This window comes from Pyrus communis, chromosome 15 (assembly GCF_041283825.1).
Source record: "Pyrus communis isolate YQ-2024b chromosome 15, ASM4128382v1, whole genome shotgun sequence".
In the NCBI taxonomy this organism is placed as follows: Eukaryota; Viridiplantae; Streptophyta; class Magnoliopsida; order Rosales; family Rosaceae; genus Pyrus; species Pyrus communis.
In genome coordinates this window covers 9,057,991-9,130,079 of record NC_142579.1, presented here as the reverse complement: position 1 = coordinate 9,130,079, position 72,089 = coordinate 9,057,991, and the positions used below count along the sequence as shown (strand labels likewise).

At 38.4% G+C, this 72,089-nt stretch overlaps 1 protein-coding gene and 2 pseudogenes across 1 annotated transcript; 1 reads left to right on the top strand and 2 right to left on the bottom strand.

The window, feature by feature from the left end:
• Positions 1–41,128: 41,128 nt before the first annotated feature.
• Positions 41,129–41,701, bottom strand: LOC137726226 (uncharacterized; annotated as a pseudogene).
• A 16,863-nt stretch (positions 41,702–58,564) lies between these two features.
• LOC137717052 (uncharacterized) lies at positions 58,565–60,990 on the bottom strand (annotated as a pseudogene).
• A 307-nt stretch (positions 60,991–61,297) lies between these two features.
• On the top strand, positions 61,298–64,988 carry LOC137726282 (uncharacterized). The gene is made up of 2 exons (XM_088684929.1): positions 61,298–61,464; positions 64,223–64,988. The coding sequence occupies exons 1-2, from the start codon at positions 61,298–61,300 to the stop codon at positions 64,986–64,988; spliced, it is 933 nt and encodes a 310-aa protein (XP_088541055.1).
• The last annotated feature ends 7,101 nt before the right edge of the window (positions 64,989–72,089 follow it).

Here is a 72,089-nt window from a genome sequence, read left to right as displayed (position 1 = left end):
TCGACTGTTGTTGCAAAATCAGTTCAATCTGTTTTCAACCGTTTTTGCAGAATTAATTCAACCCGTCCTCGACTATTTTTGGAGAATCAGTTCAATCCGTCTTTTATCATTTTTGCAGAATCAGTTCAACCCATCCTCGACCATTTTTGCAGAATTAATTCAGCTCATCTTCAACCATTTTTGCATAATCATTTCAACTTGTCTTCAATTATTTTTGCATAATCAGTTCCATTAGTCCTCGACCATTTTACAGAATCAGTTCAATCCGTCATTGACCATTTTTATTGATTCGTAGAATCATTTTAACCCATCCTCAACCATTTCTTGCAGAATTAGTTCAATCAATTGACCATTTTTGTAGAATCAATTCAACCCGTCCTCGATCATTTCTGCAAAATCAGTTTAACCTATCTTCGACCATTTTTTGCACAATCAATTTTGTATACTTTTTAGTTGAATTAGTTTACATATTTTCAACAACACTACATATGTAACATCCCACATCGCTCATGGGAGTGATCCTTATATGTAAATTCTCATCCTTACCTAGCACGAGGCCTTTTGGGAGCTCATTGGCTTCGAGTTCCGTAGGAACTCCGAAGTTAAGCGAGAAGGGGGCTAGAGCACTCCCATGATGGGTGACCTACTGGGAAGTTGCTCGTGAGTTCCCAAAAACAAAACCGTGAGGGAATGGTAAGCCCAAAGCGGACAATATCGTGCTACGGTGGTGGAGCGGGCCTGGGAAGTGATCCGCCTTGGGCTGGGATATGACAATTTGGTATCAGAGCCTAACCCTGGCCGTGGTGTGCCGACGAGGACGTCGGGCCCCTAAGGGGGGTGGATTGTAACATCCTACGTCGCCCAAGGGAGTGATCCTTATATGTAAATTCTCATCCTTACCTAGCACGAGGCCTTTTGGGAGCTCACTGGCTTCGGGTTCCGTAAGAACTCCGAAGTTAAGCGAGAAGGGGGTTAGAGCACTCCCATGATGGGTGACCCACTGGGAAGTTGCTCGTGAGTTGTCAAAAACAAAACCGTGAGGGAATGGTAAGCCCAAAGCGGACAATATCGTGCTACGGTGGTGGAGCGGGGCCGGGAAGTGATCCGTCTCGGGCCGGGATGTGACAACATACATGCCATCAGTCCAACCCGCCCTCGATTATTTTTGCAGAATCGGTTTCAAATATATGTATAACCAATTTTGTATACTTTTTAGTATAACCAATTGGTATAGTTTTAGTAAAATCATTTTTGCATACTTTTCTAGTAGAGCCATTTTGTATAGTTTTTAGCAGAATTAGTTTCAACATGTACAATATCAACAAAATTACATACATGTCATTTGCTCGATTTGTCCTCGACCATTAATCATATTCTAATATATGTAAAATCAGTTTTGCATAGATTTTAGTAGAACTAATTTGTCTAGTTTTTAGCAAAATCAATTTCAATCCAAAAAAGATTTCATTCCCCACTTCTTCTACAAGAGACTCAATTTGTGGTACAAATTCTCAAGCTTGGAATAAATGGCAAAACACCGGACTCCATTACCACACATCTACAAAACAAAATTTAATATCCAATTTCAAAATTTTGAAATGCCATTACTACCATTGAATAAAATGCAACAAATTCATGGACATATTTAGACTATCTCTGTTTAACATAATGCAGCAATCAAGTGTCCACATAAAATTCAAAGCATAAGTGAAATGTGGGTCACCTCAGGCTCATTCTCGTCAGAATTGTAAATCCTTATTGTATAATCACCTCAGGCTCACTCTCGTCAGAATTGTAAATCCTCATTGTATAATCAATGTCGTTGATGCCCGGTAGGGCGAAGATACTCGTCGGTGCCAATCGCAAAGTTCCGGCCACATAGTTTTGCTGCCTGCTCCGAACTGATTTTATGCTCCAAACTGATTTTAGGCTCCGAAGAATCTCTTTCATCAGTCTATCACTCGCAACATAAAAAGTTCAAAATCCAAATAGAGTATCCATAACTTCTTCTCAGCTAATTAAATTTTCAAAAATGGCAAGAAATTCCAACAGTCAGAGAGATTGAATACCAGGATGAAGTTGTTGCCAATGTCGTGGTACTTTACGAAGTGGAGGAATCCAGCTTGTGTGGTCCCTTTGATGATTCGCATTGACTGAGTGTACCAATTTGTGGTACATAATTAGTTTCAAAGGTACATCAATATAATCAGAGAAACGAAATGAAAAGAATAGAAAAGATGGAAAACTCATGAAACACGAGAGTATAAGAAAGTACCAATTTATGGTACATAGATAATAAACGGCTCAAGTAAGATTGTTTCCACATGGATTATTTAAAACAATTTATGCAAAACCAAAATCTCAATTAAGGTTGATTTAATATTTAGAAATAATAAAAACGAATTTTAATAAAAGTAATTTAAGAAAAACAACTAATAACCAATTAAGAAGGAAACAAATCAAAGAGAAAAGGTTTTTAGAAACAAACTTGGAAAAGCACTAGGGTTCCGCCATCCTCATAACAATTCTATGTAAATTTACTAATTACTTATGAATTATCCATGCACCTTTGAAGGTTAGGTTTTCCTTATGTATATTCTACTTGTGGCATTCAAGCTAGAACACTGCAATCCGTCTGTGGCATTTAGATCAAATATAAACATATATGACTCATTACGCTTTATGAAAACCATTTGAAAAACCATGCAACACCTAAGACGTGGTATTCATTCTAGGTGATATTACAACTACTAATCACAAGAAGCAGTACTCAATTCTCCGGTGGCATTCCTACAGAACTGCATCCAATTACTTAGTTAAACATCCTAATGGTCGCGAATCATAAAGACACGAAGATGGTTTAAAGCACAGTAACTAATAGTTCAAAGCATGCATGAATAATATCATAAGCAATTAAATAAAAACTACATATTCATGCTACGGATCAAGGCATCACCCTAGCAAAAGAAAGTTAGCTACGCATATTTGTAATTAAAACCAACATAATGGTATTAAACTAGAAAAAGATAGAAAACAGCTTGTAGAATAAAGTCTAAAATAATCTTGCGTACGTTCCAACTCTAGGGCTGGCCAAAAAGGCTTATTTATACTACTCTAAACAAAATCCTCCTAGTCAAAGGTCTTAGAATAAGACTAGGAAACCTAATAAATTGAAATAAATTAGGAAACATAATCATAAATTAACTTGGTAAATTCGCCCAAAAATCTGCACAGTCACGTTTTGGACCCATATCAGCTCCAAAACTGGCCTAAAATATAGGGCCGTCTTTGAGATTTCGGGGGCCTTGTGTGAAATTCATAAAAGGGGCCTTCTTATAAGGCATCTTAAAAAAAATTGAACAACTTATTGATGCTAAAAAGCAATATCGAAATAAACTTTAAAACTAACCAACCATCTGTTTCTAAATATTATTAAATGTAAAGAAAGCTACAAAATAACCATAGTACTAATAACTAACCATAAGTTCAATCTAAAGAAACCAAATAAACAAAACTTAAAAAAGTCTAGAACTGAAGCTTCACTTAAAGATGGTTCTTCATGCATTCTTTGCTGCAAAATCATCAATTAAACCTTCATAATCAATTTTGTCTAAAAAATCACTTTCAATTGATATCAAAGCAAGTCCATTTAACCTTTCCTGCAACATGGTTGACCACAAGTATGATTTCAGTAACTTTAACTTTGAGAAACTCCTTTCTGCAGATGCAACGGTAACAAATACAGTCAACAAAATTCCGTATGCAATTCTTGCAGTCGAGAAACAATGCATCCTCTTCAAGTAGTTCAATATGTCAATGGATGTCTTTATTTCTATTGGCAAACACTCTCGTAAAAGCTTCAACTTTACTAATAATGTATCCCCATCAACATCAAATAGCTCATCTTTGTTGGGAAAGTTTTGAAGCCAATCACAACAATCTTTTAATTTATCATTGTCTATCGAATTCAATCATTCCGAAGTGAACAAAAACCTAAATATATCTTCATACACTTGATATTCTTTAAACCTTCTCTTCAATGAACCAAGAGTTTGATCTATTATATACAAGAAGTAATGAACCCTTAAAGATTCCACCGCTGATTGTTTAGTTGGTTGGAATGATTCACCTTCATTCTCATCAAAATGTTTTTTTCTACGAACTTGACGCTGTTTTGGAAACACGGGATCAATTTCTGTTTCAATAGCAATTTTTTTAGCATTAATCATAGCCTCTGCAAACCCAGTTTCTTTGTACTTTTCAAAATAAGCGATCAATCCTTGTACTTGTTCTATATCAACCTCAATAAGCATGTCTTTAGATTGCAAATCTTTGCTAACCTCATTAACAGCAGCCAATATTTCATACCAAATAGTCATGCCAAATAAAAACTCAAAATTCCCAATGTTGTATGTTGCCAAAGATTTAGCTACACTTCTTATTACTAAGTCATTGTCACTTTATGCTAATTGGAGTAAAGCTTTTTTTATTTGAAGAGGTTAGGATTGAATTGCTTTAACACTCGCAACACGGCTTTCCTATCGTGTGGCCGACAATGATTTGAGAGTCAGTCCTTTTATATTTTCTTTCAAAATCAGCCATCGTTTTGTAGAATTTGCGAACCAACTGTAAATATGTTGTACTGTTCCAAAGAATTCTTTCGATTTGCCATAAGAGTTTGCCATATCACAAAGCGTTAAGTTAAGACTATGGCAACAACACAGAGTACATTGCCCTAGGCTTTATATCCAAAAGCCTCTTTTGTACACCTTGGTGTCTCCCTCTCATATTTGATCCATTATCATAACATTGCCCTCTTGCATCATCAATATCAAGATCAAGAACTTTTAATACATTCTGCAACTCTTTAAACGGTCTTTCTCCTAATGTGTTATTCACAATCAGGTATTGCAAAAAATATTCTTCTACTTTTACAGGAGTACTGTTCATATTCACACATCTTATGATCAAGGCCATTTGTTCTTGGTGGCTAAAATTAGGAGTACAATCAAGTATCACGGTAAAATATTTAGCTTCTTTGACTTTTTGAATGATTGTAGCTTTGATTTCACAAGATATCAACAATATCAACTCATTTTGGATGGTATGACTAAGATAATGATAACGAATCTCATTATTTTGGAAGCGTTGAAGATGATTCTTTGTCAATGGATCAGATTCAGCCATCATTTGAACTAGGCCCATAAAATTTCCATTACGTTCTTGATAAAGTGTATCCTTATTTCCACGAAAAGGCAGTGTGTGTTTAGCTAAATATTTCACAATGGAAATCAACCTTCGTAGTAACTCCCTCCAATGTTTTTTTTTTCTTTCTTGATCTGGTCTTGCACAACTTTGTCAATTTTTTTGCAATCTAAGATGCAAATCAATCCAAGTGGTCATGTTCGAGATGTGATCAAAACTGTCTTCATGCTCTTTAAGCCGCACATTGAGATGTGTCCAATATTTGTAGGCCTCATTTGCTAATTGACATTTGAGAGGCCCTTTCTTGAACAATTTATAACAAAAGCAGAACACTTTATCAACATCCTTTGAATAGACTAGCCAATCTCTATCATGTTTCTCTCCATTGGACAAGTATCGAGTGTAAAAGGCTGCATTAAAATGCCTATTAAACTGATCTTTAGGACCTTTCTCAATTGATAGATCTCTTGTAGGACCTTTTTCTGCCAACAAATCAATCCATTTGGGATCAAGACTATCCCAAATTTGAGGATCATAAATGTTTGAGGGAATGGACTCACTCGGTTGATCAGTGACAATAGGAGCATCCTCATGATTATCATTCTCATCAAGGTCATCATCAATTTCATCATTGCCCAAATCATCAACTAATTTCTCATTGTCATCCTATTGATCCGTAATTAAATCATCCACTGAACTTTGTGATTCTTTTTCTTTTAGAAAGAACCTATCAATAGCTCCTTTTTAAGACTGAATCAATTTTTCAACTTTTCTTTTTCTTTGACGCTTCAAGTAGCCAGATGGATATTTTCTAGCAGGTGCCATCTTTTATATCTCTCACAATAAAATTATAGTAAGTATGAACAATGAAACCTGATAGTTCGTAATAATTGTGCGTCTAGCGATTTTTTGTGATTGCTTTTCTCTTGATTTTGCCCTAAAAAATACCCAGAAAAAAAATCATTATAAATGAGAAATACCGAAATCTTCAAATTTCGAGTCAATGTACTTAAATTAGTAAATATCTTATTTTGATTAAGGTCTACATCACTCTGATAATTTGGAAGTCTCTTTTTAAATTCATAAATTTATAAATTAGGGTTTAATAATTTGTGGGAAATTTAACAATGGGACAAAGAGAAGGGAATTACATTGGGACTAGGACACTGGCACATCGTTTAGGATTTTGACTTCCGGTGCTCTGATAGTCTGGTATGAAAAGAAGAAAAGTGGAACGTAGCGATGGGATTTTGGCGTGAGAGAATTAGTCTGTCTCTGAATTGTTTGCCTCAGTTAGTGGGGTTCTCCACTTTAATTGATTAACTTTGCCCTTTGTTAAATATTATATTATATATTTTCGTACAAGTTGTAGGTAGTAGTTTGACTTTGATGGCTTTTTGGTAGTAGTCTGATGGCTTTTGGGCCCATTAGATTTTTATATGTATATATTTTGATTTGATTAGTGTTTCTATCTATTATTTTTATATAATATTATTTTATTCAATAAAAAATATTTTTGGGGGCCCCCAAAATTTTGGGGCCCTGTGCCATGGAACCGATCACATTCCCCCAAAGTTGGCTCTGACTCCCTGGCCACTGCATCTTATTTCTTTCGAGAAGCATATAATTTTCTGTAAGCATCGGACTTTTCCATCTATACAATTAAAGTAGTGAATGACCAATAAAAAAAAAAAAAAAAGGTAGTGAAAGCATAAGCTTCTAGTAGAAAAAATAAGTTAGGGCTCATTTAGATGTGCTTTTACAATGACTGAAAGCATTTTTAGAGAAAATATTTTTAGGTTCCAAAAGCACTTTAAGTGCTTTCTACGAGAAGCACCAGCTATGTGCTTCATCCAAGAAGCACTTTAAGTGTTTTTCTAGGATTTACTAGCAATTTTACTAAGGATTGTTTCAAAAAAAAACAAAATTCACCAAAAACGCTTTCAGTCATTTTAAAAGTACATCTAAATGAGCTCTTATTGTTTTACAGAGCAGAGAATAGGATGACTCTTATTATATGGAGAACAATGTAGCGAAAAACATGCCTACCAAGTTGACAATGGCCTAGAAGAAGTCAGTTATTGTCTTGAGTCGCCAAATGGATCGCTTGGATTTCACAAGACCTAAACAAATAAGTATGCAAATTACCAACTAGTCAGCTTCAATCATGACAGAAAGCGTTGTCCTTACACCACAGCATGAGTTCGAATTCCATCAGCTTCATAATCTAACGTCTAATCTAATCTAACATCGAACCCCGTCGGTACTCTGCAAACACTATGACGTGACCTATTATGAAGCTAAGTTTTTAATTCTTTTACCTTCTATCATGAGTAATTGTTATTCATATATTAATGGCAGCATACACAAATATTGAAGCTCCTAGCACCAATGATTCAAAGCACATAGTGAGCACATGCATATGGAGAGATAGTGCGCCGACTCGACCTGCAAGGCATGTTCCGCAACAATATCTATTCGACGTGATGAGGGATGTTGACTGCTTCACGATATAAGACTGAACAAAACTACCAGGCCTGCTTCACTCCGAAGAACCTGATTCGCAACGTGACTCGCTATCATGACCCCATTCGACTGACGCCATAAGACGTTCAATCCGATTCGTAAACTGCTTGACATATGACACGAAATTGGAAGAAAGTTGTAATTTTAATATAAAATTAAGGGAGTTTTAATGAAAAACCCACGGTACTATTTACTTTAACGAAAAACCACATTTTACACTAAAAAGTCAATCCTGGTACTATTTACTTTACCCTTTATTTTGTCCTTATCATTAAAACTCAAAGTTTTCAAGCCTTTTTCATTAGTTTTCCTTAAAATTAATTGTCAATATAGGGAGTAACTCAATTTACATTTAATACGCGCCCCTCACGTGTGACGAATTTTCAAGCCTAAAACGTGAACAATTCAATAGGGTGACGTGAAGTACGTGTGGCCAGTTGACTTCAGACGTTGAATAACTTGTTCTGATACCAAGAAAGAGCTTGGGTTCCACCATAAAACCAAATGGCAATATGGAGAGTAGCCCAACTTACTTATAAGCTAATGCAATGTCTCTCCTTCTATTAATGTGGGACTCATTCTCAACAAAACCAACTCGACGTGATCATCTATAATTTGGTCAAAGTCTACATCACTCTGATAATTTGGAAGCTTCTCTTTAATTTCATAAATTTATAAATTAGGGTTTAATAATTTGTGGGAAATATAACAATGGGACGAAGAGAGAAGGGAATTACATTGGGAGTCTGGGACACTGGCACAATGTTTGAGATTCTGACTTTCAGTGCTCTGGTAGTCTGCTGTGAAAAGAAGAAAAGTAGAATGCAGTGATGGGATTTTGACGTGAGAGAAGCAATCTATCTCTGAATTGTTTGCCTCAGTCAGTGGGGTTCTCCACTTTAATTGATTAACTTTGCCCTTTGTTAATTATTATTTTATATATTTTCGTGCAAGTTGTAGGTAGTAGTATGATGGCTTTTAGGTAGCAGTTTGACTAACTCTGATGGCTTTTGGGCCCATCAGATTTTTATATGTGTATATTTTGATTTGATTAGTATTTCTATATATTATTTTTATATAATATTATTTTATATATATTATTATATTTAATAAAAAAATATTTTTGGGGCCTCCAAAATTTTGGGGCCTTGTGCCATGGAGCTGGTCAAAAGCCAGCTCTGTCAAAATAGCTGGTTTTAAAGCTTGGACTATTTTAAACACTTGTCCAGAAGGCCACGAACCCATCGGAGGTCATCTTGGGCTCTAAAAACGCAATTCAAGCCAAAAAGGTCACTTTTTAGCAACGCGCATTGCCTATTTATTTAATCACCAGAAAATAACCGCTTGGTAGAAAAATCCCAAATTTTGACACGAACAAGCTAAGGAACACATGAATGTCCTCCAATTCAAATCACTCCAAAATTCGTCCGTTTGATCATGTTTTGCTCAAGAGGAAGTCGAATGTCCTATATTGAAAATATAAAGCAAAATATTAAAATTCTACCAAAATAATTACCAAATTATACGAAGAATAGGATAAAATATATAATATAATATTGATTCATCAGATAACAACATCAGTCAATCATGTGAGACTAATGAAAAAGGAGGTTTCTTTCAAGCGGTTCTACACTCCTACTCTCACAAGTAATGTTGTAAATGGAATTTGTACGTTTCATATATAGCAGCCCCAGTCTAGCAAAATAGACAAACCTACACAGTGAGTACACACGCAATCCTCGTATGAAAAGACAAACCTACCCAGTCTAGCAGTTCGGAGTCGCTAAATAGACAAACCTACCCAGTCTAGCAAAATAGACAAACCTACCCAGTCTAGCAGCTCGGAGTCACTAAATCCTCATATGAAAAGACCATAAACCTACACAGTGAGTACACACGCAACTCACTTGCACACACTTGCTTTCGTTGGTGTTCGCAACCGCAACTAGCAATAACACCAACACAGAGAAAAAATTTGCATCCTAAAATCCCAGTAAAATTTGACGAGAAAGCCATCAACAAAACGGATTCAAATTGCTTAAAGCTTTCAATACCGAATCGAGTTGCGGGGTTCCGATCTGGTTTAATCCTAGAAACGGCCGGTCTAAGCTGCCATATAAAGTTGGAGCCACGGTTCACATCGACGGAAAGCGAAAACTACAATGTATACTTTACCACTATAAATGGTACAAAGTAGAAGTAGCTAGCAGATGAGTAGAGTGATAAGGAGAGAGAAGGAAAAATGAGCCAATCTTTTGAACATAGAAAGACAGAATGGAGCAACACATGGAGATAGAAGTGCGTAAAATTTTACTACTATAGAGGATATTTTGTAACTTACACTCTAGAAAAGAAAAAACAAAACCAATGATATCATTTTCCAACTTTTATCTCTCCTTAACATGTTTAAAAATGTTGTCTCACTATGACATTAAGTATTAAAAGTACATTTTTTATGTAATTTTTCCAAAAAAGAAACCAATGAATTACAAATTGTTTTGTCTTCAAACTCTAGTTTCTTCTTTGAATGTAGCCGGCGTGTTCCTATGGGATTAACAATTGTGTTAAAGATTATGCCAAAAGATATAAAAGATTAATACTCTTTACATTGAACGTTATGAACATTTTACATACAATAGATTTGATCGATATAGTCCCCATACAAAAGATCGTAGATTTTCTCTATCTACATGCAAAAAATATCTGATCAACACATTCCACTTAGATAGTTTATGTGGCTTTCGATTGGTGGTAGTACTTATATAATAAAAATTAAAAAAAACCTATGAAACGTTATGCTATTTACATGCAAAAAGTATTAGTGAATATTGTTTCATTTACATTGATAAAAGATGACAAAAGTTTTTCACTGGAATACCAAAAGTTTTCCTACAGTGCTCTTCATTGCCGAGAAAACAGATTAAGCAAGGGAAAAAAATGAAATATTGAAATACATGCAATGAATCTGCACATCAATAGATTTATATTTTATAGAAAATAAGGATAAAGTATGGTTACCTAGTTTTTTTCGTGAGTTGGAGAGGATTTTTTTTTAAAGATTTGATAAGGACGTCATCAAACTCTTGTGGATTTTCATTTGAGGTTTCTTCTGTCTCACTATTTTAAATATATAGCAAAGCTTAATTTTAATGTATATTGGATAAAAATTGATTTTAAATATAACGAAAGATAATTGTTAAGTACGGTGTAAACTTTTTTCGCCACTCGTACAAAGAGCACTTTTGATTGATTCTCTTTTTCTTTTGTGTGACTCTGCAATTGTCTCATGTGTTATAATGAAAGTTGATACTATCGTAAAAGATGTGGGACCATGATTTTTTAAGGCTGGAGTAAGGTTGATGTGAATATCATTACCTTAGAAGTCTGATCATGGACTCAACAGCTCTGTTGGAATAAAATTCCTTTGAGGGATTTTCTAGTTTGGATGCCTAATTTGGACCTACTTAACATATAGTGTTGCAGGTTGTACTTGCCTTAGTATGCTGGTCCAAGATATAAGTAGTCATGCTTAAGTTTGGAGTTCAGAAGCACCCTCAAATGATTTTTGGATCGCTCTTTCGATTATTCTCTTGAATGGTTAGAGCCCAGATTTGAATGTTATAAACCACAACCTTTTTTGGTTGCATAATTTATTCAGATGATGCACTGGACTTCCAAGTCAAGGCTCCATTTGCTCGTGCCCCGTAACCCGCCAATCATAATCACGCTTATTATAGCTCGAGCCCTCTAAAGCTTCTAACTGAACAATACGGAATGGCTAAAAAAGACGCATCTGACACTCCTCCGAGACTATAATTAGAAGTGTGACTACTTGTGGTGCACGTCAATCCTTAGATCGTAAGGATTCCAAGATCATAGGAAACTCACTGATTCTTTGTTAAATTAGGTCTCCATATCTTGTAGTACAAGCACGGTCAATCTCAGTAAGGCTCCGAAATAGGATGATGGTGGCATCACTGCTTTGTTTGTGCAGCTTCAAAGTGAAAGCTGTTTAGTCCATGAGTAGACTACAAGGGCGTTCTTGAAGGAAAAATTTTGTCTTTGCTAAGAACATGTGAGAACATTTGAACACATAAGCAAACTAATAACACTTTAAATTAGGTATGCATTAAAAAACAATTCTAAAACCCATGACTTTCAAAGCCTAGTGAATGGTGAACCAAAAGACTCTTTAACAAATTAAAGAGAAGAAAGAGTTTGAGTTTCATTATCCTTGAAGCTCATCCTTGTTTACACAAGGGATTAACCCAAGCGGAGGGCCTTCAAGTCACCTCCCTTGCTCATTTGAATGGTTGCTTCTTTGCTTCTCCTTTGCTCCTTGAGGATTTGAGGAGAGGAACTCCAACACCAAAAGTTTGGTGTCTCTAAGTCTCCACACCAAGGATGAGGTGTGACGATGAAATGGATGACTTAGAGGAAGGAAGACTGCTAGCTATTCTCCTCTATGTGTGGCCGGCCTCTTTGGAAGACAAAAAGGAGAAAGAGTTCTACTCTTTTGCCTCAAAAGAAAACCCTAGTGAGACAATGGCTATAAAGATGTCTTTTATACCACCTCACATGTGCGTGGCAAACTTTCAATTAACCCAAGTTTGCTACCACTCACCCTATGGGCCGGTTTCCTTTAGTTATTGGGCTAATTGCCCATTTTATTTTAGTTGTCATATAACTTAAACATAATGGGCTTTGTGGACCAAAACCCTTTTGGGCCCCGAGACCCGAAACTAACTTGAAAGCCTAATACGAACCTTTCATATAATTAATTAACTAATGAGTTAATCTTGACCATTCTCAATTAAACCATTTAATTGCTTATCCATCTCATTTATATTTCTTCACTTTCATCCTTACTCGGTGTATGATCCATTAGGTTCCAATTAGTGAGGCACATTAGGTTCCAATTAGTGAGGCAGTGGGCGATTGTTACTCTTAACAATCAATTGTGAATTGAAACTTCATTTCAATTGTGAATTGAAACTTCATTTCAATTCTCCCTTTGATGAAGATTAGTGTTTGCTAATCTTTAGGACTTTCACAAACCATGAGTGACACCTAGCAGTATGTCATGGCTACCCAAACTAAGTAGAAGTCGTTGGAGAACCTATCCAGTTATAATTACAATGCAATACGGTCATTCTCTAATACAATACTCTTAATCACATTGTTTGAGTGATAGTTTGTTTCATGTCTACTATCTAATGTGATACTTCTCTATATGATTCAATTGAATATGATTTGGAAGAAACTTCCTAAGTCATATTTGTATGCTTTGGCCAAAGACTCAAAATCATATCTCAGAGTATTCTTCCTCCACCATGGAAGGTTAGAGATCCCTTGTGCACTCATATGCCTACATGACTAGATAGCTTGATCCGAATAATGTCGTAGACACTCTCAATGGAATGCCTTTGACATGATCAAAGATCAAGGACCTAACCATTAGACATCTATAATGCCTTAGGTCAAAGAACTACTTTGCATATTGCAACTTACGAGTTCTTACATGACATGTATGTTCGAACTCTCTTTTGATCGTAGTTCAGTGTACTCCATTACCTTTTGAGCACTTATGTGTTTGTCTCAGTGTCCAACACTAAATGACTTGAGACTAGTCATACTCATGCTTGAGTTAACATAACACATACTAACGCTAGCAGATTGTCAATGCCTAATTGGCAATCCTATGGTTAGGAACGTTTTAGGAATGAACATAAGAGAATAGTCTCGCTAGTCTAACTTACTTAGATCACTTCTCTCTTAGGTTAAATACATTCCTTGGATTCCCTTATTGCTTAAACACATAATACAATAATTAGTGATTAACAATAAGTTTTGCCATTCATTAAACATATAATAGTTTAACACAATAAGTATTCCAAAAGCTACTACATCAAATGAGTGGCTTTGTGGGCATACTTCCAACAGTTCTTACCTCGATCTACCTTACTCCAAATAGTTTCAAAGTAAGGACGAGTAATTCACCGTTCGGACTTTTTCATGTGTGGGAATCCAGATCTATAATTGCCACGTGGTGTAGAAGTCATTTGGATTTATGAAATTTTTCTTCTTTCTCCATATGATATGCCATATTCCTTTTCCATTACAGGCTAATAGTGGAGGAGGACAAGTGTGGAGTTGTCGTGTAGTTCTTCGTGGGTGATTTTTTTAGCTTGTCAAAGTAGACTTGTATCGGTTAGAATCCTTAGGTTAACCGTTGACTTGATCATGATTTTGTGCATCCTGAACTTGTAAGTGGTTGCAGTGCGTTGTATGTCGTTTGATACAAGTACGGAGGAAAAACTTGAGGAATTATGCAGAGAAGTCCAGCCTACGCTATGAGTGGTAATACGGCAATAATGCTTTCCATGTAGCTCATAATTGTGTTATGCAAAATTCTACAGAAAGCTGACATTTGTATCTTCACGATGATGTATGGCATGAAACCCAGTTTGCTTCAATCAAGTACATTTGATCTGGGAAGTTGAAGGTGCCGCTGCAACTTGGTACTTGTGCTAACTTGTTGTTTGACTACTTTCCGTGCCAGTTTTGAGGTCGTTCTGTCTCTAGAAAATTCTGGAAAAATATGAACATTGTAACTGCACTTCGTATCTTTCCAGGCATGTATGGGATGATGGAGAAATCAAGAAGGCCTTGAAATTTGTGACTGTCTTTGTACGTAAAACTGGAAAGATTGGTTTTGTAGAAAATTTTGAAACTTTGTCACAGCAATCTTGGGCATCTTAGCTTTCGTCTCAAACTGGCCTTATGTCAAATTTCATCCGGAAGTTGGTATTTCATTGAAAATCATTCAAGTGCACAAAATTTGTTTACATTGACAAAGAGCTTTGCTAGCATTTGCCTCAGTAGGAGTGTTGATAGACTCGAACTAAGTTGTGCGTAGACATTAGACGGACATTAGACGAGAGGTCTACGAGTCGAACTTGTGATGAGGTGTTGGTTTGCACTGAGTAGAACTTACTTTAATTGCTTCTTGGATTGGAAGCTCTTTGAGAATCAGGTTTATTGTGGGCGAATTTTCTTGGATGCTCTTTTCCCTAAATCTTGGGATTATCACCTCTTTAAATCACAAGATGAGTGATGAATAAAAATACACCAATAATTAAATTAGTTCATGTCTCAGACAAAAAAGAGCTAAGTGACGGTAATTGAGAACAGTAATAATAACGATAAAGGAACAAGACTCTTCCCTTTTCGTATTTCTTTGTGTTGTAGCATGAGTGCTACAGTGCATTGTAGAGCCGTCATGGTTTGTTATTTAGTTCAATACTCAGATGGAATACGGGACAAAATTTCGGAGTCGAACTTTAGGCTTTTTCTAGGAGTGACCTACCCTAGAGATTTCTTCCCGTATTGGGACTCTGCTATGCTTGTTGGAGTAGTTTTGTCGCTGTCGGGGTTACCAGCTTTACTAGAATAATTTGAACATTTTGACTACCAGCTCTACTAGAATAATTTGAACGTTTTGACATGCGGACCATACTTGCAGATTATCTTTCGTAGCTTGCTGTGCTTATTTTTAAATTCGAATTGTCTTCTTCCAATGCGTGAATTGTGTCTGCAACTCGAATTAGGCTTCTTCTAATCCTAGGGCATGATAGGAGCATATTTATGCGCCTTAGTTTGCTTGTTTTCTTGCATTTATGTTGCTAGTACTTAGTAATTTTAGTACTTTAAGCTATTTTCGTGTGTTTGTAGGTCCAAAGGGCTAAAGGAGCAAGAAAGTGCATTTTGGTGCATTTTGGAGTAGTTTGGGGCATTAAATGGATTGCATATGCTTAAAGCCAAGTAGATGGACGAAATTGAAGACCTAAAGGAGTTAGGATTCCCTTGCAACCTAAATTCCATGCCGTGGCATCCTTTAGTGTTTCCCTTCCTTGCCATGCAAGGGAGGGCCTTGTTTCCTATTCTAAAGCATTAAAACACATTCCCCATCCACTCAATCATTCAAACATCCCAAAACCGTGCATCCCATCACCCATTCACCCATTGCCGTGCATTACTCCCATTCTTTAATTCAGCCACTTAATCATTTAACCACATTCACATATAACCCACATAATCTGCCATCATTCACACAAACACAACCATTGCCATGCTTCCCCCTTTGTTCCAGCCACTCCACATGCATTTCCAACCTAGCAACAACCCTTTAATCATTTAACCTAGCTGTCATTGCACATGCATTCCCCTTGCATTTCCAGGTTGTCCACTTCATCATTGCAGCCATATATTCACCCACATGCACTTTAATCATTCAATCACACCATCACACATTCATTCTCTAACCTTGCCGTGCACATCATCATAAACAATCAGCCATTCCACATGCATTTCCACCCACATGCACTTTAATCATTCAATCACACCATCACACATTCATTCTCCAACTTTGCCGTGCCAACCACACACCATTCCAGCTTTCATTCATTGCAGCCACATGCATTTCCAACCTAGCATTCCCCCTTTAAGCCACATGCACCCATAATCATTCACACCTTGCAGCCACATGCACATTCACCCCTTTCTCTCCCTATAAAACCATGCAATGCATTCACTCTTCCATATTCCCATTCACACACCAACAAAGAGCCTTGTGTGCCGTGCATATTCATTCCATTTTCTGCATCTTTCCTCTCCATTGCCGTGCCCTCCAACCACTTCCCATCCCTCCAAAACACAATTCCAACCACTCCCCATTCCATTCCACATACAAATACAACCCCAAATCCCACCTTAGACCTTGTGCAACAACAAAGAGGAAGAGAAGAGGGCCTAAACGTTCATACAATTCAAGTTTGAGTTGTTGGAATGTTTAGGTGTTTCTTTTCCTTTGAATTCAATGTTTAATTTCAATTCTCTTTGTTTTGTAATCATGAGGAACTAAACCCCCATTGGCTAGGGGGGATTCGAAATATATGTTTATGCTTGCAATATGATTTGATTACCTTTGGTTGGAATTTCATAAGTTGTGAATTCAATTTGTTTAACTGTTTGATTGATAACTTATTTATGTATGTTTATTGAGAGTGCACGCTTAATTTTCATGCATGAATATGATGCTAGAATATAAGTGAGTTTCACCTAATAGTTATGAACTTATATTCACAAGTAGTGGAGGTTGCTTATAAACAATCGCGTTAAATAAATTCTTGGCATAAGTTTCATGCAATCATAGTAACGAATGCCTCGTCAACACTTATAGTTTTCATGATGCTTAATGATTCTTGCTTGTATCTCTATTATACAATTCATGTAGGGAACTTGTGGGGAATGCTTTGGGTTGTCGCATGCAATCATCCAATTCATTAACTTAAGGAAAATTTGACGGTTAATTTAAGCGGACCTAATTAACCCGGGGTGTTGAGTTTCATAATTTATCGAAAGACCAACTGAAAATCATCTTGTATGCAAGTGTAACATGTGTGGAGAAGAACCCCTTAGCTATTCCATCATCCATTGATTCATCACAGTTTGTTTTACAATCTGCAACTATTGGAGTGTTTGGAGTTCTTTCTTCTCTTGTTTCTGTTTTCATGTTTAATTTAACTTGTTGTTCAATTATGCGAAACATGTGGAACTAATTTCTTTTTAGTTAGAGGCGAATTTGAAGCCATGGACATATGTTGGTTATGATTTGATTTACTCCGGTTATGAATTCATGAACTTTAGATGTGGTTTACTTTTCTGTTTTGATTAAGAACTTGTTTATGTATGTGGGTTGAGGGTCGACACTTAATTTGCATGCCTAAACTTGATGCTAGGATATAAGGGAATTTCACCTAATCGTTATGAACTTATATTCATGAGTAGTAAAAATCGCTAGTCACGATTGTGTTTAGTAAACCCTAGACTGGATTAACATGCGTATTCCATAGTTATGAATGCCTAGTCGATGTTTATGATTTCCGTTGAACTTAATGATCTTTGTTGAATGTCTCTATCATGCGTATTCCATAGTTAGGGACTTTGATTAGGAATAATTTGGTTGTAATGCGTATTCCATTCAATCCAATGAATCTAGGGAAATCTGAAAGTTAATTTAAGCAGACCTAATTAACTTGGAGCATTGTCATTCATCGTTTGTTGAAGTCATAACTGGGAATCAAATTATATGCATATGTTCATGTGTGGATAAGGAACCCTCTAACTAGTTTCTCATCATTCTATTTCATCAATTTCGTTTTTACAATCTGTTTTAATTAGAATCTGTGCATTTAGTTTAATTTCGTAAAAACCTCAATCCCCCTTTACTTTATTGTCCAATTTAGTTAGAAAGTGTCTTAGTTTGTGTTTCTAAGTGTTTTGAATCAATTTATTTCCCAAAATTCGTCCAAAGTACTCAAAGTGCTCAAAACTACCCAGAAAGTGTTTTTAAGGCAGTTTTGAGTGTTTTGGGTGTTGTTTGAGTCTTTCGGTTTGTTTTAGTGTTTTAAGTGTTTAGTTTCGCATTCTTTGAGTCTAGTATAGTGTTTTATATTGTGTTTTTACGTTTTTGAGTCAAATCCAAGTGATTAACAATCCCTCCTAATCCCCGGTCCAGAACGATCCTTACTTACATACTTACTACAATTGATAAAAAGAGGGTTTAATTTGTGTGCGTATAATTCTCGCATCAGGGCAATGTACACTTTGTGTGGTTGCCATAGTCTTAACTTAATGCTTTGTGATATGGCAAACTCTTATGGAAAAGCGAAAGACTTCTTTGGAACAGTACAACGTATTTATAGCTTGTTCGCAAATTCTACAATACGATGGTTGATTTTGAAAGAAAATATAAAAGGACTGACTCTCAAATCATTGTCGGCCACATGATGGGAAAGCCGTGTTGCGAGTGTTAAAACAATTCAATCCCAACATCTACAGATAAAAAAAACTTTACTCCAATTAGCAGAAAGTGGCAATGACTTAGTAACAAGAAGTGCATCTACATCTTTGGCAACATACGACATTGGCAATTTTGAGTTTTTATTGGGCATAACTATTTGGTATGAAATATTGGCTGTTGTTAATGAGGTTAGCAAAGATTTGCAATCTAAAGACATGCTTATTAATGTTGTTGTAGAACAAGTACAAGGATTGATCGCTTATTTTGAAAAGTACAGAGAAACTGGGTTTGCGAATGCCGTGATTAATGCTAAAAAACTTGCTATTGAAATGGAAATTGATACCGTGTTTCCAGAAAAGCGTCAAGTTCGTAGAAAAAGACATTTTGATAAGAATGAAGGTGAATCATCCAAACCAACTGAACAATTAGCTGAGGAATCTTTCAGGGTTATGATGATATATTTGGGTTTTTGTTTACTACAGAACGGTTGAATTCGATAGACAATGATAAATTGAAAGATTGTTGTGATCGGCTTCAAAACTTTCCCAAGAAAGATGAGCTATTTGATGTTGATGGGGATGCATTATTAGTATGGTTGAAGCTTTTACGAGAGCGTTTTCCAAAAGAAATAAAGACATCCATTGACATATTAAACTACTTGAAGAGGATGTGTTGTTTAAGGTTGCATATAGAATTTTGTTGACTATACCTGTTACCTTTGCATTGTAGAAAGGAGTTCTCAAAGTTAAAGTTATTAAAATCATACTTGCACTCAACCATATTGTAGGAAAGGTTAAATGGACTTGCCGTGATATCGATTGAAAGTGATTTTTTAGAAAAAATTGATTATGAAGGTTTAATTGATGATTTTGCAGCAAGGAATGCATGAAGAGCCATCTTTAAGTGAAGCTTCAGATCTAGACTTTTTTATGTTTTGTTTATTTGGTTTCTTTATATTGAACTTATTGTTAGTTATTAGTACTATGGTTATTTTGTAGCTTTCTTTACATTTAATAATATTTAGAAATAGATGATTCGTTAGTTTTAAAGTTTATTTCGATATTGATTTTTAGCATCAATACGTTGTTCCAATTTTTTTTAAGATGTCTTAGAAGAAGGGCCCCATTTATTAATTTCGCATAGGGCCTCTGAAATCTCAGAGACGGCCATAGTTAAGGCCTCAGAGGTTTGATCGACAAGTGACCATCAACATGTCTGACGTTGCTAGTAGAGTTAAAATCTTGCAGCTTAGTAACTAATGTCCAATATACTAGTTTATCAATCAATTAGCATGAAAACTATATACATCTGATTAAGCAAATTGTAAATTCATTTTTTCGTATATAAAAACAAAACGACGTCCCAGCCTCGCCGGCTAAGGCTCGAGCCAGAGGGTCTTCCAGTATAGGTGGCCCCACCAGAACAGTTTTAATTGTTTTCATTATTTATTTTGTTATGTTTTTAATTATCCAAAAGTTAAAATTGTTTTTTCATTATTAATTTTTTAATTCACAAGACAACATTTAATTAGAATTGTAGGATCCAATTATGTGTCATATCAACACATAACAGAATTTTTAACGGAATTATGACGGAATGATCACATTGATTTGCGGCACCTATTTTTAAGAACTACATTGACTGATTTTTAATTTCTGCACTTTGTAGACGACATAAACGAACACGAAACAACTACCGAGTCGAACGAGTTATATACATCATAGAAATGGGCAGACCTGGTCTACAACTCGAATCTCATCAGAGTCGACCTGCTGCTATAAGTTGGTGCAGATTAGATGATCACTTCGAGTTGGTTTTTTGGAGAATGAGTCCCACATTAATAGAACAAGAGACATTGCATGAGCTTATAAGTAAGTTGAGCTACTCTTCATATTACCAATTGGTTTTATGGTGGAACCCAACCTCTTTCTTGGTATCAGAACATGTTATCTCACGTCTGAAATCAACCGGCCACACGTACTTCACATCACCCTATTGAATTGTTCATGTTTTAAGCTTGAAAATTTACAACATGTGAGGGGCGCGCATTAAGAATGAGTACCACCATTGATGGGAATGACCTTACATAAGCTTAAAAGTAAATTGAACTTATCCCTATATTAACAATTAATTTTATATTAAAACTCCAACTTTCTTCAGATTTGGTGTCATATGTCAAGCGGTTTACAAATCGGATTGAACGTCTTATGGCGTCAGTCGAATGGGGTCATGATAGCGAGTCACGTCACGGGTCAGGTTCTTCAGAGTGAAGCAGGCCTGGTAGTTTTGTTCAGCCTTATATCATTGAGCAGTCAACATCCCCCGTCACGTCGAACATATATTGTTGCGGAACATGCAATGCGGGTCGAGTCGACACACTATCTCTCCATATGCATATATTATCTCTATGTGCTTTGAATCGTTGGTGCTGGGAGCTTCAATATATGTAAAAGAATTAAAAACTTAGCTTCATAATAGGTCATGGCAGAGTGGCTACAGAGTACCGACAGGGTTTGATTTTAGATTAGATTAGACGTTAGAGTATGAAACTGATGGAGTTCGAACTCACACGGTGATGTAAGGATAATGCTTTTTGTCATGATTGAAGCTGACTATTTGGTAATTAAATTTACATACTTATTTGTTGTGTTGTGAAATCTAAGCGATCCATTTGGCTACTGAAGACAATAACTGACTTCTTCTAGGCCATTGTCAACTTGGTAAGCATGTTTTTCACTACACTGTTCTCCGTATAATAAGAGTCGTCATGTTCTCTGCTCTGTAAAACAATAAGAGCTCATTTAGATTGTTTTTAAAATGACTGAAAGCGTTTTTGGTGAATTTTTCTTTTTGAAACAATCCTTAGTAAAATTGCTAGTAAATTGTGGGAAAACATTGAAAGTGCTTCTCGTAGAAAGCACTTAAAATGATTTTGAAATCCAAAAATATTTTCTCTAAAAACGCTTTTTGTCATTGTAAAAGCACATCTAAATGAGCCTTAACTTATTTTTTTTTACTAGAAGCTTATGCTCTCACTACTTTTTTTTTTTGGTCAGTCACTACTTTAATTGCATAGATGGAAAAGTCTGATGCTTACAGAAGAGTATCTGCTTCTCGAAAGAAATAGAATGCGGTGGCCCGTGAGCATCTCTCTCTTTCTCTCTGTCTCTCTCTCCCTCTCCCTCTCTCTCTCTCTCTCTTCATTATTTGATTTTCTTTTCTTTTAATCCTCGTTGATATTGCTTCATTATTTGATTTTCTTTTCTTTTAATCCTCGTTGATATTGCTTTCTGTTTAACTCTCAGGTTCTCCACCTGCCTGTGGTTCCTGCTGTGGTTAAATGGGGGAAGAGCATCTCAGCATAATATCTGCCAATTTGGGCTATTTTGGGAGTTTAATTTTTCTGATATTATTCATCCTCAAATGTACAAAATATATAGGAAATACAAATACATGAATTAAGTACAAATACATCTTATTTACTCTTCACACATTGAACAAAAAGTAGAAGAGTTAATGAACCTATGTATAAGATTCAATGAACACAATGTTCAATGAACCTAATCAACATACCCCAAATTGCTTTAACAACTTTTTGTAAAAGATGGCTCAAGCAACACTGGATCGAAAGTGCCCATAGCTTACGGTTTGGAAGAAGAGGTTCAATGTTGTGCTTGATTGGGCTTATGAATCAATTTTGGATGGGGATTCCGACACTCTACTATGCTTATTGGTCACGGCACCCCCCCCCCCCCCAAAAAAAAAGAAAATGATCGGTAACGCTAACATGAAATCAGGATGCCGGTGCAAGGTTGGGCTTCAGATGCTCGGGCTTTTAGGTAGGTAGTGCTTGGCCCACCACTTGTCTTGCCAATTTGACCCACTAGATGAGGTTTTTGGGTTGGAGGGCATATTAGGATGCTTGAGTAAAATTTTCTTAACCATACCCAATTGAACCACCAGTTTCTGTCATATAATAATGTTTTGTTCCCTTTCTTTTTAGTGTAGATAATATCTTTTGTTAAAAAAAAATTGTTTTGCTTAAGGCAACCCGTCTCCTAAACCCCTAAATCTAGGATGTGTGTGGGTTTCTTGGATATTTTTGAGTTGGTCACAACTTCATTGAAAAACCAAGCCCAAAGGCAGAAACAAATAAAGGCCCAAAACGATGGAAAGTAAGGAGTTTGCTAGCTGTGGGGCTAAATCAAGAGACAAGATTATATTGCAACACAATTTAGAGCCTAAGTTTTCGGAGAGCCTGGAATAGGGATGGGCAAAATACCTTGGATACGGGTAATCACGATAATTCGCTCATTTAAACATAATAGTTGTGGTTATAGATAGCCGTTTAAATACATGGTAATGGGTATAACCATTTGCCCGTAAAATATAAATGGGTGAGGATGAATATTAACCGCGGGTACAAACATGTACCCATTTAACCGTTTGATATTTCATACAACAAGGATTTGGTCCTTCTTGTTGATCTACATTTACTAGTAAATAAGTTGTTCGGATTGAATTTCATAATGGATTTAGTTGTTTCGTGGTACTTAACTACCATTTTTAGTGTTTCCGTTTATTTCCCTTTCAATTTCTCTATACTAACCTGATTAAACTGAGTCAGTACAGTCACTTGATGTTGGAATCTATTGCATTTTCCTTTCTGTTTAACTGAATTCAAGAGAACCCAAAGAGAGTGATAGGAATTAAGCATTCGCTGATTCGCATGCCCGCCTTGAAGTGTCTCATTTTGTTTGCAGTTCTTTTTTGTTAAATAAAGGTTTTGCAGGTACGGAACTTTCTAACTACGTTGATTTGCATGGTGAGTGGTGTTATCTGTATTAGCTTCTGCTTTCATTTCAAAATGCGAAACCTTTCTCCCCTCTAACACCACTCCTACTATTCCAAACGCCGCACCCAAGACCCTCTCGTAATGAAGCCCTTGTGATTAATGTGAGATAATTAAGGCCATTCCAATGGACGATCAAAGGGCTCAATATAGCTCGTTTTTGACAAAAATCGGTCTTGGTGGGCTAAATTGAATCTTAAAAATAAAAAAATAAAAATTCTCGAGCTAAAGATCCTTTGGGCAAGCCAAATGTAGCCCATTTGAAACCTCGGGCTACTATTTATGGAGCCCGCCACCCGCACACAGTCGCACAAACAAGCTCTATGAAGCGTTAGTTGTTGAAATCCAATGGGTCAGGGAGATGATGGCTGGTCTGGTGTGGATGTGGTTCAATTTGGGTAGGGCGGTTGTTGTTACGAGTTATATATTTATATATTAGTTAAATTATAAATAATAGTCTGTTGTTCCATGCTGATGAAGTGCATATGTAATATTAATTGTAATTCCTATATATACTTCATTTTGGAGATTAATGTATATACAAGGAATTCCTAAACATGGCATCAGAACAATTCCCTCTTGGTGACTTGTGTACTTTAATTTTGTGCCCACTTTTCTCAGTATCGTAAAAATATATAAATAAATAAATAAATAAAAGTGAACAGTGCCATGCTACAGTACATTGCTACATTGTCGTGAACAGTGCAATGCCGGAACAGTGATTCTACTACAGTATTCTGGAAAATTGTCTTAATTCCGTTACGTATTTTTTGTGTCTTTATTGTTCATGTTTTAGCTAAATGGCTCAATATAATCAGAGTGTTGTTATGCATCTTGGTGGAACAAATATATGGATAATTGATACTGGGGCCACTGAACATGTGACTGGTGACCTTAGAGTGCTTGATGAGTTACATGATTATTGGTGCAAATGGAGCATCTTCCCCTGTGAAGGGTGGAGGCACTATCTCTATCACTTCAATCTTACCACTGGTCCATGCTTGACTTGTTTCTGATGTTAAGTGCAATATTTTGTTGGTAGGAAAACTACTTGATACCTTATATTGTTCTAATCACTTCTACCCCACGTATTGTTATTGTCAAGATATTCAAACTTAGAAGATAATTGGTTAGGGTAAAAGAATTGGGGGTTTATACATCTTGACTATGGAAGACACTGTTACTTCAAGTTCAAATAACATCAAGTTCTAGGTGCTAAAGTGGATAACAAACATCAAATTTGGTAATGGCATCAACATTTGGGACATCCATCATTCAATTATATGAAACATCTATTTCCTTCTTTGTTTCACACTTGTAGTGATTCAGAGTTCAAGTGTGAAACATGTGTCATGGCTAAGAGTCATCTTGTTTCCTTTCTCATAAGTGATTCTAAAGCTACTCTGCCATTTGATTTGATACGTTTTGATGTGTGGGGTCCCGCGAAGGTTACTTCTAATGGATTTCGTTGGTTTGTTATTTTTATTGATGACTATACTCGATTACCTTGGGTGTTCTTGATGAAGAATAAGAGTGACATCCCTTTACTTCTTCAAGAAATTTGTCAATGGTGTCTACTCAGTTTCAGACCAAAGTTAAGGTCTTCAGGTTTGATAACGGAGGAGAATTTGTGAATCACACTTTGGAATGCTATTTTTGTAATCATGGTATTATTCACCAGACGACTACTCCGTTTACACCCTAACAAAATGGTGTGTCCGAATGATTCTTGGAGGTTGCTCGCTCCTTAATGTTGAATAAATTTGTTCCTAATCATTTGTGGGGTTGATAGGAGCATATTTAGGCGACTTGCTTAGCTTGTTTTCGTGCATCTTTGTTGTTAATTCATGGTTGTTTTAGTAGATTAAGCCATTTTCGTGTGTTTTTAGGTTCATATGGCTAAGGGAGCAAAAAGATGCATTTTGGAGCATTTTGGAGCAAAATTGGGCTTGGAATGGATAGCATATGATTGGAGCCAAAGTGTTGGACGAATTTGAAGACCTTGTATTCACTTTGGACATAAAACAAAGGGCCTAGCCCATTCTCTCTTAAACCAACCCCAAGGCCATGCATTTCCTTCCAATTCCAAAACCCACAATCACTTCAAAAGCCATGCAAATCCATATTCAACACCCTAAACTACAACCATGCATCATTACACCACCTTCTCCATCTTCATTCCACATGCATTTCAACTCACATGCACTCATCATCATTCAACCTAGTGTCACTTCCATACTTTTCCATTGTATAATTCATCCACATGCATCTTTAATCATTCACTCACAAGCTTTAACCAACAAACAAATCATCCAACACATGCACCCATCTTCATTGCCGTGGCTTTCCCCCTTAATTCCAGCTTCACAACCATGCACAACACATGCATTCCCACCCTTACAAGACCCTAATCATTCATCCATACAATCTTGCATAATTCACAAACACATAATCATTCACCCTAGCTTTAATTCACATGCATTCACACACTAACAACATCTCAATGCCGTGGGTTCCCTTTGCTCCCCTTGTGCAATTCCAGTTTTCACATGTGTCCTAACTGTTTTTCCATCATTCCTCCACACAAATGCTTAAACAAACAGCCATATGTTCCCTCCACTACCCCTATAAATACCCTAGCATTCACCCATTCAATTCATATCTCATATTTCCATTCACAACACTTCACACAACACAAATACCATTCCATTGCCGTGAGTCCCATTTCATTTTCTGCATATTTTCTCTTCATTCTTCCATCTCCAACCACTCCCTACTCCATTCCACATACACCTAAAGCCCTTAAGCTCACCTTAGACCTTGTGCTACAACAACGAGGAAGAAAAGAGTGCTTAAACGTTCATACAATTCAAGTTTGAGTTGTTGGAATGTTTAGGTGTTTCTTTGATTTCAAAGTTTAAATTAATTCTCTTTGTTTTGTACGTATGAGAAGGGAAGAGAAGAGTGCCTAAACGTTCATACAATTCACGTTTGAGTTGTTGGAATGTTTAGGTGTTTCTTTGATTTCAAAGTTATGAGGAACTAAACCCCCCTTTAGCTAGGGGGTGATTCGAAACTATGTTTATATTTGCATTTTGAATTGATTACGTTTGGTTGGAATTTCATAAGTTGTGGATTCAATTCGTTTAACTGTTTGATTGATAACTTATTTATGTATGTTCATTGAGATTGCAAGCTTAATTTTCATGCATAAATATGACGCTAGAATATAAGTGAATTTCACCTAATCGTTATGAACTTATATTCACAAGTAGTAGAGGTTGCTTATAAACAATCGCGTTAAACGAATTCTTGGCATAAGTTTCATGCGTATTCCATAGTAACGAATGCCTCGTCGATGTTTATGATTTCCGTTGAACTTAATGATCTTGGTTAAATGTCTCTATCATGCGTATTCCATAGTTAGGGACTTTGATTAAGAATAATTTGGTTGTAATGCGTATTCCATTCAATCCAACGAATTTAGGGAAATCTGAAAGTTAATCTAAGCGGATCTAATTAACTTGGAGCATTGAGTTTCACAACTTATCGAAAGACCAACTGAGAATCAATTTTGTTTGCAAGTGTAACATGTGTGGAGAAGAACCCCTTGGCTATTCCATCATCCATATTTTCATCACATTCATATTTACATTTTGCCTTTAATTATATTCTGTCTTTTTAATTTAATATCGTCCAAACACAATTCCCCCCCCCTCTATTTTGTTAAGTTTTAATCATTCGTATTTGTTTTATTTTTGTATCTTTAAGCTTTTGGAGTCATAAACATTTGCAAATTCGTCTAAATCAAGTTCTAGCTTCTATTTGAGTCAATTTGATTGTTTTAGACAATTTGAGTTTTTCAAAGCCATTCTGAGTCATAGTAGTCTTGTTAAGAGTATTTTAATTTAGTTTTTATGTTTTTAAGTCAATTTAGAAGGTTTTAGCAAGCCCTCCTAATCCCCGGTCTAGAACGATCCCTCACTTATCCATTCTACTACAATTGTCAAACGAGGGTTTAATTTGAGTGTCAAGTAAATCTCGCATCAGGGGTCATGTTGTTTGGTTGTTGTGTACTTGATAAATTGTGCCCCAAGTAAGGTTCTTGATTTTCAAACACCGTTTGATGTGCTACAAAAACATGTTTCTCTTGTTTCTGTATCCAAACTTCCCTCAAAATTGTTTGGGTGTGTGGCATATGTGCATGTCTACTTTCATCAGCGATGTAAACTTGATGCATATGCTCTTTGATGTGTATTTATTGAATATGCTAATAATAAAAAAGGATATAAGTGTTATCATCCTCCAACCTAGAAAACTTATATTACCATGGATGTTACCTTCTACGAGGAAGTTCCGTATTTTGTGAAGCCCTCTTCCGACTCCCTACTTCAGGGGGAGAATGGGAGTGAAGTGCAGATTCGAAGAGATGGTATGGATGATGTAATTACAGGCAGAGTTGGGGATGAAACCTGTTATGTTGCGTGATACTAACCAGTCAACTATAGATGGTCATCGGTCAACTGTCATTCCCGAGACTATTTGTACTGACAACCCATCGAATATGCCCAACGAGTTGCCTGTTGTTGGTATGTTTGACGAATTGCCTTTTGATGACTAGTTGCCTGTTGCTAGTATGACTAACGAGTTGCATGTTGATGGTTGGTCCAATGATGAGTCTTCTAATGGTTTGGTACAAGAATGTGACACACATAAGGTAAATTCTTATGATTTTTCTACTTATTAGTTGTCTCTATGAGTTAATCGTGGAAAACCTAAAGTATAATATGAGCCTGATATGCATGCCAAAGCCAAGTATCATATCAACAACTATGTGTCTAGTCATCGTTTGTCCTAACCATATGCATCTTACATATATTAGCTATCTAGTGTATTGGTTTCAACAAAATTGCTGGATGCTTTGTCTAACCCTAAGTGGGTTATTGCTATCAATGTTGAGATGGAAGCTTTGGAAAAAAATTCCACTTGGGATTTGGTTCCGTTGCCAAATGGGAAGAAAGCTGTTGGATGTAGAGGGGTGTTCATTGTTAAGCATAAAGCAGATGGTTCTATTGACCGGTACAAAGCCAGATTAGTTGCTAAAGGTTATACTCAAACCTCTGTTGTGGACTATCAGGAGACTTTTGCTCCTGTTGCTAAGCTTAACACTGTGTGTGTTCTTTTCTCCTTAGCAGCAAACCATGATTAGCCCTTATTGCGATTTGATGTTAACAATTCTTTCCTTCATAATGATTGATGTGAATTTAAACTAACCTAACAAATAGATTAATTCAAACCAAATTTACTCGCAAGTGCACGATTCAGTTGTAGTAGGAATATGTAAATACAAGATCGAATCCACCGAGCTTGATTTAACAATTTAATCCTATAACTATTTCTTAACGAATTGAAACAAAGATTGGGTTTGTATCAAAGAAGAATTAAAATTAACAATGATTAAACAAAAATATGATTGAGAGCAAATGTACGAAAACACTAAGGGTTTGATTCCACCACTATTTATCATAACCTAGTATCCAACTATCAATCCATGAATTATCAGATTAATGAAAACAACTTCCGTACATATTTTTGTGGTCAGGCTTAAACTCAAAGAAATTTGAATTTTACCATGGTCAGGCTTAAACTCAACTATTCCTACGATTTATATATCCATGGTCCGGTATACACAAACAAGTAGAAATCCAATTAAGCATAGTGAGAAACAAATTAACTACTTATCAACTTGGTCCTGTCAAACAAATAGCTAATTTTCTAGGAAGCCGCACAAACCAATATTCGTCTACAGTCGGTTGAAAATATAAGTTTATGATTCTCATTCACAAAGTATCGATATAATCCAATTCATGGTAAAAAATAAATTCATATGCAAATAATTTCAATATCAAAATCCTAGGCTATGGTCAAGCACAAAGAACCAAATATCAAAATTCCAATTCAACTAGCAAATGAAAACTAATGATCAATCTGAAATCCACGAATTAAACAATCAAATAACTAAAGTAATCATAATTAGGGCTTCCTCTTAGCCTTAGCTAAGAGTTTAGAACCCCCATGACAAAGACGTTCATGGTAATTCTATGGAAAATAAATTGCATAAAAGCTAAACTTAAAAACCTAAATTGCTGCTCTGCCGCTGCTCTCTCTGTTTCACGCCAAAGGAAAAATCCCCGTCCTCTTTTGTATCTTCCATCCCTTTTATATTCTCTGAGAATTAAATGGGTCCAAACCCTACACGTCCAACCCACTTACAATTTGATTTGCTAAGCTAGAATCCATTTAGGAATAGGAAAGTGAAAACACCTTCTCCAAATTCTCCAATTTCATTCTTTTCTTGCACTCACCACTCCAAATATTAAGCATCCACCGCTTGGAAATGAAATAGAGAAAGTAATTCCTTGTCTTCATGTGTGAAGTTGAAAAGCCCTTTTTGGTCACGACCAGCTTTTAGTCCAAATAAATAGGAATCACACCACTGATTGATCTTCAACCCAAAATGATCTTCAACCCAAAAATGAAATAATAATTAGTTAAATAAGTGAAGTCAATGTGAATAGGAAGACTAAAACGTAAAGAATGTATTAAGACCATGTTAAACTCCTTTTTTTTTTTTTTTTTTTACAAAACTAAAGTAGTTTAGCTCCAAATAATCAGAATCAAGCACTAATAAATATAAATATAAGGGTAGCAAATGTAATAATTTTGTGTCTATCAGTGATCCAAAGGAGGAAGTTTATATGGATCACCCACCTGATATTGGCATATCTCCTAAAAAAAAAATGTTGTGTGCAGATTGCGAAAGGCTTTGTATGATTTGAAACAATCTCCTAGAGTGTGGTTTGGGAGGTTTACAAGTTCAATGAAGAATTTTGGGTATTTTCAGAGTCCATTCAGATTATACTTTGTTTCTAAAGCTACGAAATGGTAAGGTAACTGCATTGATTATTTATGTTGATGACATAATAGTGACTGGTGATAATCAGGAGGAGGTACAACGCCTTCAAAAGTACCTAGCTATTGAAATTGAGATGAAAGAAATGGGGGAATTGAAGTATTTTCTTGGAATCGAGGTTGCATGATCCAAGCATGGTATTTTTTTGTCTTAACGGAAACATGTTCTTGATTTATTAGCTGAAACATGTATGTTAGATTGCAAACCTGTTGATACTTCGGTTGAGCAGAATCATCTTCTGGGCTTATTTCCGAATCAAGTTCCTACTCATAAGGAATGGTATCAAAGGCTTGTGGGGAGATTAATTTATTTTTCTCACACTCGCCTTAGCATTGCTTATGCAGTTAGTGTGGTAAGTCAGTTTATGCACTCACCTAGTGAAGCTTATATGAATGCAGTAATTCGTATTTTGAGGTACTTGAATATGGCTTCTGGCAGAGGCTTGGTTTTCTCCAAGAATGATCATTTGAATGTAGAAAGGTATATAGATGCATATTGGGCAAGTTCTATCTGTTAGAAATGTGCCCTAAAACCAATCATATGATGATACTTTATGGACATTTCACATGTTAAACTAATCTAGTTTAATGTAAAGGGCAAAGATTATTGTTTGAGCCGTCTCATATAAATGTTATATGCTTAAAGGATAAGTCCAAGGAATATGTGATTGGAAAAATGCGATCTAAAGAAGTTAGATTCATGAGACCATTCTTTCGTTGACACATCCTAAACGTTCCTGATCATAGGATTGTCAATTGGGCATTGACAGTCCGTTAAGATCAGTACGTGCTATGTCGTCTCTCAGGGAGAGTGACTAGTCTCGAGTCATTGGTGTGTGTGACATCAAGACAAGTACGTAGGTGCTCAATAGAGAATGAGTTCACTGAACACGATCAACGAAGAGTTCTCATATTCATGTCACATGAGAACTCATGGTTGGGATAATGCAAATTAGTCTTTTGACCTGAGGCATCACAGTTGTCTTGTGGTTAGGTCCTTAATCTTTGATTATGTCAAAGTCACTCCATCAGGAGGGTGTCCACGGCATCGTTGGGGTTAAGCCACTTAGCCATGGAGGCAAGTGAATGCGCAACAAGGGATCTCTAACCTTTAAACTGTTTGAGGGAGAATACTCTATGATATGATTTAGAATCTCTGGCCAGAGTATGAATGAGATTTAGGAATGTGTTCCAAATCACATTCAAGGTAATCATATAAGCACAAGACTCACATTGGATAGTAGACATGAATAAACTATCAAACCAAACAATGTGGTCAAGAGTATTGTATTAGAGAAAGACCGTATTGCATTTGTAATCCTAAAACTGAATAGGTTCTCCACCTCTTCTGATTAGCTTGGGTAACCATGACATGCTGCTAGGCGTCAACCATCGTTTGTGGAAGCCCTAAAAGTGTATTATCACTAACGGGAGAATTGAAAGTAAGTTTCAATTCACAATCGATTTGAAAGAGTTTGAATCGCCCATTGCCTCGCTAAAAGGAACCTAATGGATCGTACACCGTGTAAGGTAGAGATTGAAGATTCAACGGAGATGAGTAAGAATAATTAAATGGTTTAATTATTTATGGCAAGGATTAATTAATATGATTATTAATCAAACGAATAAGTTCGTTAAAAGACCACGGGATAGTTTTGGACCTTAAAGCCCAATGGGCTTCGAACGTCAAGTCCATTGACTTAAGTTGTATGACAAATTAATGAATAATGATTCACAAAGGCCCAAATAGCCCAATAAATCCCATATGGCCGGCCATTTAGAGGAGGGTAGTGAACTTGGCTTAATTGCAAGTTTGCCACTCCATTGTGAGGTGGTATAAAGACATCTTTATAGCCATTTCATCCTTAGGGTTTTCTTAGGAGTAAAGATGAGAACAAAAACCTCCCTTTGCTCTCAAAGAGGCCGGCCACCCTAGAGGAAAACATCTAGCAATCTTACTTCCTCTAGGTCACTCATTTCTTCTACAATATGCCTTGGTGTGGAGACTTAGAGGTTCTCAATTTTGGGAACTTGGAGAAACCTTTTCATCCATCCAAATCCATGGATCTAAGATGCAAGGAATGAAGGCCCTCTCTTTGGGTGATTAGCCTTTGCTTATGCAAAGAGGAATCTACAAAGGTATTGATTTCTCAACTCACTTTGTTTTGAGTTGAGTCTTGGTTCACCTATCTACTAGGCTTTGAAGTTCATGGGTTAAGTTTTGTTTTTGAGTGCATATAAACATGATTCCGCCTTTTAATTGTTAATTGCATGTTGTTGATGTTGCTCAAATGAACTTGTTTTTCACAAATCTTCCTTCACTATCACCGACTGACGATTTACAACTGGATACTTTACTTTTGTGGGTGATAATCTAGCTACTTGGAAAAGCAAGAAACAAAAAGTGGTGGCTAGGTCAAGTGCTGAAGCTGAGTTTCGTGGTATGTCTCATGGTGCATGTGAGTTGTTATGATTGAAAAAATTGTTGACAGATCTTGGGTTTAAACCCAAGGGTGCTATGAAACTCCATTGTGATAACAATACTGTTATTGAGATTGCTCATAATCTAGTGTAACATGATCAAACAAAACATGTGGAGTTGATCGACATTTAATCAAGGAAAACTTGGATGCTAGAATTATTAGCTTTTCGTTTGAGGGATCTCCAGATCAGCTTGTTGATATGCTTATGAAGGTTTTGTCTAATAGTGTGTTTTCCAACTCGCTTGACAAGTTGGGCATGCATGACATCTTTGCTCCAACTTGAGGGGGGGGGTGTTGCGAGTTATATATTTATATATTAGTTAAAGTGTAAATAGTAGTCTGTTATCCCACATTGATGAAGTGCATACGTAATACCAATTGTAGCTCCTATATATAATCCACTTTGGAGATTAATGTATATACAAGAAATTCTCAAATATTGTCCTATATAATTTTGGTATTATACCATGTTTAATTCAACTGTTGTTTGGGTTTGTTGGAAGAGAATGCGAGAAACAGGGAGGGATGAGGATGAGAATATAGTAAATAAAAAGGTGGAGCTTGATAAGCTCATATTTATATATATTTTATATCAAATTCACTAGTCTTTTCTTAGTTAGTTCCTTATATTTTTGAGTTATTTAATTTGTGTTTGTGTTTTGTAGGATTTATCAAGCAAAGAAAAGAAAAATAGCACAAGTGGGATTTTAAGTAACAAATTAGTCAAAACTGCCTGTGCAGGTCAGCTGACTTTGGAAGCAAGTTGTGGACAGCTCAGAATGAATTAGAGAATGCCCTTTATATGTTTGGAAAGATAAGGATGTCTATTTTCAGGATCATTTCGTGGATTGTTAATATCATTTTTCTAGAAGAAGTTATGGCTGTTTTAACACTGAAAGGTTCCCAAGAGGCTGAGTAGTTTGTGACTGACAAGAAAGCATTGAAAGCAATAAATCCAATAAAACTAGCAGCCAAAACTGATGCAATCAAGAACAAACCAGTTGACACCTATTCAAATATCAGAGGAAATGGAATTAAAGATGAGGATTAAGACGGAGTAATTGGCATAAAGGCTACCCAGGGAGTTACAATTGTTTTACCATTTTGCTCTCACTTATTGTCATCACTAAATGGCTATTAGTGGGTGAGTTAAGGAGAAGAAAATGATGCAGCAAGAATTGGTTTAAAACTAGCGTTGGGGAAGGAAGGAAAGGGGAGGCCTCAGTTGATTTCTTTTGGTTCTATTTTCTCAAACTCATGTCTATCTTTTGTTTTAACTTAAGGAATGTGTAACTAAATTTTTAGTAGTTAGGGGCTGTTTGAAGCCCCGAATATGATTGCAAGTTTGTTATGACATTTCGTTTGAATTACTTTTATGAATGAATGAAAATTGGTTCACTACTTATCTCATTGATGAATTCTTTATGTGTTTTCTACGGATGCATACTTAGTAAGCATATCTAGAATTTTAATGCTATGAATATGTGTGTGCCTACCCTTGTCGAATGAGGACCTACATATGTTCTAGAGTAGTACTTGTTAATTGCGATTAACATGTGAATCAATTTCTAGGATAAGTAAGATAACGCCAGTACTTACGATGCCTTGTGATGACTCAAACTCTTTTCGTTCTTAATGATTTCTACTTGTTAAATCTATGAACATGCCATTCTAGATTGCATGCTAGGGACTAAGTTAAGTTGAAACACCATTCTCTTAACATACCACATAAGAAAGAGTAATAGGTTGAGTTCTAACATTGAGCCAACTTGAGCATCTTCATCCAGAAATAGAAGGAATTTGAATGAAACATAACATGTTTGTATGATTATTTGGTGGTGGATAACACTTCCCCTAACTTGTTTTTCTTAATTTGTGAACTACTTAAAATCTGTTTTTGTCCTGTTTTTGTTCAATTTAATTTAAATAGCAAATCAACTCCAAAAATCCCAAACATTTGTATGAGTGTAACACTGTGTGTCTAGCGTTTGCATATAAAATTTCGTAGACTTTAGATAAGTGTAAGTCAGTCTAATAATTATTGTTTTGGTGGCTGGCTAGTAGGGACATCAACCCAGTTTTTGTGACATTTTAAGTAGTTAGATAAAACAATCTTTTGCGGGAAAGACCCTTATTTTCATATGCTACAATTGACAAATCTTAGTAAGGAAAATCAATAGGACATTTGTGTGCTACTTTGTGGTGTGCTTTTAATCTTATCAGAGCTGCTAGATCTGCTTCGATTTTGAGATGCAAATGGTTGGGCAAAAGTTATCTAACAAAGAATGAGAGGGGAGGAGCACCTATGGGAGAAACAAAAAGACTTTTTTTTTTTTTCTAATTGTTAATTAATTAGTTTAAAATTAATTATTCATTTAAATATATATATATATATATATATTTTTTTTTTTAATTTTAATTTCTTGTTTAATTCAGTTTCAATTTTTTTTTTAGAAATTTCTTATCCCTCTCCATTGCATTTTAGATTAAGTACCTAAAACCTTCCAACCTTTTAATGTCATCTAAATTGGTCTCAACTTTTTAAACATTCCAAAGAAATACCTAACCTATTGAAAATGTCACATCCATTGAGTCCTAATTAAATTTTTGTTAAATTAACCACGATTTACTTTATCTCCTACATCGAAGGTCATGGAACCATGACCTCTACCAAGTAATGGTCACCACCACCCCGTTCAGGCAATTACCTCCAAACTCAGCGCACAACCACAAACCTCACCTTACAACTTAAACCACAAATTGAGAAGATGGTCATGGAGGTTGCTGAGATGGTATGGACTGCCATGATGTAGCCACCATCATCTTCACCACCCACAAAAAAAAACTTGAAGCTTTGCAAGCCGAAAATCGACAAATGAGGAAATCACATGAGTAGAAACAAGCTCATTGAAGCCCTATATGAATTCTTAACCCTCTTATATGCTAGGAGATTTCTTGATCTTCATTTTTGTTTTCCATTTTATTCATGAGTTTATTTATTTTTATATTTCATCTTCATGCATTTTTTGAAATATTTTTATTATTATTTTGTGTCATAATAAGCAAATAAGTGGGACTCATTATTACCACATGTGCATTTAATGGAAAATTAATTGGGACTTAACAAATGTGACATTTTCAATAGGTTGGTAGTTGTTTGAAATGTTTAAAAAGGTTGAGACTAATTTGGAATGACACTAAAAGGTTGGGAGGTTTTAGGTACTTAATCCTTTCATTTTTTATGCTGTTTTTTTTTTCACTAAATATAATTTTAATTAATTTTAAAATGTGGTACTTTAAGTTTGATTCTTACCAAAAACGGATTTGAACTACATTGTGAGGCTAAGCCCACCCCTCTTAGTGTAGATAATATCGTTTGTTGAAAAAAAAAAACATAGTATTTACATGTATGAGTCATAATATTTTTCAATATTCTAAAAAGTGAAAAAATTGTTGTAGCCTATTTTATCTGACAAGGTAAGGGGGCCTGGGGAGAGGGAAGAGAGATTGAGAGATGTGTTTGTAGAATTGTAGGGGAATGTGTGTGTTATCTCTCCTACATAGTGCCTTTATTTATAGTAGTAAAGGAGAGAAGAAATTCCTTCATCCCCAAGGAATGCAAGTTGTAGTAGGAAAGGATAACTAGAATCAAATCTAATCTAGGATTTAAACAATCACATATAAACTAGGAAAGTTTACAATACTCCTCTTGAGTGTGTAAATACTCAAGGTAGATTTAGCATCATACAGAAGTTGAGAAAGTCGACTCGTCGGCGCTAATTCTAAGGAACAACGCTTATTCTCAATAAGGTAGCAACTTGCATAAGTAAGTGAATCTCACTAAAAAAACCCTAAGGCTATGGCAAAAACCCAAGTAGGGACAAAATCCATAGTCTAATGAAAAATGTGTGAGAAATGCAAAAGTTAAAAGTAACGTCTACGGGACGTCATCAGGGATATGATCAGCCCAAGGTGGGTGCCTCATTAAAACCTAGTTAGGTAGCAAAAACCTAGTGGGAAAAATGCTCCTAATCATAGGGAAAAAAAAGTACATTCAGATCAAACAAGGATACTCCCATTGAGTTTGACACAATTCCAAATAGAAATAGCAATGTTACAACTCATACAATTTACGCTTACCAATTCTTTGAATAAGCTTCTGAAGCGTCATCTTCGGCAGTGATTTGGTGAAGAAGTTGGCTAGATTGTCTTGTGAACGGATTTGCGTGACTTTAATCTTCTGATGCTCTTGTTGTTGATGTGAAAAGAATAACTTTGGCGCAATGTGCTTGGTGTTGTCTTCTTTGATATAACCCTTCTTGAGCTGTTCAATACATGTTGCATTGTCTTAAAAAATCATCGTAGGGACATCTACGGCGGGGTAGCGATCGCAGGAGCTTTAAATATGACCCACAACTGCTCTCAACCAAAAGCATTCCCAATTTGCTTAATGTAAGGCAAGAATTTCAGCATGGTTCGACGAAGTGGCAACTAAGGTCTATTTAGTTGACCTCTAAGAGATTGCGCTGCCTTCAACGGTAAAGACATAACTCATTTGAGAACGTGCCTTGTGCGGATCATACAAATATCCTGTGTCTGCAGAACAAGGCGAGAATCCACTCGAGAAGCAGGGGGTACTGCATTATTCGAAGATCCATAGGGATATAACAAGCCCAAATTCGTAGTACCTTTAAGGTAACGGAAGATGTCTTTCATGCCAGTCCAGTGTCTGCGCGTTGGTGCATTACTGTATCTTGCCAAAAGATTAATAACGAAGGAGATGTTGGGTTTAGTGCATTGAGCTAAATACAATAAAGCACCTATCGCACTTAGATAAGGAACTTCAGGCTCCAAAATCTCTTCATCATCCTCCTTCGAACCGAAAGGATCTCATTTTACATCTAGCGATCGAATGACTATATGAGTACTTGAAGGCTTTGCTTTATCCTCATTAAAGCGGCGCAACACCTTTTGCGTGTAGTTCGATTGATGTACTAGGATTTCATTCAAACGGTGCTCTATCTCAAGATTGAGACAGTATCGAGCCTTTCTTAGATCTTTCGTCTCAAATTTTGTCGTCAGGTACGCGATAGTTCTCACTAGCTCTTTAGGAGTTTCGATAAGGTTTATGTCATCAATATATACTGCAACTATCGTAAATCCGAAATGTGACTTCTTAATGAACACATAAGGGTATAGTTCATTGTTCACATATCCCTGACCAGTCAAATACTCACTCAGATGGTTATACCACATTCTTCCAGATTGTTTCAAACCGTAGAGTGAACGCCTCAACCGAATTGAGAGCGTGTTCTAGGGTTTGGAAATATTTGAACCAGTCAATGTAAGTCATTCGGGAACTTTCATATAAATTTTCGTATCAATATCCCCATAGAGATACGTAGTTACTATGTCCATCAGCTGCATACTCAATTTTTTGGAAACTACCATACTGATAAGGTAGCGAAAACTAATCACATCCATAACGGATGAATAAGTTTCATCATAGTCAATCTCGAGGTGTTGTGAGAAACCTTGTGCAACAAGACAAGCTTTGTAACGCACAATTTTGTTCTTCTTATTACGCTTTCGAACAAAAACCCACTTTTAGCAAACGAGCTTCACATGTAGAGGAGTAAGAGCTACAGGTCCAAACACCTTGCATTTCGCAAGCAAATCGAGTTCTACTTGGATTGCTTATTTCCAGTTTGACCAATTAGTTTTATGTCAACATTCATCAACGAAACGTGGTTTAATGTCATCACTCAACATGATCTCAGTAGCTACTGCATATGCTAATGCATTGTCGACAATCATTTCATTTCTACCCCACACATCATCTTGGCTAGCATAATAGACCGAAATCTCACAATTCTCGGGATGAGGATTCGTCTCTTCAAAAACGCTTCCGTAATCTAGAATTTCCTCATGAGTTGGTTAAAATGAGTAAGTGATAGTTGGATTCACGGTAGGCTATTCGGGACCTTGTGCTATGGATTTCCTTTTCTAGGGGTGTGAATCCTTTGAACCAAGAGGTTTGCCATGCTTTTGTGTAGGGGCAGATGATTGGCTAGTCGCTAATGTACGTGGATTACCAAGATTGGCGTCCTGGGCCTCCAGGAGAGAAGTCCGGCGTACATTTGGTACATCCAGCTTTGCAAACATATTCGCAGATAGAATATGTGATCTTGTCACTCACGCTAGATCGGTGAAATCATTTGGCATGCTTTGAGCTATGCTTTGAAGATTTAATATACAATGCACTTTAGTTTCAGATTGAGCGGTGCGGAGATCTAAATGAGCAAAGTAGGAGTCGTCCACGATAATTCGCGTCGTTCTTCAGGAACATTGACGTTCTTATCTCTCCCTAACGACGAGAAGATTGTCTCATAGAAGTGATAATCCGTGAAACGACCTGTAAATAGATCGCCTGTCAAAGGTCCTAAATAACGAATAATCGCAGGAGAATCATATCTGACATAAATTCCAATCCTTTGCTAAGGCCCCGTTTTTGTACGTAAGAGCGGCAAGATCAGCACATAGACCGTCCAACCAAGAACGAGCAGATATGATATGTCGGGTTCATATATGGTAACTAACTGAAGGGTACTAAATGGTTGAGTCGTAACAGGCCTCAAGCGGACTAAATTTGCTGCATGCAATATTGCATGGCCCCAAGCAGCTATCGAGAGCTTGGTACATATGACCAACGATCAAGTAATCATTTGTTAGCGCTTATTGAAAGCTTCTGCCAGGCCTTTCTGGGTATGAACATGGGGTACGAGATGTTTAACTTTAACCCCAACCGGCATGCAATAGTCATCCAAAGTTTTAGATGTGAATTCTCCAACATTATCTAATCAAATAGATTTGATCGAATAATTAGGGTGGTGAGCTCTGAGCTTGATAATTTGAGCCAACAGTTTGGAGAATGTAGCGTTCCTTGTGGACAACAAGCACAGGTGTGAGCAACGTGTAGAAAAATGGGAGGATTCAAGCAAATCTTGTCGTAAGAAGGCTTAGTAATAAGTTTTTCCATAGAACATGTTTGACATGCAATTCCTTGGATCGAACCTAAACTTCTGGTTAATGGATGCCTATGTGATGATTTGAGGATATGGCGCATCACTATTCGTCCAAGATGTCCCAAACGATCATGCCAAAGTATAATTTCATGCAGGGTCCCAGTAGTAGAGCCAACCACATAGTGCCATTCTATGGGGCGTATGGTTGTGGTATATAGACCACTCGGGATACACTTCTGGTCCTATTCGTAGGAGGTTATGCATAGAAATTCAACTTCGTTTTCTATGTGGCTTTCAGCGTGACAATTGTTATCTCTAATGTCCTTGAAACTCAACAACATTCTTCTGGAACGTGAAGAATAGAGTGTCTCAGCAATGGTCAAGATTGTACCATTAGACAACATTATACGTGCCTTACTGTATCATTCAATCAAGTTGGATGGGCCTGAGAGAGTTGTCAGAGGTGCATTCTTAGGTATGAAGTTAGTGAAATAGATGTGTTCACTCAAAACGGTTTGTGTGGTTGCATTATCTGCCAGACAACTAACTTCCCCACTAGTCATACTTAGAATGAAAAATTAATTTGAATAGGTCACATGCATAAAAGTTATAAAAACAATTATCAATTCAAAATAATTTCATTTATTCAAGGATGGTAATTAATCAAAACTTAATATCCAAAACAAATCACTAACAAACAATCCAAACATAAGGGAAAATTGTACAAAAATCAACCAAAAAACAAGGGGGGGTTTGGCCACTAGGTGGAATTCGGCCCCATTATGCCTAAGATTCTAATCTTTCATAGGGGTGGTATCCTCTTGAAAATAAAAAACCTCCATCTTTGAAGTCTCCGGTTCGTCCACTTGCACGAAGTTTGATTCAAACTTCTAACGATGAGATTGATATTCAGCTACAACCTTGTGGGGAGCTCGGCAAACACGGGACCAATGGTCATTTGAACCACAACGATAACACATATCTGCATCCATGGTTTCAGGTGCTTTGCCTTTATTCTTGAAGTTTGGGGCCTTAGGAGTGAGGTTTAAGACTTTTGGGCTTTGTTTCTTTCCCTGGATGGGCCATGACTCTGTTGACCTTGGTGGGATGGTTTCTGGCCGCCCTTACCATGCCTTATTTGGCGGTTTGGGTGTTGGTTTGTGCTATAATGTGCTTCAGGCACATTAGTCGCCCCAGTAAGTTAAGCTTGATGATTCTTCATCAATAGCTGGTTCTACTTTTTAGCGAGAAGTAAAACAGAGATCAAATCTGAGAACTTAGTGAACTTCTGAGCTCTATATTGTTGTTGTAGGATAATATTAGTATTAGAGAAGGTCGAATAGGTTTTCTTCAGCAGATCCTCTTCGGTCAAAGTTTCGTTACAAAACTTAAGAAGTGATCAGATTCGACAAACTTCGGAATTATATTCATTCACAGACTTAAAGTCTTGGAAGCGCAAATACTGCCAGTCATGTCTTGCTTCGGGCAAGAATATGTCCTTTTGGTGATCAAAATGATCAACTAAAGCAACCCATAGTGCACGTGGATCCTCCTCAGCAAGGTACTCGGTTTGCAAGGCATCATGAATATGTCTTCGGATGAAGATCATAGCAGTGGCTTTCTCAGCTTCGCCAGTCGGATTGTCTGTCTCTTCTTCAATGGCGGCACGTAAGTTCTTTACAGTGAGGTGGAGCTTCACATCTTGGACCCACTTAAGGTTGTTCCTTCTAGAGACCTCCAAAGCGGTGAAGCCGAGTTTGTTCAAATTCGACATGTTCTTATTACAAAATAGATGGACAAGATGTGGTTAATGTAATGGAGGAAAAAAATCAATCCATTCACATATGAGTAGAACATTCATGTTCTAATAGACATGTATTGGTTAATATTTGCATGAAAAACTTCGGGTTTTCATGGGTAATGTTTTCAAGTGAAAACTTCAGGTTTTCAAACAAGGCATGTTAATAGAAACTTCGGGTTTCAAAATAATTATGAACTTCAAGTTCATATGTTCCTGCAGACAAACGCAAATATATGCAAAAATAGACACATAAATATGGAACAAGAAAATATGTAAATAGAACTTCGGGCCTATAATTATAATTGAATTAATTATTTGGACTTTGGGCCAAATTAAAGTGTGGGTGAAAAAAGTAATACCCAAATTGTCTAAAAATATTAAACAATCGAAGATCCCAAAAATATAGGCCAAAACCCACGGGTGGGCTGAGCAAGTTTGAATCGTGCTACCAGGCCCAAGAATTAGGCTGAGTTGAGTGGATCAGGCCACGGGAGTTCAAGCCTAAGGTAGCAAACGAGCTACCTAGAAAGAAAAAGGTAGGGCCCAAGAAATAGAGGCCTACATGGATGCTGATCTAGTACGGTGCAGTGCATATGGGACACCATAACCCTCGAGCTAGTGTCACAGTTTGGGCTAAAGGGGCTGCTATGGGCTACATCATGCAAGCCCAAAACCGATGCTGGGTTTTATGCTTAGGCCTAGAAGGGTTTAGGCCCAAAAGGTCGTAGGTCAAACTGAACACAAATCTTAGTCGTGTTAGGTGTGCGCATTGAAGAAGATGTTCGGCGCCACCACTTATGGTGGTTGTGTCTGGGTTGTTGGGACTCAGGGCGAGTCACGGTAATCATGGACAACCACGAAGATGGTTTAATCTCAATGTTTCAACAACCAAAACCCTAGAAAATTTCAAATCAAATTTTTGAAAAAATTCCCACGAATCTTGGTCCAATTTCGATGTGGGACGACTTCTGGTCATTGGCAACGTGAACGAAACGTGCAGGGTGATAGTTGCAGGCCATGTGGTCGATATAGACAAGGACAACGTCAATTGTGTCGGGTTTTTTGGGTTTCTACCTGGAGTTCTTGGCTCCAGGTTTGGGACTCTTAGCTTCGGCATATCTCAACCATCAAGCTACAAGCTTGGGCATGGGTTCAAAGAACCTAGTCTGTGGTTTCTGATTTCTTTTGTTTCCCTTTTTCTTTTTATTTATTTTTTAACTCAATTCATATACAACTTAATTCAAAGCATATTCAATTCAATAGTTTAATGCATGTACATATATTTGATGCAATTCATGGATAATATCAAATTCACATAATTCAACAATTATGAATATAATGCATAAACAATTTATGTAGAATCTAAAATTCGAAAAACGTAAAGTTGGGTCATGCATTATGGTGAATGTTCATGCTATCAGGACTGCAAAAATATCGAGATAAAAATTGTTGTTTTGAAAGAACCTGATTGCTTGATGATATGGATGAATTGGTTTGATGCAGAAAATTTCCTCGTCAAATTCCTAACCACAATGGTAGGAGCATGCTAATAACGTGTTGTAACCTATTTTATCTGACAAGGGTAAGGGGCCGGCGGCAAGGAGAAGAGAGATTGAGAGAGGTGTTTGTAGAATTGTAGGGGAATGTGTATGTTATCCCTCCTACATAGTACCTTTATTTATATTAGTAAAAGAGAGAAGAAATTCCTTCATCCGCAAGGAATACAAGTTGCAATAGGAAAGGATAACTAGAATCAAATCTAATCTAGAATTTACACAATTACATATAAACTAGGAAAGTTTACAACAAAATAATAATTTTTGTACCATTGAAGATGAAACATTATAGCCCTGCACTATTCGTTTAAAACTATATTTTTAGGATGTTATATTTAGAAACGAGGGCTAAGGCCTGATTTGGTACTGAGGTGATTCTAAAAAAAACTAGTATAAAACAAAGCTGGGAGCTGTTTTTGTGTTTGGTAAATATTTAGCTTCAGCTTTTTTTTCATAGTTTTGGGTGAAAAAAAGCCAAAAACAATAAGCTGCAAAACTCAGCTTTGAAAAACCGGTTTTTTTTCACATCTGTTTTACATAAAAGTTTACCAAACACTACAATGCTGCTTTTTTTTTTTTTTTTTTTTTTCAAAAGCACTTTTATAAAAAAGTTTACCAAACACTCTACTATTTTATTTCTCAGCTGCTTATTCTCACAGCACAGCAGAAGCAGCTTTTTTTTCAAAGCACAGTAATACCAAACTAGCCCTAAATCTGCTATAATCATTAGAGAAGGCCTAAAGTACTTTGAGGTGCATGGCTTAAGTTTTTCTTTTTGTTTGATTACGAAAAAGTTTAATATTGAAGATATATTTTCACACAAGTGTCTCAATCACCCCGTGACGAGACGGAACCGCTCATGTGACATACCAATTGGTGCTCCCTTTCCTCTTGTAATTACTAGAAAAAGATGGACAACAATTGAAAATTTCAAATCATGCATTAAAAAAAAAGATTGATATATAAAGAACTTAATGGAGGGATAGTGATGTAATAGGGTGGCGGTGTGGGATGAGGGGAAGGTTTGGGGTGGTTAGGTTTTTGGTTTGGGCAATGTTGTCTATCTTGTACAAAATTTAGTGTACAAATTTAATCTCTTTAGCAATTTTTTTTGTTTTTTTTTATCTACCAAATTTAGGTTACTATTTCTAAACTTTCAAGGATGTAAGTGTAAGGTCATGCCATATATCCGGTTACCCACCCCAAAATTTATTATTCCTCCTTTCTTTAATTTCCACGTAAATCATCCAAATACATTTCAATTTTTCGTTGGGCAAATACCCCCATTAATGTATCTTAGTTTGTATTACTCCGAATGCCCTCGTAAGACAGAAAAATTGGGAACACTTGGTGGTGTATCTTGGTTTTTCAATTTCTAATGTCACGAAGCGATCAAGTCCTATGGAATTTGGGTACCTAAGTATATTACTTCTCTCGCACCATGATTCATGTGCATGAGTTAGAAATATGTAAAACCGTATTTTTTTTGGAAAAATTAGTATCCGGTCCCTAATTTTTAATGTTCATTGATTAAGACCTTATTAGTTTTTAGATTTTAATCAAAGTCCTTAGCATTAATATATTAATGAATTACATGTATGTGACAGCCCGTTCCGGATTTTCGAACCGTAGGGGTGAAATGACGATTTTACCCCTATTATGGTTGTTTCGTTGTGTGGTTGTTTTTGGGTGTTGCTTGGCTGGTTTTGGACCACACACACACCACACTCACTCACCCTCTCTCCCTGCCCTGTCCCGAGCCATCTCTCTCCCATTCCTATTCTTCTTGTACGGACGACAGCCAAAACCATTGAAACCTTCACAGATCGAGGAAACAAATTACATATTCGTGCTCGTGAGGTCCTTGGGAGTTCAACCATACCCATTTCAAGTAAGGATACCTTCGTTTTCACGTCGAACTCGGGATACCCCGATTTGGTCACTGTTCATGCACACGTTAATTCTTGTGTTTTTTGGAATTTCAAGCTTGTAGGAAGCTTGGTGAGGTCCTTAGGAGGCTCGGGGTGGTTCCTTTGAAGGTTTTGGACGTCGGGATCGTGAGTTTCAAGCTTGGCCAGAGTTGGTGGTGTTTTCTCGGCGAGTTTCCGTGGGTTTTAGTGGTTGAAAGTGGTATGGATTTGTTCCTCTTGTTATAAGCTTCATTTTGGTACCAATTTTGTGAAATTTGGTTGAAAAACGAAGAAGATACAAGGTTTTAAAGTTTTCCCGGTTTTCCGGCGTCGACGATGGCGCCGAATTTTGGCCGAAAAAGACGACGGAATATTCCTTCAGTTTGAACGGAATATTCCTAGCGGCGTTAACGGAATCCGTCAGATTTAACGGAATATTCCTGACGGCGTTAACTGACGCCGTCAGTGTGCCAGGCACGTGCCTGCGCGTGGGCGGCGCGTGCAGCGTCAGAAAATTTTCCTAAAAATATGGGGATGTTCCTGAGGTTGAGTATATCACGTTGGTGTATTCATACACCCCATTTGAGCATTGTATGAGAAGTTATTTCGTGATGTTGGTTATGCGCTTTAAAATTAACGTTTTTATAGTTGTTTCGCATATAGGTGAGACCTATCCTAAGGACGAGCGCGGTCACTCGAGGCAAGGGGGTTACGACCCTTCTACATACCAGTGAGTGGGCTTTTGGTTTTCCATATATACTTATGCTTTTCCCAGAAAGTAAAATGAAACGTTTATACGTTTATATGCCATGCTTATTGTTTGCCATTTATTTACGCATTATTAGTCGCATATGTATAAATATGTTTGGTGCTGCGGACGCACAGGTAAGTGCTAGGTGAGTTATGATTTATGTTTATATTCAGTAGTGATTTGAGATGTATAGAGAGCTCATAACCTGTACCCCCGGTGTTAGTGCTCCTGCCCAGAGTTGGGCATAGTCCTTTATGTGATGTTCACCTCCCGCACCGCACGCTCATCTTGGATCCAAGTTAGGTGCACAGTCCTGTCGTACATACCACTTTAGGTGGTTCCGACTCTTAGGTGACCCGCGATTAGTCGCCCAGCCTTCACGTGATCGTTGCACTTGAGCGTACTTATTGTACACCCAGTCCTATCGTACAGACCACTTTAGGTGGTTCCGACTCGTGTACAGGTATAGCTAGTGAGTTAGAGATTTGAGCTCTAGATTCAGCCGTACAGGTCACGTTAGGTGACTCCGGCTGACAGATTACATGGCATTGATTTGACATTACCTGAGCACTTGCATTTTATTTTGAGGCTTTTGGCATGGCATATTTCTAAGCATGACTTATTTATATGTATATTCTATTTTTTTTCTGGGAAGTATACAAGTTTTACGACGAAGGGTTAGAATCTTGTTTATGAAATGGTTTTTGAAAAGCTTTGTTTTTGCCCACTCACACTTTTTGTTTTGCGCCCCTCCAGGTTCTAGTTGGCTAGTACTTGTGGTGGCTCCCCAAAGGATTTTCCCGGCATATCTAACAGATTATCACCAGTGTAGGACCACCTTTGGGTGTGTTTATGTTGTGTTGTTTCTCCCAGACTACATTAGGTCTTCGTGCTCTGAACTTTGTTTTCACACTTACACTTACACATGTATGTACTTACTTTGTGTAAAGCTGGTTTTTATTTATTCGTACTTTTATTATTATTCTATTAGCTTCCGCACTGTGTACATGGTTACGTCACTTCCACGTGACGGCTAGCATGCCCTCATCTCGATCGGTGTGTCAGTTTGGTATCAGAGCCTAGGTTTGGTAGTCCTGTACTTTTGTGAGTATTCTAATGGTTTTGGTGTCTTCTGCCAGAATTATGCCGCCTCATCAGGAACCACGTCGCTCTGCTGAGCCTAGTTTCCTCGATGTAGCTCAGCTGGGGGAAGCTATCGCTACAGCTATTCATTCGACACTCCGCCTTCCCCAGAGGACTCTTCTGGAGACTATGTATAATCTGAAGTTGGATAAGTTCGAAGGCAACGAGGGTTTTGAGGGTGCAGAGCGATGGCTAGAACATATTGAGAAGACCTTTCGTGTTCTGCATAATTAGGGGAATCTCCCTGTTGAAAAATGGGTAGAGATGACATTGTGGTTTTTGGGTAAGGATTCTGCATCCTGGTGGGAACAGGAACTTCGTCGTTTGTCTCAAGTGGAGAAGACTGATTGGGATGTATTCAGAGAGTTGTTCAGGAGAAGGTTTGTGCCTCCTAAGTATATTGACCGCAAAAAGCAGGAATTCACTGACTTGAGACAGGGGAAGTTGACAGCAAATAAGTACTACCGGAGATTTACTGATCTGTCTTGCTATCATCCGGATGTTGCTGGCAATCCAGCGGAGATGCTTCGTTGTTTCCGTTTAGGCACTAAGAAGAAGTGGCGTTCGATGGCGACCACTACCCCTTGTGACACCTACCAGGAGTTTTATGAGATTCTGTTGAGAATTGAGGATTAAGAAAATATGCCGAGCAAGAGTGATGAGGAAGAGAAAGACGGTAATCAGAAGAAGATGATAAGGGCAAGGGTCAGGCGTTGCTCGGACCTCGTAGGACCCAGAACTTCAAGAGGGGTGGCACTAGTTCTAACTCTTCTAGCGGTGGTTTTAGCTCCACTGGTCAGGGTCATGGTGGTAGGTTTGCTGGTGGTGCTAGAGGCCAGAAACAGGGTGATTTGGTAGAGGTAAGGCCTCAGTTTGCCGCAAGTGTAATAATCGGCATTTTGGTGAGTGTAGGCTGGGTTGCTTTACTTATGGGCAGATGGGACATCGGGCTGCAAATTGTCCCCAGAGTCAGCAGAAGCCCCAGCAGACTTTCTTGCCACCACCTGCACCGATTCAGCAGATTCTGGGTCCTGGTAGTTAAAGGCAGACGGGTCGAGGTGGTGCCTATTACTATTAGGGCGATGATGGTCCTTATGCCCCGGGACAGTATCAATATCCCCAGGACCCATATTATCAGGGAGGTTATCCCCAGTATTCTGGTGGCTATATGCCGTATCCTTCAGTTCTAGTATGCGAGTCTCAGTGGTTTCAGGGAGGACAGACTCAGCAAGGGGAGATTGCTACGAGTAGTGCAGGGTCTTCGAGGCAGTCTGGTCAGCCCAGTCAGGGCCATGGTACACAGAGTCGTGGTGGCCAGACGAGCAAAGGTCGTCGTGGACGGCAGTAAACCCAGGGGCGTATTCATAACATCTCTCTGCAAGATGCTCAAAATAATCCCGACTTGATCATGGGTACGTTAAATATCCTTGGTTATTTTGCTAGAGTATTAATTGATTGTGGTGTTACAAATTCTGTGATTTCTCATACATTTGCTTAAGTGACGCAACCTCACCCTACACTTCTAGGGTATGATTTAAAGTTTGCTATGCCTAGAGGGGAGAGATGTATTGTAGATCGTGTGTACCCAGGATGTCCGGTGACAGTGGAGGATGTTGTTATGCCAGCTGATCTTATCCCGTTGGATATTGTTGACTTTGATGTGATTCTGGGCACAGATTGGTTGCATTTCAATCGTGCCAATATTGATTGTTACGAGAAAATAGTTACGTTCCATCATCCTGGATTACCTGTGGTTACTTTTGTGGGCGAGCAGAGTAGGGTGAGACATGGCGTTATTTCTGCTATGCGAGTGAAAAGGTTGTTATCTAAAAGTTGCCAAGGGTACTTAGCTCATGTGGTGTTGGATGAGGCTGTTCCTAGTAGAGTGGAGGATGTAAGGGTAGTCAGACATTTTCCTGATGTTTGCCCTGAGGATTTACCTGGCTTGCCGCCAGACCGAGACATGGAGTTCACCATTGAGTTGCTTCCAGGTACTACTCCTATTTCCTTGACTTCTTATCATATGGCTCCTGCTGAGTTAAGGGAATTAAAAGTTCAGTTGCAGGAATTAGTGGTTAAGGGTTTTATTCAGCCTAGTACTTCACCTTGGGGAGCTCCAGTGTTGTTTGTGAGAAAGAAAGACAAAACTTTGAGGCTATGTATTGATTACAGGCAATTGAATCGAGTAATGATTAAAAACCGTTATCCATTGTCGCGTATTAATGATTTGTTTAATCAGCTTCGAGGTGCTTGTGTATTCTCCAAGATTGACTTGAGGTCTGGATATTTTCAAATGAAGATTTGTAGGGATGATGTTCCTAAGACTGCTTTCAAGACTCGTTATGGTCATTACGAGTTTCTGGTTATGCCATGTGGATTGACGAATGCACCGGCTGCTTTTTTGGATTTGATAAACCGAGTATTCCAGCCATATTTAGATAGGTTTGTTATTTTTTTCATCGACGACATTCTGGTGTACTCTAAGTCTAAAGCGGAGCATGTTCGACATCTTACCTTGGTGTTGAAAAGGTTGAGGGAACACCAATTGTATGCTAAGTTTAGCAAGTGCCAATTTTGGTTAGACCAAGTTGCATTTTTGGGGTACGTCATTTCAGCTTAAGGTATCTAAGTTAATCCTCAAAAGGTGGCAGCTGTGGAGAAATGGGAGCAACTGCGAACCGTCACTGAGGTGAGGAGTTTCCTTGGTTTAGCAGGGTATTATCGACGGTTTGTTAAGGATTTTTCTGTGATTGCTTTACCACTGACGAGATTAACAAGGAAAGATGTTAAATTTGAGTGGGATAATAAGTGTGAGCAGAGTTTCCAACAGTTGAAGTATTGTCTCACTCATGCACCTATTTTGGCGCTCCTAGACGATATTGGTGATTTCGAGGTCTATAGTGATGCTTCTTTAAATGGTCTGGGTTGTGTGTTGATGCAGCATGGTAGGGTAATTGCCTATGCTTCACGACAACTGAAACCTCATAAGTTGAATTACCCTACACATGATTTGGAGTTAGCAGCCATTATTTTTGTGTTGAAGCTGTGGAGACATTACCTCCCGGACTATATTAGGTCTTCGTGCTCTGAACTTTGTTTTCACACTTACGCTTGCACATGTATGTTCTTACTTTGTGTAAAGCTGGTTTTTATTTATTCGTACTTTTATTATTATTCTATTAGCTTCCGCACTGTGCACATGGTTACGTCACTTCCACGTGACGGCCAGAATGCCCTAATCTTAATCGGGGTGTGTCATGTAAGTTACATAATTTTTATAGTAAAAATTAGTAATTGATTTAGAGTTTTAATACTCACACCCTTATTAAACTCCTAATTAATTTCAATTCAAACATTTTCAAAATATAAAAATTAAAATTAGAATAAGTTTGTACCCATTAAATTTTTATATAAAAATGATATGTACCCATTCTTAAATATACTATTTTTTTATATGAAAATGTACCATTTTTTAAATATAAAATGTACCCATTTTTTTATATAAAATTCATTTAATTTTTTCTCTAATCCATTTTTTAAACTTATATGGGTACATTCTATTTTGTTGATTTAAGAATGTATCGATGTCAAGTTTAATAGAAGAAATGCTTAATAATTATTAAGCCTAATATCTTCTTTTTTTTTTTTTTTTTTTTTTTGAGTTTTTGAAATATGTACGCATGTATTGGTAAAATAATTTTTTCATTAGGTTTTTATGAACGTACCCATGTATACACATAATATATTGGAGAGTATAATTTATCTTTAATATTTTTAATCCCATAAATTGTGACAGCCCGTTCCGAAAATTTTAAAACGTACGCGTGAAAAGACGATTTTGCCCTTAGTGTGATTTTTACGTTGTGTGGTTGTCTTGAGTTGGTGTGGCTAGTTGTGGACCACACACACACTCTCCCATATTTTCCCTCATCCTTTCCCCCTATCCCTGCACCTGTCCCGTGCCATTTCCCTTCCCATTTTCATATCTAGGTGTACGGACACACTCCAAAACCCTTGTAATCTTCACAGATCGAAGAAACAAAGTACATATCCATGCTCGTGAGGTCCGTAGGAGTTTAACCATACCCATCTCAGCTTGTAGGAAGCTTGGTGAGGTCCTTAGGAGGCTCGGGGTGGTTCGTTTGAAGGTTTTGGAAGTCGGGATCGTGAGTTTCGAGGTTGGCCGGAGTTGGGGGTATTTTCCCGGCGAGATTTCGTGGATTTTAGCACTTGAAAGTGTTGTTTCGCATCTAGGTGATACCTATCCCGAGGACAAGCGTGGTCACTCGAGGCAAGGGGGTTACGACCCTTCCACATACCAGTGAGTGGGCTTTTGGTTTTCCGTATATACCTATATACTTATGTTTTTCCCAGAAATTGATTTGAAACATTATACGTTTATATGCCATGCCTATAGTTTGCCGTTTGTTTATGCTTTGTTAGTTGCATATATATATATATATATATATGTTTGGTGTTGCGAACGCACAGGTAAGTGCCAGGTGAGTTGTGATTTATGTTTACATTCAGTAGTGATTTGAGATACATAGAGAGCTCATAACCTGCACCCCCGGTGTTAGTGCTCCCGCCCAGAGTTGGGCACAGTCCTTCACGTGATGTTCACCTCCCGCACCACACGCTTAGCTTGGATCCAAGTTAGGTGCACAGTCCTGTCATACAGACCACTTTAGGTGGTTCTAACTCGTAGGTGACCCGTGATTATTCGCCCAGCCTTCACGTGATCGTAGCACTTGAGCGTATATATATATTACACCCAGTCTTGTCGTACAGACCACTTTAGGTGGTTCCGACTCGTGTGCAGGTCTAGTTAGTGAGACGGAGATTTGAGCTCTAGAATCAGCCGTACAGGTCACATTAGGTGACTCCGGCTGACATAATATATGATATTGATGTGATATTACCTAAGCACTTGCATTTTACTTTGAGGTTTTGGCATAGCATATTCCTAAGCATGACTTATATATATATATATGTTATTTTCTGGGAAGTATACAGGTTTTACGGCGTGGGGTTAGAACTTATTTATTAAATGGTTTTCGAAAAGCTTTGTTTTTGCCCACTCACGCTTTTGTTTTGCACCCCTTCAGGTTCTAGTTGGCTAGCACATTTGGTGGCTTCCCTGAGGATTTTCCCGGCATATCTGACAGACCACCGCCAGTGTAGGACCACCTTCGGGTGTGCTTTTGTTATGTCGTTTCTTCTGGACTGCATTAGGCTTTCTTGCTCTGAACCTAGTGTTCCCCCTTACGCTTGCACTTGTTCATTATTACCTTGTGTAAAGCTAGTTTTTATTTATTCGCACTATTTATTATTTTATTAGCTTCCGCAGTGTGCACATGGTTACGTCACTTCCACGTGACGGCTAGCATGCCCTGATCTCGATCAGGGTGTGTCAGTTTGGTATCAAAGCCTAGGTTTGGCAGTCATGTGCTTTTGTGAGTATTCTAATGGTTTTGGTGTCTTCTGTCAGAATTATGCTGCCTCGTCGGGAACCACGTCGCTCTGCTGAGCCTAATTTCCCCGATATTGCTCAGCTGGGAGAAGCTATTGCTACAGTTATTCATTCGGCGATCCGCCCTCCCCAGGGGACTCCTCTAGAGACTATGTATAATTTGAAGTTGGATAAGTTTGAAGGCAACGAGGGTCATGAGGGTGTGGAGCAATGATTAGAGCATATTGAGAAGACATTTCGTGTTTTGCATAGTCAGGGGAATCTCCTTGTCGAGAAGTGGGTAGAGACGACATCGTGGTTTTTGGGTAAAGAGTCTGTGTCCTGGTGGAAGCAGGAACTTCGTCGTTTGACTCCAGTTGAGAAGACTGATTGGGATGTATTTTGAGAGTTGTTCAGTAGAAGGTTCGTGCCTCATGAGTATATTGATCGCAAGAAGCAGGAATTCACTGAGCTGAGACAGGGGAAGTTGACAGCGAATGAGTACTACTGGAGGTTCACTGATTAGTCTCGCTATCATCCTGAGGTTGTAGGCAATCCGGCGGAGATGCTTCGTCGTTTCTGTTTAGGCACTATGAAGAAGTGGCGTTCGATGGCTACCACTACCCATTGTGATACCTACCAAGAGTTTTATGAGATTCTGCTGAGAATTGAGGATTAAGAAAATATGCCGAGCGAGAGTGAGGAGGAAGAGAAAGATGGCAATCAGAGGAAGGATGATAAGGGTAAAGGTCAGGCGTCGCTCGGACCTCGTAGGTCACATAACTTCAAGAGGGGTGACACTAGTTCTAGCTCTTCTAGCGGTGGTTTTAGCGCCACTGGTACGTGGAGGTAGGTTTGCTAGTGGTGCTAGAGGCCAGAAACAGGGTGATGCTGGTAGAGGTAGGGCCCTAGTTTGCCGCAGGTGTAATAATCGGCATTTTGGTGAGTGTAGGCGAGGCAGCAGTGGTTGCTTTACTTGTGGGCAGATGGGACATCGGGTTGCAAATTGTCCCCATAGTCTGCAGCAGAAGCCGCATCAGACTTTCTTGCCACCACCTATACCGATTCAGTAAATTCCGGGTCCGGGTAGTTATGGGCAGACAGGTCTAGGTGATGCCTACTACTATCAGGGCGATGCTGTTCCTTATGCCCCGCGACTGTATCAGTATCCCTAGGACCCATATTCCCAGGGCGGTTATCCTCCGTATTCTGGCGGCTATACGCTGTATCCCCAGTTCCAGCAGGTGGGCCTCAATGGTTTCAGGGAGGACAGATTCAGCAGGGGGAGATTACTACGAGTAGTGCGGGGTCTTCGAGGCAGTTTGGTCAGCCCAGTCAGGGGCGTGGCACTCAGAGTCGTGGTGGCCAGATGAGCAGAGGTTAAGATAGATGACAGCAGACCCAGGGGCGTATTCATAATATTTCTCTGCAGGACGCTCAAAACAATCCAGATTTGATCATAGGTACGTTAAATATCCTTGGTTATTTTGCTAGAGTATTAATTGATTGTGGTGCTACACATTCTATGATTTCTCATACATTTGCTCAAGTGACGCAACCTCGCCCCACACCTCTAGGGTATGATTTAGAGTTCGCTATGCCTAGAGGGGAGAGATGTATGGTAGATCGTGTGTACCCAGGATGTCCAGTGATAGTGGAAGATGTTATGCCAGCTGATCTTATCCCGTTAGACATTGTTGACTTTGATGTGATTCTGGGCACGGATTGGTTGCATTTCAATTGTGTCAATATTGATTGTTACGGGAAAATAGTTACGTTCCATCGTCCTGGACTACCTGTGGTTACTTTTATGGGCGAGCAAAGTGGGGTGAGACATGGCGTTATTTCAGCCGTGCGAGCAAAGAGATTGTTATCTAAAGGTTGCCAGGGGTACTCAGCTCATGTGGTGTTGGATAAGGCTCCTCCTAGTAGAGTAGAGGATTTGAGGGTAGTTAGACATTTTCCCAATGTTTTCCTTGAGGATTTACCTAATTTACCGCCAGACCAAGACATGGAGTTCACTATTGAGTTGCTTCCAGGTACCAATCCTATTTCCTTGACTCCTTATCGTATGGCTCCCGCTGAGTTAAGGGAATTGAAAGTTCAGTTGCAGGAATTAGTGGATAAGGGTTTTATTCAGCCTAGTACTTCACCTTGGGGAGCTCCAGTATTGTTTGCGAGGAAGAAAGACGGAACTTTGAGGCTATGCATTGATTATAGGCAATTGAATCGGGTGACAATTAAAAACCGTTATCCGTTACCGTGTATTGATGATTTGTTTGATCAGCTTCGAGGTGCTTGTGTATTCTCCAAGATTGACTTGAGGTCTGGATATTATCAGCTGAAGATTAGTAGGGATGATGTTCCTAAGACGGCGTTCAGGACTCGTTATGGTCATTACGAGTTTCTGGTTATGCCGTTTGGTTTGACGAATGCACCAACTGCTTTTATGGATTTGATGAACCGATGTTCCAGCCATATTTGGATAGGTTTGTTATTGTTTTCATCAACGACATTCTGGTGTACTCTAAGTCTAAAGCGAAGCATGTTCGACATCTTACTTTGGTGTTGAAAAGGTTGAAGGAACACCAATTGTATGCTAAGTTTAGCAAGTGCCAGTTTTGGTTAGACCAAGTTGCGTTTTTGGGGCACATCATTTCAGCTCAGGGTATTTTGGTGGATCCTCAGAAGGTCGCAGCTGTGGAGAAATAGGAACAACCGCAAACCGTCACTGAGGTAAGGAGTTTCCTTGGTTTAGCAGGGTACTATCGACGGTTTGTTAAGGATTTTTCTGTAATTGCTTTACCACTGACAAGATTAACGAGGAAAGACGTTAAATTTGAATGGGATGATAAGTGTGAGTAGAGTTTCCAGCAGTTGAAGTATTGTCTCACTCATGCATCTGTTTGGGCACTCCTGGACGATAGTGGTGATTTCGAGGTTTATAGTGATGCTTCTTTGAATGGTCTGGGATGTGTGTTGATGCAGCATGGTAGGGTGATTGCTTATGCTTCGCGACAGTTGAAACTCCATAAGTTGAATTACCCTACACATGATTTCGAGTTAGCCGCCATTATTTTTGCATTGAAATTGTGGAGACACTACCTTTATGGAGAGAAATGTAAGATCTTTACAGATCATAAGAGGCTTCAGTATCTTTTTACGCAGAAAGATCTTAATCTTCGTTAGCGGAGGTGGATGGAGTTGCTCAGTGATTATGACTGCACGATTGACTATCACCCTGGTCATGCAAATGTAGTGGCTGATGCACTTAGCAGGAAATCTCAGGGTCGTATCAATGCGTTGTACACTAGTCGTATTCCTCTTCTGGCAGACTTACGTTCTACGGGAGTGAGGTTGGAAGCAGAAGATTGAGATGTGGCTTTACTTGCTAATTTTCAAGTTAGGCCAATTTTAGTTGATCGGGTGCTTGAAGCTCAAATGGCTGATAAAGAAACTCAAGAATTGATCCAAGCTCAAGATCGAGGGAGGAGGAGAGACCTTAGAGTTCGTGATTCGGATGGCATGCTGATGCAGGAGGGTAGGATGTTTGTGCCTAATAATTTGGATTTAAAGAAAGCAATTCTCAATGAAGCACATATCTCGGCTTATGCCATGCATCCAGGAGCTATTAAAGTGTATCATACCATTCGACCGTTTTATTATTGGCCGGGTACGAAGAAGGAGATAGTTGAGTATATGAATAGGTGTGTTGTTTGTCAGCAAGTTAAGGCGGAAATGAAGAAGCCGTTTGGGTTGTTGCAGCCGCTTCCCGTTCCAGAGTGGAAATGGGAAAACATTACTATGGATTTTGTGTACAAGCTTCCGCGTACACATAATGGCTTTGATGACATTTGGGTGATTGTTGATCGTCTTACTAAGTCAACACATTTCATTCCAGTGAGGGAGAAGTATTCTTTGGGCCGATTAGCGGAGTTGTTCATCTCAAAGATTGTGAAGTACCATGGTGTCCTTGTGAGTATTGTCTCGGATCGTGATCTACGATTTACGTCTAAGTTTTGGGTGGCATTTCAGGAAGCTTTGGGTACGAGGCTACTTTATAGTACGGTGTATCATCCTCAGACGGATGGACAGTCAGAGAGAACCATTCAGACTTTGGAGGATATGTTGCGAGCTTCGGTATTACAGTTTGGTGATGCTTGGCACAAGCAGTTGGATTTAATGGAATTTGCCTACAACAACAGCTTTCATTCGAGTATCGGCATGGCACCATTTGAGGCATTGTATGGCAGATCTTGTCGCACACCGTTGTGTTGGTCGGAGGTCGGAGAAAGAGTTTTGGTGGGTTCGGAGATTGTTGAGGAGACTACTCAAAATGTTCAGGTGATTAAGTCTAACCTGAAGGCATCCTAGGATAGGCAGAAGAGTTTAGCAGATCGGCATGCTACTGACAGAGTGTATGAGGTTGGCGATTGGGTATTTCTGAAGCTTTCACCATGGAGAGGCGTTGTACGGTTTGGAAAGAAAGGTAAGTTAAGTCCCAGGTACATTGGACCATACATGGTCACTGAGCGAGTCGGCGAGGTAGCTTACAGGTTGGAGTTGCCTCCAGAGTTGGCTAGAGTACATAACGCTTTTCACGTGTCCATGCTTCGACATTATGTTGTTGATCCGTCTCATGTGATACCTCCTCAACCCTTGGAAATCAATCCGGATTTGACTTATGATGAGGAACCAGTGACGATCCTAGATTGGAAGGAAAAGGTTTTGAGGAACAAGACGGTGAACTTAGTGAAAGTTTTGTGGAGAAATCATTCTGTGGAGGAAGCTACGTGGGAAACAGAAGATCGAATGAGAGATTTGTATCCTCGGTTGTTCTTTGATCAAGTCAGGATTATTCTGAGCATCCTGCAGAGAAATATTGTGGATACGCCCCTGGGTCTGCTGTCGTCCACTGTGACCTTTGCTAGTCTGACCAACACGACTTTGCACATTATGCCCCTGACTAGGCTGACCAGAATGCCTTGAAGATCCTGCACTACTAGAAGCAATCTCTCCCTGCTGAGGCTGTCCTCTCTGGTACCATTGAGATCTACCTACTGGAATGGGAGGATACGACATATAACCTCCAAAATACTGAGGATACGACATATAACCTCTAGAATACTGAGGATACCCACTTTGGAAATAAGGATACTGGGAATACGGATACTGCCCTAAAGCATAAGGAACAGTGTCAACTTGATAATGGTAAGCACCACCACGACCCATTTGACTAAAACCACTAGACCCTGGAACTTGCTAGATCGGCATTGGTGGTGGTAGGAAAGACTGCTGGGGCCTCTGCTCATTCTAAGGATAACTTATCGCTCTATGTCCCATCTTCCCACAAGTGAAACATCCACTGCTGCCTTTCCTACATTCTCCAAAATGCCGATTATTACATCTGCGGTAAAATGGAGCTCTTCCTCTACTAGCGTCCCATTGTCTCTGGCCTCTAGGATCCCTAGAAAATCTACCACCTCCTGTCCCCACCAGGATGCCGATTCTTTACCTAAGAACCATAAAGTCGTATCTACCCACCTTTCAGAAGGAAGATTCCTTTGACTTTGCAACACTCGAAAAGTCTTTTCAATATGCTCAAGCCACTGCTCAGCTCCCTCATATCCTTCATGACCCTCAAACTTATCCAGCTTTAGATTATACATGATCTCTAGATGAGTCTTCTGAGGAGGGTGGAGCAAAGACTGAATCGCATGAGCTATAGCTTCCCCTAACTGAGCTATATCGGGGAAACTAGGCTTAGCTGAGCAACATGGTTCTCTTCGAAGCGGCATAGTTCTAACAGAAGACACCAAAACAATTAAACCACTCACAAATAATGTAGGACTGCCAAACCAAGGCTCTGATACCAAACTGATACACCCCGAAGAGCGGTGAAGCTAGGATTTCTTAGGGGGAGGGGCGAACTTAAAAGAATGCAAGGTTAAAGAAAAATGGCAACAACTAAATCTTTTTATATAGTAATATCTTCCATAATTAATCAATACAAACAAATTACAATTATTGTCGGTGAGGTTTCATGTCATGAAAACGTCGCATAATAGGCTCATCATCAATAAAAGCAAATACATATTTCTCAATGTAAACAAGCATGCTATCACTCAACCATTGATCTCCCATTTTGTTACGCAATGGTGTTTTCACAATCTTCATAGCAGAAAAAGCTCTCTCCACCGAAGCAATTGCAACTGGTAACACCAAAGCCAATGTAAGAAGCTTATACACTAACATATAGCTTTCACACCTCCCGGTCTTCACTAACTCTTTTGCAAGATCACTAATTCCTCTTAATGATGAAAACTCACTATGCATCTTCATATCATGGATGTAATTGTCATGTTGAATTGGAAGATTCATAAGGTCCATACGATCAAAATCTTGAGGATAAAGTTGGGCTAAACGAACAATTTTTGCTTTGTCAAAAGATGCAAAATTATTCACCGGACTCAAACATGCCATACAAAGAAGTAACTCGGTGTTTACCTTATTGAAGCGATCATTCAACTCCTTTAGTTGCACATCAAGGACTTGAAAATAGAGGTCCACATGATAGTAATGGAAGTTTGTGATTTTTAGAGCTTTACGCCTTGATTTTCCAGGTACGAAATGCAAATCCTCCATGTTAGGAACGATAATATCATGCTCCTCACAAAAATTTTCTACGTCATGAAACAAGTCCCCAAAGTCATCATCTTTCAAGGATTGTAGTCTTTGCTTGCTACTTCCACTAACGTCATCGCATTCACAATATCTTGATCTTTCTTTTGCAATGCTTGTGATAACTCATTTGTAATTCCCAATATAAGTCTCATCAAGAAAAGGTGAAATGCAAAATCATAAGTTTGCATGTCTTTGAATAACCTAGTTGTTTCACCGAGCTTATCTTGGTTGCGATCACTTTTAATCCATTCAACCACCTCCATCACGGCTTCAAACATAACAATAATACTAACTATAATACCATAATGTGAGTTCCACCGTGTATCACATGGACGCATGAGACTACTTTCTTGATTTAACCCTTTACCCGTTTCAAGATTACCAAGATCAAGAGCTTTCTGAATTTGTTCTTATTGTTTTTCTCTAAATGCATCACGACGCTTACACGATGATCCAACAAGATTCACCAAACTACTAGCATTGATGAAGAAATTGGCAACATCCTCATTGTCCTTTGCCACGAATACAAGAGCTAGTTGGAGTTGGTGTGCAAAACAATGAATATAAAATGCTTGAGGGTATTTGTTCAAATTCTTTGTTTTAAGACCATTTAACTCACCTTTCATATTACTAACTCCATCATAGCCTTGTCCTCGTAACTTGGACATACTCAAATTTGTTGTAGCAAACAATCTTTCAATGGCCTCTTCAAGGGAGCTACTAGTTGTAGAGGAGACATGTTGAACACCCAAAAACTTTTCAATTGCTTCTCCTTTTTTGTTCACATAACGCAATACCACCATCATTTGCTCTTTAGTTGAAGAATCACGTGCTTCATCAACCAAAAGAGAAAAAAATGCACCTTCCATATCTTTAGCGATTGCATTTACATTTTCAATGGCACAAGCATGGACAAGATCTTTTTGAATATCGGAAGAAGTATACTTAAGATTCTTGGGAGCATTCTCAAACACAACCTTTCTAACTTGTTCATTATGCTTGGAAAGAAATTGCATAAGCTCCAAATAATTACCCTTATTGCTTGATTTCAACGATTCATTGTGGCCACGAAAAGGCAAACCTTGTCCCAACAACCATCTTGTGCACTCAAGTGAGGCACTCAATAAAGTACGATAATTAATGCGAGCTTCATCGGTTTGCTTAATCACAAATGTTTCAATGTGTTGTTTTTGTGTCATCAAATCTCTAGCTTGTTGTACAGCCTTATTATGAAGACTTCTAACACCTCCCTTATGGACTCGAAGATTTTCGGGTCCCTTCTTCCAATTTGTAAACCCTATCTCAGTGAAGACATCACTTCCAGTGTTATACATTTGATCAAAATCAAATTTGAAAAGATAACAATAACGGAAAAATGCAACATTTTTTGATATACTATACTCCAACCACTTGAACTTATCAAACCAACCGATGATAAGACATCGATTGTCACTAACCTTTCTTGGCATGATGTGGTCTCTAGGTTGACAAGGATCAATTTGGAGATAGTGTCTACGAATTCCTTCATGATAATTAGGTGGATAATCAAGCATTCGACGTCTATGCGCAGGGTCTGCAGGAAGATTAGCCAATATTTCATCCAACTCAGTGGCCTCACTTTGTTGTGACCTACTCGGAATATTTGAAGGAGGACTTCTTGGAATATTTGAAGGAGGATGAGGACTACTCGGAATATTTGAAGGAGAAGGACTATCTGAAATGTATGAAGGAGGATTTAAGCATTGTTTCTTATAGTATTGTTCCATTATGCAACTGTAAAATGGAAAGAAAAAAAAAAATCTTAGACTCTTAACTAATCATATTCATATGAATACAACCAATCAATTCAACTAATCATCAAGAATTCAAATTTTAATTTTCACCCTAAAAAATAATTTCATAATTTCATATCAATAATCATAGAAGCATATGATTCACATCAATAATCAATAACCAATAACCATATTAGTGCATTACCATATTATTCTATACCAATTAAACAAAATTCGTATTAAATAATTAATTAGGGTTAGGGATTATACATATAGGAATTAAAAAATTTACCTTTAAAGAATGGAAGCTGACGGCTCAGTGGCTAGAGAATGGCTTGTGAGTTGTGATGGCAGCAAGAAGCCAACGGGAATAGAAATTGAAAACCCTTCCATTCCGTTGGTGTTGCAACTTGGTTGGCTATTGCTGGGATTTTGGGAGCAGCAGGACCTCACCTCTCTGTCTAATTGGTGAATGGGTTACGGGAGGGATTGAAGAAAGTAGGGGAAACGGGTGGGGGACAATGCGACACGCACGCGGTCCCCCCTATATAATTTTTTTTTTAAATATCCAAAACGGCGCCATTTGACTTAAAAAAATTTAAATTTTTTTACCAAACCAAAATGATGTTGTTTTGGCTTGGATTTTTTTTTTTAAAAAAAAAAGCTAATCTGCTGTTGCTACGCAACAGAACAGATAACCCAACATCGTCGGCAACAAAAACAGAGGATGAAGCAGTGGGTTTTCCGGCGAGGGGAGTGGCGAACCCGGATCTCCAGTGCTGTTTCCCGGCGAGGGGAATGGCAGTTGCCACTCCTTGCCCTCACGTGGCTTCGCCACTGACCTCGACCGAAATCAAGGCGTGCTGGTCGTCACGTAAGGGTGACGTAGCCATGTGCACAGTGCGGAAGCAAAAATAATAATAAAAGTATGAATAAATAAAAACCAAACTACCAAAAGCTAGTTAAAGTAACACACTAGTGTGAGACTAAAAGTGATAGACAAAATTCAGAGCATAGAAAGCCTAAGTGCAATCTAGAAGAACGAATACTAATTACACAACACCCAAAGGTGATCCTACATTTGTGTTGTTTTGTCAGAACCATCGTTAAGTCCTTGTGAGCCACCAAAACGCTTTTAACTAGCACCTAGAGGGGCGCAAAACAGAAAGTGTGAGTGGGCAAAAACAAAGCTTTTCAAAATCATTTTATTCTCCAAAAGTTCTAACCCCTCTCCATAAAACCTGTATAATTTCCCAAAAAATAGAATATATATATATATATATATATATATATATCGAAATCATGCTCAGAATAACAACATTCGTACATATGCCATATCGATTATCTCAACATATGATGTAAGTAACCTAGGTAATGTCAATCAATGCAAATGATATATCAGCCGGAGTCACCTGACATGACCTGTACGGCTGAATCTAGAGCTCACATCCACATCTCAACAACTATACTTGCACACGAGTTGGAACCACCTAAAGTGGTCTGTACCATAGGCTGGGTGTAAATAAATACGCTCAAGTGCTACGATCACGTAGTGCGAGTCACCTACGAGTCGGAACCACCTAGTGCGATCTGTACGACAGGCTGGCACCTACCTTGGATTCAAGGTGAGCGTGTGGTGCGGGAGGTGAACGATCACGTAAAGGCTGTGCCCTAACTCTGGGCGGGAGCACTAACACCAGGGTGCAGGTTTATGAGCTCTCAATTCATCTCACATAACCATTAATTCACAACCATAATCTATAAACTTACTTGGTACCTGTAGGTCTGCAGCACCAATCATAAATATTTACAACTACTAACACATAATTAAATAAGCAGGCACTTTGCATGGCATTTTAAAACATATAAACATTCAATTTCATTTTCTGGGAAAACTCTCAAGTATATAGGTATATAAGGAAAACCAAAAGCCCACTCACTGGTATGTGGAAGGGTCGTAGCCCCTGAGCTTCGAGTGACTGTGCTCGTCCTCAGGATAGGTCTTATCTATATGTGAAACAACTATATAAACATCAATTTAATGCACATAACTAAAATTAGGTAATAACTTCTTATACAATGCTTAAATGGGACGTTTTAATATACCAACGTGATCTACTCAACCTCACGAACATCCCCATATTTTAAAAATAATTTTCTGAGGTCTCATGCGCCCCCACGCATCGGCCAAGGAATGGCCAGACGCGCCGGCCATGCGTAGGCACGTGCTTGGTACACGAACAGAATCCCTAATGGCGTTAGGGAATATTCCGTCCAAAAGCAAGTATATTCCATTAAAACTAACGTAACGCTGTTAACTACCGTTAGGAATATTCCGTTAGAGTTGACGAAATATTCGTTGTCTTCTCCGGTGATCCTCGCCGGAGCCGTCGCCGGCCGCCACCTGTGTCGCCAGAAACTGGGAAAATTTTCAAATCTTCATATCTTCTTCAATTCTTAACCAAATTCTATGAAATTTGTACCAAAATGGAGCTTACAATGAGTAGAATAAAACCTTACCACTTTGAAACCCCAAAAATGCCAGAATCTCGTTGGAGAAATCTCACAAAATCCGGTCAACCTTAAAGCTTGCTATCCCGACGTCGAAAATCCTTCAAACTTATTCCTCGAGCTTCATGAGAAGATTCTAAAGCTCCCTATAACCTCAAACTCAATGAAACCTCCGTGATCACCGGTGCATAAACAGTGCATGAAAACTAGGTTCTCGGGTTTTCGAGGCTTTCCTCAGGAGCTTGCAAGGAGTTCGAATCTTACCTTCTAGACATCAATCCGTGCGTGGAAGGTTGGTTTTGAAGTTCATCTGTACACTTGCAAGGGAAATGGAAGAAAATTCGAGAGAAAGAAGAGAGAGGGAGTCACGAGGAAAAAAGGATGGGTGTATATAAGTGTGTGTGTGGTCCAAATGGCAGCCCACCAACCAAAACAAATCAAACACCCTACAATGCTAATTAACGTCTAGGGGCAAAATCATCTTTTCCCACTAACGTTACAAATAATTCGGGACGGGCTGTCACAACACGGACTATCATGTTCATGCTTACTATAATTTAATTGTTACCTTGTTTAAGATATAAAAGATGGCACCTACTAGAAAATATCCATCTGGCTACTTGAAGCAACAAAGAAAAAGAAGGGTTGAACAATTGACTCAGTCTAAAAAATGAGCTATTGATAGGTTTTTTGTTAAATAAAAAGAACCACAAAGTTCAGTGGATGATTTAGTTAATGAACAACACATTGACAATGAGAAATTAGTTGATGATTTGGGCCATGATGAAATTAATGACATTCTTGAAGAGAATGATAATTATGAGGATGCTCCTAATGCCTTCATTGGACAATTGAGTGAGTCCATTCCCTTGAACATTTATGATCCTCAAATTTGGGATAGTCTTGATCCCAAATGGATTGATTTGTTAGCAGAAAAAGGTCCTATAAGAGATCTATCAATTGAGAAAGGTACTAAAGATCAGTTTAATAGGCGTTTTAATGCAGCCTTTTACACTCGATACTTGTCCAATGGAGAGAAACATGATAGAGATTGGCTAGTGTATTCAAAATATATTGATAAAGTGTTCTGTTTTTGTTGCAAATTGTTCAAGAAAGGGCCTCTCAAAGGTCAATTAGCAAATGAGGGCTACAAAGATTGGACACATCTCAGTGTGAGGCTTAAAGAGCATGAAATCAGTTCTGATCACATCTCAAACATGACCACTTGGATTAATTTGCGTCTTAGACTGGAAAAAAATGAAACAATTAACAAAGTTGTGCAGGACCAGATCAAGAAAGAAAAAGAGCATTGGAGGGAGTTACTACGAAGGTTGATTTCCATTGTGAAATATCTAGCTAAATACACTTTGGCATTTCGTGGAACGAACGATACGCTTTATGAAGAAAGCAATGGAAATTTTATGGGCCTTGTTCAAATGATGGCTGAATTTGATCCACTGATAAAGAAACATCTTCAATGATTTAAAAAAAATGAGATTCATTACCATTATCTTAGTTATACCATCCAGAATGAATTGATATTGTTGATATCTTGTGAAATCAAAGCTGCAATCATTCAGACAATTAAAGAAGCTAAATATTTTACTGTGATACTTGATTGTACACCTGATATTAGCCACCAAGAACAGATGACTTTGATCTTAAGATGTGTGGATGTGAATAGTACTCCAATAAAAGTAAAAGAATATTTTTTTGCAGTATCTGAATGTGAATAACACATCCGGACAAGGATTGTTTGAAGAGTTACAAAATGTATTAAAAGCTCTTGATCTTGATATTGACGATGTGAGAGGACAAGGATATGATAATGGATCAAATATGAGAGGGAGACACCAAGGGGTACAGAAAAGGCTTTTGGATATAAATCATAGGGCAATGTACACTTCATGCGGTTGCCATAGTCTCAACTGAACACTTTGCGATATGGCAAACTCTTGTGGCAAAGCTAAAGACTTCTTTGGAATAGTACAACATATTTACAGCTTGTTCGTTAATTCTACAAAACGATGCCAAATTCTGAAAGAAAATATAAAAAGACTGACTCTCAAATCATTGTCGGCCAGACTGATAGGAGCATATTCATGCGACTTAAATGGCTTGTTCTCGTGCATTTACGTTATGTTTCTCTCGTTATTTTAGTCCTTTATGCTTCTTTTGTGTGTTTTCAGGTTCTAAGGGCTTAGGGAACAAGAAAGTGCATTTTGAGGCCATTTGGAGCATTTTTGGGCATAGATTGGATAGCTTATCCATGGAGCCAAGAGGATGGACGAATTTGAAGGCCTTGTATTCACTTTGGACATAAAACAAAGGGCCTAGCCCATTCTCTCTTATTCTCTCCCTTATAGCCATGCAAAGAACCATCCATTCCATCAAAAACAATCCATCAATTCACATGCAAAACCACCATTAACACACATGCACCCAAACAAAGCCAACCTAGCTAACCCTACATGCATTCTTTATTCACTCTTCATCATTGCATTCATTCTCCAAACACTTTCATTAATTAAAACACATTTGCACATCCACTCATTCTTTCCCCAAAGCCGTGCATTCCCAATCCCTTTCCAACATTTCACATGCATTTCCACCTTGGTCATGCTTTCCCATTTCATTATTCATTCACTTTGCATTCATTCAAATCACCCACATGCACTCTTAATCATTCATCCATTTCACCACAAATCCCTCTTTGCTGTGCAAATGATATTCCCTTCACATTCAACACATGCATTCACACACCAACTCACACTTCCTTTGCCGCGCATTCCTTATGACCATTTTCAGATTTCCTCTATGCATTCACATGCATTTCCAACCTAGCAACACCCCTTTAATCATTCCTAGATGCCACTCACATGCCTTCACATTCATTTTCAACAACAATCACTTCAAATGTCATGCATTCACATGCATTTACACAACACCAAAACATCCTTGCCGTGGGCATTCTTTGCATTTCCAGCATCTTCACATGCCTTTCCAGCTTTCCCTTAGATTTTCAGCAACTTCTCTTAATCATTGCAGCCACCTACATGCATTATTTATTAAATCTTCATCATGCATCCAGATTTTCAACAAGAAAACATCCTTGCCGTGGGCATTCTTTGCATTTCCAGCACACACACACACCTTCACATGCAATTCCAGCTTTCACATGCTTCCCTAGCTGTTTGTCCATCATTAATTAGCCACTTGCATGCTTAAACAAACAGCCATTTATACCTTCATTCTCCTATAAAAGCCCTTGCATTCCCATCATTCATATCATCTCATTTTTTTCATACACAACACACCACATTCACTCTCCACCTTCTTTAGCCGTGAGTCCCCCTTCCCCATCAATCCATTCTTCCATCTCCAACCACTCCCTACTCCATTCCACATACATCTAAAGCCCTTAACATCTCCTTAGACCTTGTGCCACAACGAAGAGGAAGAGAAGAGTGCCTAAACGTTCATACAATTCAAGTTTGAGTTGTTGGAATGCTTAGGTGTTTCTTTGATTTCAAAGTTATGAGGAACCAAACCCCCTTTAGCTAGGGGGTGATTCGAAACTATGTTTATATTTGCAATATGAATTGATTAACTTTCGTTGGAATTTCATAAGTTGTGGATTCAATTTGTTTAACCGTTTGATTGATAACTTATTTATGAATGTTTATTAAGAATGCGCGCTTAATTTTCATGCATAAATATGACGCTAGAATATAAGTGAATTTCACCTAATCGTTATGAACTTATATTCACAAGTAGTGGAGGTTGCTTATAAACAATCGTGTTAAACGAATTCTTGGCATAAGTTTCATGCGTATTCCATAGTAACGAATGCCTCGTCGATGTTTATGATTTCCGTTGAACTTAATGATCTTTGTTGAATGTCTCTATCATGCGTATTCCATAGTTAGGGACTTTGATTAAGAATAATTTGGTTGTAATGCGTATTCCATTCAATCCAACGAATCTAGGGAAATCTGAAAGTTAATTTAAGCGGACCTAATTAACTTGGAGCATTGAGTTTCATAATTTATCGAAAGACCAACTGAGAATCAATTTTGTATGCAAGTGTAACATGTGTGGAGAAGAACCCCTTAGCTATTCCATCATCCATATTTTCATCACATTCATCTTTACTATTTGTTTTAAATTATAATCTGTCCGTTTAATTTAATCTCGTCCAACCACAATCACCCCCCCTTATTTTGTTAAGTCTTAATCATTTGATTTGTCTTATTTTATGTTTTTGAGTATTTGGAGTCTTTTAAACTTGTTTTGAGTCTTTTAGTTTGTCTTAGTGTTTTAAAAGTTAGTTTTATTTATTTGAGTCAAGTATTTAGCATCCCTAGTTAATCCCCGGTTAGAACGATCCCTACTTACATCATTACTACAATTGTCACAAATAGGGTTTAGTTTGTGTGCGTATAAATCTCGCATCAAATTTTGGCACCGTTGCCGGGGATTGGCAAAGTTGCTAATCCCTTGTCTTGAGTCTTGTTTAATTTGTTTAGTCTCTGTTTTGTTTTAATTTTTTTTTTTTTTTTTGCACCGTGTGTATGTATTTTTGTACCGTGTGTGGCAACTTGTTTTCTTACTTGTGCCAAGTCTATTAAGTTGGTTACTTATCTTGTTTACTTTTGTGTGTAGGTACTAGTTTATGACCCGTAGCTCACAACCTGTTCGTGAGCATATCTCCGACTTTGACGGTGATTTCAAGAGGACTTTGAGAAGGAACAAGAAATTGCAAGAGTCTAATCCTCCTAGTCCCGAACCTGAAGTAGAAGAGGAATCCACGGATTGGGTTAAAGAGGAAGTACCAACCATGGCCGTGGACAATCGAACCATTAAAGAGCTTTCTGCCTCAGGTTTGGCCAATGCAGCCCCTCTTTGCATTCAATACCCCGCAGCTGCCCAAGGCAAGACCGATGAATTCGAATTGAAGTCAAGCTTGTTGCACCACATTCTGAAGTACCATGGGCTTTCCATGGAAGATCCCAACAAGCATCTCAAGGAGTTCGAGGTTGTTTGTTCGAGCATGACACCCATAAATGTCGATGGGAACATTCTGATGATAAAGGCTTTTCCATTCTCTCTTGTGGAAAAGGCTAAGGATTGGCTTTATGAATTGGCACCCGGGACCGTTACTTCTTGGGAGAGCATGAAGAGAGCCTTCTTGGAGAAGTTCTTCCCTACTTCAAAAGTCATACTCTTGAGGAAGAAAATTAGCGGAATCCAACAAAGTCAAGGAGAATCTTTTCCGGCATACTACGAGCGTTTTAAAACCCTTGTTGCATCATGTCCTCAACATCAAATGAAGGAGGAGCTTCTCCTTCAATACTTCTATGAGGGCCTTCTTCCCATTGAAAGGCAAATGCTCGATGCTTCGGCGGGAGGTGCATTGGTGGACAAAACACCTATGGCAGCCAAGACCCTAATTGCAAACCGTGCTCTAAATGCACAACAATATGAAGGTGTTGGACAAAGAGAAGGGCCACGACAACAAAGTGTGAATGAGGTAAGTGCAATTTCTGATATTCAGTCACAATTGGCTAATCTTACTTCTCTCGTGTCTCAGGTTGTCAAGGGGTCAAAATCACAAGAAAACCAAGTGTGTGGCGTGTGTACAATGCAAGGGCATCCATCCGAGACATGCCCTCAATTAATAGAGAATGGGGGATGGGAATCTACCAATGCCATAGGCTATGGGAATCAAAACCAATCGAGGAACGATCCATATTCTAACACATATAATCCAGGTTGGAGAGACCACCCAAATTTCAGATGGAGAGATGTACAACAACCTGCCCAACAATCTGCACCACAAAGGGGATTTCAACAAAACCTACCTGGATTCCCGCGACCATACCAATCCAACCAACCACCATCGTCCCAAAACAACTCAGGTTCGTCTTTTGATAATTCTCAAGTTATTCAATTGCTAACTACATTGGCGCAGGGGCAAGAAAAACAAACAAAGGACATGCATAATTACGCCAATGAGGTGCAGAATCAAGCTCAAGAGGTGAAGGAGTTGAAGAGACAACTGGGACAAATGGCTGAATTCATGGGGCAATTTAATAGAGAACAAGGCAAGTTACCAAGTTCAACGCAGGTGACTCCGAAAGGAGGATTCGAATCTGCAAACGCCATAAGTTTGAGAAGTGGTAAGGAGGTCGGAACCACCCCAAGGCCGTCCAAAACAAGTCAAGAAGAGGACATGTTGCTACAAGAAGAGGAGGAACAAGCAAAGAAGGCCACGGCAAGGGTGAAAGAAACTTTGCCGCAACCCCTTATTGTGCCAAAACCGTCCAACACGCCTAAGGTAAGTCCAAATTTGACTTTGTCAAGTTCTATTCCACTAAACGTGCCCTTTCCTAGCAGGTTTAGGCAATCAAAGAAGGAGGAGAGTGAAAAGGACATTCTGGAAACCTTTAGGAAAGTTCAAGTCAACATTCCGCTCCTTGATGCAATCAAGCAAGTCCCTAAGTATGCCAAGTTCTTAAAAGAGCTTTGCACAACGAGGAAGAGGATTTCAAACAAGGAGGTGGTCCAGGTAAGTGAGAATGTGTCTGCAGTGCTACAAAGGAAACTACCACCTAAATGCAAAGATCCAGGTAGCTTTACAATCCCTTGTATTATTGGTCAAACTAAGTTCGAACATACTATGTTAGACTTAGGAGCTTCAATTAACGTCATGCCATACTCTATTTATGCCTCAATGAACCTTGGTGAATTGAAAAATGATGGTGTGATTATTCAGTTGGCCGATAGATCTAATGCCTATCCAAAGGGCGTATTGGAAGATGTCTTAGTGCAGGTGAATAAATTGATCTTCCCAGCGGATTTCTACGTGCTTGACATGGAGGATTCACCCCATTCCACCCCATTGCCGATTTTATTAGGGAGGCCCTTCATGAAGACAGCCCGCACCAAGATAGATGTGTTTAAAGGAACGTTAACGATGGAATTTGATGGGGAAGTCATTGATTTCAATCTTTCTGAAAGTATTAAATTTCCTAAGGACGATCATTCTTGCTTTTCTATTGATATAATTGATGATTTGGCGCAGGAATTTCTCGATTCTTTGGAGAGGGATACACTTGAAACAACAATTGCACAAGGAATTGGGCAAAAATCTGGTTTTGCCGTGCCTAGAAGTGAAGATGAGGCCGAGATGGTCGCTGCACTTAAGTCATTGCCACAACACTTTGGTAAGCCTTCTAACCCAATTTCAATTTCAGTTTCCACTAATAAGTTGTTACCCTCAGTGATTCAGGCACCCGTACTTGAGCTTAAACCATTGCCCGATCATTTAAAGTACGTCTTCTTGGGAGACAACGAGACATTGCCCGTCATTGCCTCCTCATCACTCACGGCCATAGAGGAGGAGAAGTTGATTCGAGTGTTGAAAGAGCACAAGACGGCCATTGGATGGACTTTGGCCGATATTAGGGGAATTAGCCCGACTACGTGCATGCATCGCATACTTCTAGAGGAGGGGGCTAAACCAACTCGAGAGGCTCAGCGCCGTCTCAACCCTCCAATGATGGAAGTTGTGAAAAAGGAGATTATCAAACTTCTTGATTGTGGAGTGATTTATCCGATCTCTGATAGTCGTTGGGTGTCACCGGTGCAATGTGTTCCAAAGAAGTCCGGAGTGACAGTGGTGAAGAATGCTGAGAATGAGCTTGTGCCAACCCGTATCCAAACAGGTTGGCGAGTGTGCATTGATTATAGGAAGCTCAACGCCACCACAAGGAAGGACCACTTCCCTTTGCCGTTCATTGATCAAATGCTTGAAAGGTTAGCCGGTCATTCTTTTTATTGTTTCCTTGATGGTTATTCTGGATATAATCAGATTGTCATAGCGCCGGATGACCAAGAAAATACAACTTTCACATGCCCCTTTGGTACTTTTGCTTATCGTCGCATGCCTTTTGGTTTATGCAATGCTCCGGCCACGTTTCAAAGGTGTATGGTAAGTATCTTTTCAGATTTTGTGGAAAAGATTATTGAGGTATTTATGGATGATTTCAGTGTGTTTGGTGATTCATTTGATGGTTGTTTGGAAAATCTCACAATGATTTTGAAACGATGTGTAGAAACTAACCTTGTGCTTAATTGGGAAAAATGTCACTTTATGGTTAGACAAGGCATAGTTCTAGGGCATATTGTTTCAGAAAGAGGAATTGAAGTGGATAAATCGAAAATAGATCTTATACGCTACTTACCCTCTCCTACTTCGGTTCGAGAGGTTCGTTCGTTTCTTGGTCATGCAGGATTTTATAGGCGATTTATCAAGGACTTCTCCAAGATCTCAAACCCTCTTTGCCGTCTCCTCCAGAAAGATGTGGCGTTTGACTTCAACGAGGAGTGTGAGAAGGCGTTCAATCACCTCAAAGAAACACTAACTTCGGCCCCTATCATAGTTCCACCGGATTGGAGCCTTCCTTTTGAGCTTATGTGCGATGCTTCCGATTATGCATTAGGAGCTGTTTTGGGGCAAAGGAAGGAAAAGAGGCCGCATGTTATCTATTATGCCTCTCGGACTTTAAATGATGCAC

Excerpts from the sequence above, each read along its gene's own strand:
- LOC137726282 (XM_088684929.1), top strand. The coding sequence starts at position 61,298 with ATGGAAGCTGACGGCTCAGTGGCTAGAGAATGGCTTGTGAGTTGTGAT. Across the intron at positions 61,465-64,222 it reads CTCACCTCTCTGTCTAATTG|TTCAGTGGATGATTTAGTTA; the intron begins GTGAATGGGTTA and ends AGAACCACAAAG.